At 39.8% G+C, this 72,089-nt stretch overlaps 3 protein-coding genes and 1 long non-coding RNA gene across 6 annotated transcripts in view; 3 read left to right on the top strand and 1 right to left on the bottom strand.

Annotated features, from left to right (window-relative positions):
• The window catches only part of LOC111263127 (uncharacterized), an 81,719-nt gene extending 67,763 nt beyond the window's left edge, over positions 1–13,956 (top strand). Inside the window, exon 9 of the mRNA XM_022837966.2 lies at positions 12,393–13,956. Within this exon, the coding sequence (XP_022693701.1) occupies positions 12,393–12,532 (140 nt within the window). The 3' untranslated portion in view covers positions 12,533–13,956. The remainder of the gene's footprint in view (positions 1–12,392) is intronic.
• Positions 13,957–23,337: 9,381 nt separating this feature from the next.
• LOC111263125 (cuticle protein 10.9) lies at positions 23,338–24,508 on the top strand. 2 transcript variants are annotated; one of them, XM_022837961.2, is made up of 2 exons: positions 23,338–23,489; positions 23,925–24,508. In XM_022837961.2, exons 1-2 carry the CDS (start codon positions 23,487–23,489, stop codon positions 24,369–24,371), a joined length of 450 nt encoding a protein of 149 aa, XP_022693696.1. In that variant the 5' UTR covers positions 23,338–23,486; the 3' UTR covers positions 24,372–24,508. The 2 variants fall into 2 exon arrangements, with proteins under 2 accessions (XP_022693696.1, XP_086825598.1); XM_086969472.1 differs by lacking the exon at positions 23,338–23,489 and adding an exon at positions 23,775–23,795.
• A 6,729-nt stretch (positions 24,509–31,237) lies between these two features.
• LOC111263126 (cuticle protein 10.9) lies at positions 31,238–34,077 on the top strand. The gene is made up of 2 exons (XM_022837962.2): positions 31,238–31,277; positions 31,841–34,077. The coding sequence occupies exons 1-2, from the start codon at positions 31,275–31,277 to the stop codon at positions 32,336–32,338; spliced, it is 501 nt and encodes a 166-aa protein (XP_022693697.1). The 5' UTR covers positions 31,238–31,274; the 3' UTR covers positions 32,339–34,077.
• A 4,255-nt stretch (positions 34,078–38,332) lies between these two features.
• Positions 38,333–51,625, bottom strand: LOC111263128 (uncharacterized). 2 transcript variants are annotated; one of them, XR_002682051.2, is made up of 3 exons: positions 51,030–51,625; positions 42,126–42,297; positions 38,333–41,959 (listed from the first exon to the last, which is right to left on the bottom strand). It is a non-coding gene; the product is annotated as an uncharacterized LOC111263128 (long non-coding RNA). The 2 variants fall into 2 exon arrangements; XR_002682050.2 differs by lacking the exon at positions 51,030–51,625 and adding an exon at positions 47,825–48,264.
• Positions 51,626–72,089: the final 20,464 nt, after the last annotated feature.

The raw sequence follows: 72,089 nt of genomic DNA, 5'->3' as shown, positions 1-72,089 counted from the left end.
TCAAAGGAACACATAGTATATAGTATTGCATATAATGGGAGCTCCACGCAACCAATTGTTGTGTGAGGCATTAACTACAATGTTAAGGTAAAAGATGGCGATAGTAACAGGGAAACCTAACCATAGTTTGGCTAGAAGCGCTAAAAAAGAATAAATAAATTATTAAGATAACTTTTGTTCACGAAACTTAAATTAATTATTAAAATGATTAAAAAGTATACGAATTTATATATATATTGTTGCATGAATGTTAGAAACATTTGATTTCACATCATATACCTATGTAATGATGCGCTTATGATGTCCAAGTCAGTAATAACAATAAATTTAATGATATTATCTGAGCAATTCATTGACAGCAGTGCATCCGCTTCTCTAATTCAGTTATAAAGCTATTTTGCCGGCGTAATCTTTTAGTCAGACAAGGAGCTTTGGAGCCTGCACGCATAGCAAAAAGAAGTGTGATCGAAAGCCTCGCGTTTGCCATTTGTGCGCGTGTGATAGATAGGTCTACGTGCTTGTGTCAATCTGAATTTCACGACCATAGGGAGGTACGAATTAGATAGATATACAGAGCAGGTAACGGACTTAGTCTGAGCATTGTGCAGACTCTGTCCTGGCACTGAGTGGTTGACGCAATCCAGATCAGTTCCCATTTCCGTCTCTATCCCAACCGCTGCATCGCTACTCAACCGTCCGTACTATATATTCTACTGGCTCTCTCTCTGCTGTTAGATATTACCTCATCTCCGGTCTTAGCGGACTTCGCTTTCTGTCTTCTTGGCCAGGCTGACTTTTACGTGAGCTCTGCCTGTCTACCTGCCGCTGTCTTATGCGACGTTTCCCGCTGCCCATGCAGCCAGCCGATTCCATTTCGGTGTGGCACTCAGTGGTGTTGATTTTGCGGGTGAACCATCGGATCGGCCCTACTCCCTTTGCCTTTCACTTGATATCATTCTCGTTAACCTACACTGCGGTTTGAGACAACAATGAGACAGCAGAGTAGCTACTGATGCTATCGTGTCGCCTTAGGACGAATACGTTTCGTATCCTCAGCGAAGCACCTTCCAGACTTCCCGGCTAGCTTTGGCCTAGCAGCGCACGGAGCTTCTGCAATGAATGGCAGCTGGGGCCGGCATCAGTTCATGTATCTTTGCCAGCCTGTTCCATTCATTCACTTGCGCTACCCCTGCGCGATGCCCTGGGTCGCTTAAGCTGATCTAGAGGAACAATGACGACGCATCCGTTGTGCCGTTCGCCCCATAAAAGGATACCCTGTGAGAAGGATAAAGAGGGCAGCGAAGGCGACTAATCCAATAAAAGATAGTCGGTAAAAAATTGCAAGAATGATAACGCGGCACGAAACAGAAAAACAGAGATTGGCTCGGTCGAGACATGGACGACGTGAATGAAGGCTACGTTACAGGGGCATAAAAGCTTCGAGTGAAAAACTCCATGGGTCACGGTGACACACTGCGGCGGAGCAGGCGAACTCTAAGACAGAGGATCGCTTCCGCAAGCAGTGTAGATGGATCTTGTCTTTCTAGCCACAGCTTGGGAACAAGCGAGTCGAAGTATAGGACAAGTCATGTACCCACCCAATTGGTGTATCTACTGTGGGCGTATATCCACTTGAAGAGAGACGTACAGTGGCTCGCGAAATAAAGAAAAGAAAGAAGGAAAGGCGGACCTAACACAGAGAGTTTGATCGATAGCTATCACTTACCAATATAAACTAACATACCCGATTTGAATGGTCAATAGCTAGTCAATCTATATTGAGGCTTTTCTACAAAGAAGGCAAGTCGAACAAACGTTTTCTGCAAAATTCTTCATTCACACCAACGGTCTCATGTGAAGAAAAAAGCTAAAATAATATTGCAGGAATAGCGTTGTAAGTTGGGTCTTATCATTTGACGTGACGTTGTTGTTGGTCAACGAAGTGGCGGAGATACAACAGATTTGACGTTTGGATAAGTCTTGAAATAAGCATGCAAGGGCGAATAGTCATTTTACACTCAGTTATTGTATACATAGACCTATTTCTTCTAAGAGCGACGTAAACTTTTTTGTTCAATGCTAAGCACGAACTCGGGTTCGAGACGAGACTACAAAGCCGACGGTGACTATCTATTTGCTGTTCAGTCAATGACTGACTATAATCAAACAAATTCTAAATAAGAACAGCAAACGAATATAAAAAGACTTACTGTTTTTCGAAGCAGCGATTAAATCACTCGTTTTATTATCATTCGCTGATAGACACAAACAAGTATAAACCGTCTAAGTATTCACAATTGACCCCTCTGAGAATCATTGTCCTTCTTCAATTTGAAAGGTTAACGTGAGGGCAAGTAGGACTAAGGATTTGACCAAATGACTGATCAGACGAATTCTAGTCGGGGCATCTAGTTTCTGTTGGAGCCCCTAATGCGTTTGCTAACCGTTTCAGATGACCCACACAGAAATAAAATACCTACCTTCGCAAATGAGAAGGCCATATCAAATGAATATAATAAGATTCAAAGGGTATGAAATTTGCAAAATTCTAGCTTACCTTTAGACTGCCAGTTTAATAATAATATCGGCTTTCGATAATTTGCAACCGTTTCTATTTGGTCTATTTCATGTTCATTCGGTGAGCGCCGGCTTCTTGGCATGTGTGTTGTCTAGGACAATTTTGCCTCCGAAGGGTCCCAGACACGGTGATAGGATGACTGATGATGAGAGATGGCTTACCGTTAAATTTCACGGAGTGTTAGTTGTATAACATGGCCTGAAAGTCTCGTTTTCTGAAGTGTGCATCTAAATGCTAGAGTTCTCAGGTGCTTTGACTCAGAAGGTAATTGTGTGTTTCAAATGGTTGGCTTCAACAAATAAATAAGTCTAGGATATCTCCATTGTGGAGAGTTCCGTGTTGTTGTACACCAAGGTGTGATTGTGTTGAAGCTGGAAAGCGTACTCGAGTCGAACGTTTGCTTATTATCAGTGCTGTGGTTACTAGACAAGTAACTGCTAAACGGAAATACAAAAGAGATCGTCATATTTTTAGGTGTGTGCTAATTAAGCGGAGCAAACCTGTTAAGTTCTGTAATATTACAAAATTTCATTGTTCACTAGATATCAAATGAAGACCAATATCGATTACTAGTAACCGGTCATTAGCAAGCTCATCATTTTTCCAGTTAGGGGTAATGTCTAGGCATTGCAAAAAATAAACCCCTAACAATTGGCTATAGTTAGTACGTACAAGCAACCATGCACCATATGGACGGCAGAGTGAGCTTTTCAGACGTAATTACTATCCTTAGGCTAAGCAAATTCAGCCGATGGAATATAAATTATAAAATGCTACATTTACGTTAGCTCGGGTCTTGCGCAGTTAGAAATGGGCCGAGAACCTCGTATTTATGGCTAAAGCAATCGAGGATATGCTAAACAACGCTTTCTTTTTTTGTCATCACCATCTATTTGGCTCGTAGGCATATAGCATTAAGTAACTAACAGCCTGCAATAGCATCTGGTTGGATAAGGGCTTCGTGGCTCATCTATACCAGACTAAATAGAATGAAAACAAAACACGACGCCAGCAAGATCGCCTGCCAGTTAGTTCATAGTTGATCGAAGTTAACATCCCGATTAATAATAATGTGTAATCTATTCATGTAGATAACAACAAATAGAAAAAGTTATAATGGCTACACGAAAGAGTTGATAACTCGTTTCTAGCAATTGGCAAATAGTATTCGTACAGTCTTGAAAAAAAGACAAAGAAACACTGATAAGAAAATTGTCTGCTTTCGAATTGGAAAATCTATTGATTCGATGAAGATCGCTATTGAGATCTTGCACACGTATAGTCAGTCACCTAGTTATCGGTGAGCAGGTCAACAGTCCGTTGCGTTACTTTAGTACAAAAAGCTGACTTCGCCTATAATTTAGCAATATTTAAAGTGGGCTTATAAGGCTGCATTACCTTCAGACAGATGTGATCAATAATCGAGACGTTCATATAGATTTGTTATTTCGGCGTATTATTTGTTTTTGGGGTTTGGGCTTAGTGAATTGTTTGGGCTGATCGGACAAGGTGTTACAAAACAACAGGTAATGCGTGTGTGGTGCTATGGAAACGAACAAAGGGAAAAGTCGTTACCGGTAGTTTAAGTACAGTGGCCGCTACATATTAGCAAGTTGGTCAAAGACTAAGACAAACTAGATTTGATTTACTATTAGCTATATAGCTATAATGTTTCCATATGCTAAAGATATAAAATGATGAGTGCAGGGGATGGAACATCTCAGACCGATAAATTTATAATGTCGATGTCAAAACCGAAATAGAAGCGAACCGATATGCTATGGCGCAAATAATTACCGGTCGTATCAGATAGTCTAACTTTCATCAAATCGTTACCGAAGCGACTGGGCTTTTGTAGAACATGTCAAAATGTTATTGATAACTAAGGACCATCAGGTGTGGCGACTAGCGTATCATTGGCTGCCATCGAGATATACATGTGATTTGGAGAATCAGGCCAATGACTGAGGAAATCCTACAGCTCAGATCGAAGCGCAAAATTAATATTATTCATATTGGGCTTTCAAAAATAGTTTTCATTTACCTTTCATTATCTATTCTGGCTTGTTTGCCTTCCGTTTTACCCTGACGGCGTCCTATAGGTCGTCTCATAACGGAATAATCGGGTGTTATAGACCGGGGTGGTGGCATTGCTAAACTGACTAATTGAAATGGCAATAAAACGGAATTAATAAGATCTTCTTGTTGTCTCATGCCTTTACAATCGTCATGAAGGTCATCCAGATGTTGATAGGATGACTGTCCTCTAAAAACCCTATTATACCTTCACATTATTCTTTTTGTATTAATCAGAAGATGAATTGTACTTCAGGGTAACTTTGTACAATCTTAATAAGAAATTGATTCCATTAGTCAGTTGTCTGCATAGAAAATCTGCTAACGATGCCGTTAAAATATAATCCAGTATATGCCCTAGATTAAAAGGAACCATCGTCGTTTATTGTTCATATTTCCAATTTAGGAGGGTACGATTTTTATGACCTCTTGACGTCAATGAGGTGACAAAATCGTCGGATTCTTTTGTCATTTTTATTATGTGCGTTAGAAAATTTCTGGCCGAAGACATCACTAATCGGAATCGTAAACCTTAGTGTAGTCTGATGGCGCAGGATCCGGGCTTCACGGCAAACGCATTAAAATCTCCCATCTAGGTTCCCTCTATTTTTGCCGAGTAGCTGACGATATATGTATTTCTTTTAATGACTTATTGTAATTTGTTTAGTTGTGCACAATAGGGGGTCCGAACCAATCGTCGTCCCGAACGGCAGCAACTCATAATGCACTATTCCTTTCCAATCCCACCGGACATGTAGCATTACCACTTTTGGCGTTTATCTGGACTTGGCCACAGATTATGGTGCGCATTTTCATTTTTCCTAATTTGCACACCGACTGTCGTGTGTGATCCGCTTTTCATAAACCGTAAAGAATCACTTCAAGATTTCGTTGCATTTCTGTAGAGTTTCACAAATGGACATAGGGTCGAGTAACTTTTTTGTAGTTACCTTTCTTCAAATATCTTAAAACTCTTTAGTAATGAATTAATATAATAATTGATAATATAATAATAATTGAATGTCTACTGTCTTAGCGAAAATTATGGCTACTCATGTGTCAGTCTTGCTCGACTTCCGCGAAGCTTTTCGGTAACCAATCGATCAGTACGAGAAGCATCTTTCACATAGAAACACAAGGAAAATGACACAGCCACGTTTGGTCTGTTCCTTCCGATAACGCAGCTTGACCATAAACAGCATATTTTTTTCACGGGCCTGGGCAGCATTTGTGCTTTTATCGTGCTAAAATTGTAAAATTTAATGAATTTGTAGAGAAATTTCGTTCATCTTAAAGGTTCTCTTTGTTTTGTGTAAAAAAAGACACTCCCACAGTTTTAGCACATCTCGTACTGCAAAGTCTCCAGTTCTAAAATAGCGCCTACGCCGGTCCAACGTGATTCGTATTAATTGAGACATGTAACTTCAAAGCCATCTAGAAAAATGGTCAAAACTTTTTCAGCCAGTATGGCTGAACGTCAACTGTAGTTTTCCTAACACTAGAAATAGGATTGGAAGGCTTCAGGCTTAAAATAAGCGACCTCAACAGGACACAAGTGGCGCTGCATGAAATTCAGGTGTACTGCAGTAACACATCTGGCTCTTATAGTGCTTTATGAAATCAAAAGATCAAGTAAGAACGATGCATCATGTCTAGTTCCGTTGGTTCGTGCTTGGCATCTATATCCTTGAAAGCTTTGAAGAGGCATCGTAAGGTTGGACAGAGTGACTTTTTCGAAAGGAAAATTTCTCTCTCAGATTCAGCTAAGTGGCTAATAACAATGGTTATTTTTTTAGATTAATGCTTCAGATACACGTTTGTTTAGAAGGCGGCAGATGCTCAGATAACCGGCGGGTTAGATAAAGTAGAATGCAATGCAAAATACACATATACATTTTACGGTTTATGATACGGCTGTCTGTAATTGTTCAGCAATTGGAATTAATATCCGTATTTCATTCCTATTGAACGCATATCCGCAAAAACCATTTTCGCATCAGACATGTGAGAAACCAAACTCAAGTGTGACTCCGATAACTGCGGCCGATAAGAGCAATCGCAAGATATGATAGATAAAAATCTCTTGATTTGGCTGTGAATATTTTAGAAAATCAACAGACTCTTGGGCTGAATGTAACATGCCCTATAGGGGCAGCAGCAGCAGCAGCAGCAGCGATAAAGAAACCATCTTTTTGTCACGATAATGCCAACAAGACAAATATGTCCTTGCAGAAACTAATTTGGTCCATTTGAATTAGAATTACATGAGTTCCGGTATAATAAAAAAAACTATTTGCAGATCTCACGCTCAGAATATTTCACTGCCGCTAAGTCGTGCATTACTTAAACTTATACGTAAATTTTATAGGATGATTGCATTTGTGTGCCAGCGATGCGCGAATAGGACCGAGTGTGCAACACACGATAATCTTATATTTGCCCACCCGCGAGCAACGTTACTTCTCATAGTTATTAACTAACATCGAGAAAAACGTACACATATGGCAACTTCTCACACAATACAGCGGCAGTGACCACTAAAAAACGAATCATAGGACCAAGTCGATCAGCAACAGCCATAACTACAACGTAATACGGCGACCAAAGAAATTGCGCGAAAATTTTCCTTTTTCGCTCGTCATCAATTTTTGCCAGTGCTTACATTGTTATTAGTGTTACCGCTGTTTTGGGCACGATTTTTCTGCTAGCTGATTGTTATCTGCTCAGCTTCAGATGTGGTAAGCACCCACACACATTTACACTAGTTCTTTCTCCTCTACGATCCCTAATATCGTTACCATTCAAGCTATACGAGTGAAATGACGATCTTTTCGTTCGTCCAGGTCAAATATTCTGCATTGGCCGAAGAAGCTATTTTTGGCGACGGCGTAGCTTCTCTGTTCAGTGTCAACATCCAGCACTGCTCCCTAAACGAACCAGCGGCAGGCAGCAATCAATAGCAGCTTCGAAGGCTGATCTCAAATAATCGATTAGGTCCTGTTGCAGCCGACGGGGCGCATCCGAGGCCTTATGCCATTCTCTGATGGCTACTGTTGAACCAACAGATTGTGTTGCCCTAAATGTGTGTATCTGTGTGGATGCATGTCTACACTACGGGAAATGATGCTAGAGCCATAGATACACATACGGGCGTATGCCCATGACAGGTAGTATGTTCCGTGATGCCTATGTTGCCTCTCCGTGTTTCAGTTCTCCGCACGCGAGACGAAAGGGGGTAAGGTAGACACAGTGCAGTAATACTCCTTGATAGCAGCGCACGTATTGATCCCGTATAGCCCCAAAAATTATGCGTTTACCCTCATCTACGTGGTCTTACTTTGTCCCCTTTCCCTTTTCCCCTCTCCTTCATATCTTTTTCTCCATGCGACTATGAATTTTATGAGCGTTATTATTGGTATAAGTATGATTGTTGTTATTAAGAGGTCGTTTGTTAGAATTTAATTTTCCCTTGCGGCTGATGCGGCATTGTCGTTCGCTTTCGTACGACGAAGGCGCAAAAAATAGTAAAAAAAAAAAAAAGTGTACGCAGAGACATCAGGACCAGTAACGAATCAACGAGATTGTCACCCGAATCGAGCAACGAAACGTATAGACGGAACGTTTATTGTTTCATGACGCTCAGATATTCCCAAGTGAACATTAATGATATAGAATAGTGTTCATTACCGTCTTCGTTGCGATCGACATTATTTTGATCATTAGCCGTATGGTTGCTTCTAGCTAGTACCGTGATTATCACTGTTTATTTTCTGCATTTTCAACTATGATTCCGTTATCGTGTCCTAATATCGAAACATCTTTTACTGGTCAGCAAAAACCCAGATATCACAATTCAGTATTTACTATATGAATACGATACAGTGTGCATTGTAATATACATTGCGTACGTGCCCTAAACTATGACGAGCTCTGTATATTTTAACTCTGATTTTAGTCGTGTGTCTTATATTATTCCTATCATCTCAATCTGAGATATTTAAACATAAAATTTAATCTTTTTTTTTTTCTGTTCTAGAAGCTTAGATTTCGGGAGGAGCCTGGGGTGAAAATATCGTTCGTGGTACTGATAGATTGATATAGCATTATTTTGAATTTATATATATCTTATCTTTGTATTATATTTACTTTAAAATAACTGATATATATCAAGGATTAGCTCCATGTCACGTTACCTTTGTCCCACACAACTTCTCCTACGAATGAACTTCCTCTGATATTCCGCAGCTTTGTTTGTTGTCAGTGTTTCTCGTCGATTAAAAAGTATCACATCGTTACTTTTGAGTAACATTTAACTTCACTGTGGAACACGGTTAGCTGTGGATTGTACCCCGCGTAGCCCTAGAACGTAATACAGAATTTAATCCAGTGGGTTATTATCTGAATTATCTAATAAATATAGAGAACTTATGGGTAGTATAAGATAATTAATATTTATCCTATTATTTTTGGGCTAATGAATGCAGGTCTTAAAAGGACATCCCCATAACCGTTTGTAGTTTCCTCTTCATATTTAAAACAGTCACAGATAGAACTACATCACGGCGTGAGAAGGACAGATTTAATTCAGTAAAGGAAACTGCTGTGTCATTCTGAACAGAAATAACATGTTTTTAAAACATTTTTGCTTTCTTATTAAAGTTCAGTCGTTAGTCACCATCATCTACTACTGACAATAGGCGCAGATCAGCTCAAATAGAAAATCTAAATTTCGTCGGCACCCCAAAGCTAAATATGTCCATCAACTCGATGCTACGTCATCCTTTTGGTAACTGATGTCGTGATAGGAGTTCCATGAACTTGCAGGACATAAAATTACTATTATTAATGATTGTCCGTTGGTCCTTACCGTTAGCGACACTGAGGGGCTGATCAGCTGAACTTAAAAACGAGGACAATTCGCATTTGTTAGGAGCGCAGAAAGAGTTTAGCGGACCTATTTTTTACGTTCGAGTGTTGTGCTTGAAAGATTCGATCGGGAGTGCGCTCATGTTTATATGCAATAACTCGTCGTATCATATTTGTGTTTTTAAGGCTGTAATTGTTGCCAACGACATGTTTATACCCAAACGGTGTACGACGACTGTGTCGATCTAGTAAACTCTATTTACTCGAAGTATATTTTACGCACTTGACCCATAGAAAATTTCGGCCCATCCAAACAAGCAGTTAAGGTCTACATCTACATACCTTATTTAAAACGCTAAATGATTATAGTATGGCTAATGCTATTATCGCTTTAAATAAAATATTTTAATGATAATAGTACTAACACTTAGATGAAAGTAATAGCGCAAGTAGATGAGGTGTGGCGGCCTTAAACTGATATATTTTACTAAATATTTTCCTCATTTATCGATAAAATTGGCTTTTAAACTGTAAAGCGTCCCCGTTGGTCATAACTACCATTACACAGGCAATACGGACGGTCCCCATTATAAGCTCGAGCTCTATTTGTTGACGTCGAATAAAGCAATGAAGAATTGATTGCAAAATGAGATGACTCTTTTAATTGACATTTATCCATACACGGCTTAGGGCCGGTTGCATATAATGTTGGGTCATCTTTTGGCTGAAATGGTCATCAGACCATTTTCTTAGCTATATGGCTCTACGGTAACATGACTCATGTCTGGTTGGCGTCGCTGCCAACTGAAAGCAGGGATTTGGTAGTAAATGCGCGGGAATTGTTAAAATGCCTGAATTTAGACTTGGAATAGAGCGCCCTGAAGATTGGTAAGATTTGAAAAAAATACTATATTTTGCAATTTTATTACGGTAAAGATGCAAGCGCTGTTCGGATCCATAAATAATTGCGCTGTTCATGATCCGGATGGGTTATTGGAAAAACGGCCCAAATAATGCTTTCACCGCTGTCGTCTTAAAAACTTATATATGAAAATGGTCCTCGTTTATACCGATTATGAAAAAAGTTGATGACATTATTGTAACAGTAGAGCAAGACCGGCATGTGAGTAGCCATGATATATACCAAACATCTGTCACCAAAAAGTTTTGTATAATTGGAAGCTTGACATTTGGGCGCCACACAAATTGACCCAAACGAATTTCCTTGATCGTATATCTATCTACCTTCCAAATTCTACAAAAACGTAACGAAATCGACTCGTTACATACAGCAAGAAAGCGCTAAAAGAAATTATGTCCCAGAAGTCCAGGCTGACGCCAAGGAAGGTAATGCGGTGTGTTTGGCGGAATTGAAGGAAAAGCGTACATTATGTGTATCTAGCGCTCGACAGAGCGAGCTACTTGAACATTTACTGTCAACAGCTGAGAAGATTGTAAAAATGCCATTGAAAAAGACTGACCGGGAAAAGTAAATAGGGAAGGCGTCGTCTTCCCCCGTCACGACACCAGACCACAGATATTGTCGGCTACCCAAAAAATGGAAAGAACTAGAATCGGCAGGTTGAATGCATTCGCCGTATAGCCCGAATCAAACTGTTAAAAGTGTTAATGAGATATCAATGTGGGAGGATACAAGAATTACTTGTGACAATTTTGTACCCAGAACATATAGCGATGGGATTATGGTACTACCAGAAATGAGACACAGGGTCCTATTTAGCTTAGCAATATTATCTTGAACTATAAAATGTATCTGCTTTAATGTTGACTTAAAATGGTCAACACGTTTATCTAGACCCAATCTATCTAGCGTCATTTACATAGAACTAGAAGCGACACCACAGTGGCCAAGATCGTCCCATTGTTTACCACAACTGATTCAGATCTTCAATAGAGCCCCTAGAAACTATATATGCGGCACGAAATATGCATTTTAAATGATGAAATCTATGAGAATTATGTGGTCCCTTCTGTCTGTGGCGTTGCTTTTATCACAGGCAATTTCCGTTGCTATAACAATAGTAGTTGTAATACCTTCACTCGATAAATTTCTATTTATCAGCATTTTGACTTGACGCTTCATTTACTATTGTGTAAAAAATCTAAATACAACTTTCATTGCTTAACGAATAAAACAACTTCGTGCAAATCGCATTGCTCAAAGTAGACCACAGTCACTCGCTTTGGGCTGTACAAAGCTGATTTTTACAGAAATTATGTACACACGAGGCACATCGTCGCATCTCTGGGTCTGTTCTGTACTTGGCAAAATAGCTGCATCTTTCAATCCAGCCTGCGTTTGTGTAGCACAGCAAAGTAGGTCAGAAAACCGACCTCATTTCATAGATCGTTATTTCTCCCGAGTTTCTTTTACCCCCTACCTGGATTATTACGGTGTGTCTGCGCTTTAACTCGCTTAGCTACATAATAAAATTATAACCACAACCGCGGCTGATAACCACTATGATATCGTGGACGTTGGCACGTGGTTCGAAAATGATACGAAAGTGTTTTATCTTGAATGTTTCACTTGAGACCTTTGCTAATTCATACAAGCGTCGGCCCCTTTCATTGCAATTATAGTACAACCCGCGCCTCTAGGTAGGGCCATTGGGCGTGTAAGGTAGCACAGAATTATTCTTTTTTCCTGTAAAATATCGTTTACGCGTTATGTGAGCATTTATCGATCTTATCAGGGACTAATCAATGAACAGGTGATCACGAGCAGTCGTGTGTCTTCATATACAGTAATGATATAAATACCCTTTTTCTGTATATATTGTTAGAAAGGTCCATCATCGTAACTATAGCGCAAAGATAATAATATGTAAACAATCTGGCCATATTCCAGACATTGAACCCGCAACCGCAACGCCAGCTTGTTGCGCCAGCGCAGATGGCGATAAGCTCTTCCGTTGTGCTCATTCTAATGCTGAATGGAACCATGCACGACTCAGGGATCCGTCCACAGACCGAACACGCCATTGTTAACGCGTCGTCATTACTGCCGCTGTTGTCGTCGAGTGCTGTTCCACTATGAATTCTGTTAGGACTAACATCGATCGGCGTCAATACCACAAACATTACTATCTCTCCTTAGCTGTGCATTTCGAATTAAAAAAAGAGCAGACGACGAGTCGTTGTGCGCGCTATTTTAAAAGTTCGCCGAGGCCTACTTAGTAGCCTAGCAGATGTACTTTCATTATCGTACTATTATGATCGTATGTTTACTGCTACACCGAAACACGAGAAAAATCATAATAACCAATTCCTTAAGCGGGTCCAGTGGTTTTCTTATTCCAGACTATTCCGTTACTTGCATTTGTTGGCTTTACGGTTCTATTAAAATTCTGGAAAATCGGTACTTATTTTAATAGACAGATGGTGGGTGGAACACGCTTACGGGAAGCTATGCGATTCACGGCGAATGCGTACTGCAAAGCGTTGAAAAAGGCCTTAAAAATTGCCATTGTCCGTTGTTATATACATTTACCACTATTATTATTATTATTATTATTATTATAGATACGAATGGCAATAGTCCGCCAAAAAGGATTTGAAAATGCGGCCAAATCCCATCCATCTCCATGAAAGGCTCATTCACTCTCAGTAATTTCGGTTTGCCCGATGTACTCCGGTTGTTGAAGAGGTCAATAGATATAAAACAATTGGCTTGTTTATCCTGAAATAAGACTTAATAGTAGCGTATCGAATGCCGAATTTTAGCAATAAAGAACGTTAGAGGTATCGAAAATGAACACGTGAACACGTACTGTTATCGAGACGACACGTTTCTCACGCGATTCATACCATTTGAAGGCAGAATTTTACGGTACTGAAATCCTACCATAGCGGTGTTCTGGAAATGGTTAGACGCAAGTTCTTCTATAACAACACAGAATATAGCATACAAAGGTAGCGGTATGCTTGGCAATAAATTACGTATTCTCGGTCGAATGATTATGGAACTTGCCAAAGTTAGCTACTATAGCTTACTTCAGCCCCCTGTAATACTAAAGGCTTGAAGAGTATGCCACTTTGGAAGAAGTTGGGAAATGTAATTTGGAATACAACTATCAGCAGAATCCGCGTGTTGAATAAACCCTACACTTATGGCAAATTTCGAAGCGTAAATTGTAACAGAAATGTAACTGGGAGAAAAACGACAATCGTTCGTTTTGGCTAAAGTACTCATTGTGTAGCTTTGGCGGTCTAAAGTGACATGTGTAAAAAGTCTGACTGTTTAGAATTGGCAAAATTAATAACGAACATATAGTAAAACTCGCTGTAAATAGAGTAAAATACATAACGTAACAAACAGAGAGAAGTAGGATACAGTGAACATAGATAAGCCCTATTCAAATACTTATGTGCACTATAACGCGTCTAAATAAACCTAGTTTGTTTGGGCACTATCCGAACGACTGCAAATTTCGTTTAGGTAGAAATGCGTGTTGAAAGCAATGCTCCACGGCAGTGTCAACGTGAACCCGAAACGATCATCCATAGGCTAGATCGCACAGCCTGGTTGGCCTAAGGATTTTGTTTCGAGTAACACTTCAATTGCCATTGGTTAGTTGCTGACTTCTGTGACAATTACGATTGGCATATTGCCGAAATGCTGAAGTTTGAAGTTGAACAAACATTTTCAATACAATATGGCTCCGAATTGGATCGAGCCCGTACGTACAAACATAAAACCTGTGAGATCACAGTTCGTCTAAGCGCATTGGTGAAAAGGTTGCCTCTAATCCAATCAGAGATACTAGCATCATATCGTAGGTAGTTTCATAATATCGTCGATATGATATATTGCAACATTCACAAATAAACCTGTTGATTAGGTTGTACTATGCTTCCGTTCCGCAAAAAATATGGTCAATACGTGTGTTGCATATCTAATGACTAGGTAGCTCATTGATTGCTCAGGCCTATTTTAAATAACCTGCACTATTTCCGGAACTCCCAAATAAGGAGTGGTATATCAGGCGCCTGGTAGTAAATGAGCTCCCGCATCGTGGTGGGGCGGAAGCCCACACGCTGTTTAACCGAACAAGGCTTGGCTCCATCCAGTGTTGATAAACAGCTTGCCGGCAGGTTATTTCAGTAAAAATGTAGACCGTTGAAAGCCGTTGGCTTCACTTGCACATCAAATAGCCCGAGTGTAATCTTTGCTGAGAGATCTACAGATAGGTAATCGATGGAACTGGCGCGCTAAGCAGCACTTCTTTTGTTATGCGTCCCAACCATTTTAAGCTTAGTGTTAATATAACGTCCAGTAATGTAGATTTATATACATACTGTCGAATCTGTCCGTGCCAGTTGTCCTCTCCGTCATATTTTCCATAGTTTTAGTCTGTTCTCTAACCCTATGCCAGTAACGTTGATGGAAAAAGTGGTTAAGCGTTCTGATGCGATTGCGGCTCTCTATAACAAGATCATCTGCGTACATTATGACGCTCGCTAGCAGATACCTATTTCACTGTGGAGGGTCTATTAGGAGAAAAGAAAACAGTTAAGGATTGAGATTGTCGTCCTGGCTGAGGCTTTCTTGTAAATCAATGGGTATAAATAAATATCATCGGGTACCAGATCATACATTATTTTGTCGATAGGGTAAGGTTAATTTTCTTAAACAGCTTCATCCTTTTCAAGTATTGCCTCAGACTCATTCACTACAACATAAAAAATCGAGTTCTGTTAACCTACACATTCCTCTAAAGACAAGTGTGGCGCGTGTATTCAATTTTTTCCTATTACTATTCGCTTATAAGTCCTGTCGTGTCCTATCTGTGTAAACGGGCCTTCAAGCCCCATACGTGGGACACGTGATAAACAGGACTCATTTACCCCATCCTGTTTATCCTAGGGCGGTAGTACCAGCAACAGATGATCGGTGCTAAGAGTAATGCTCAATGAAAAAACTGCTGAGAATTGTGTATTGTTGGCAGCAGTAATAGGATTAGTGACTGTTATCATCGCTGGGCAAGCCATCACCATAGGGGCAAGGCTAACTGTTCCGGCCACCGCCGCCACCGGACAAGTACAATTCAGGAGCCAATGAACAATCGTCAGCAACGGTATCAAGGATGGCCTAGATAATCAATCAGAGATACGTCAACGGATGTATAAACAGCAGTGAATTAAAACTAAAGACAAAGTTCAACAGAAGGTAGCGAAAAAAAGCAGTCAACGTATATGGACCATTATAGACCAGTGGTGATCCGAAAAGGTGATGGTGATGAAGGCGGATGGTGCCGTGGCAGTCTGAACGCACGATATTTCAGACACGCACTCACGCACATATAATGATAATGGCGATCACTGTTAGGATGACAATGAAGTTACCAAATCAAGCGCGAATATTCTTTTTGCTTTTAACGTTTGTTAACGGTAGTGTGCAGTCACAACGGGGGTATCGATAACGAGATCTTTTATGCTTAAATGTGGATCACGATATTGTCATGACTGCAAGCCTTAATAGGACAGCCATCACAGCGTGAAAAGCCTGAAAGCAACGTTGCCTGTACGCGCATAGTCATAGACATGATATTACGAATCTAACCGATAAAATAATGGTAGCTTTTTGTACATGAGTGTATGCAGCGTATCAACAGTAAACACAAAATTTGCCCATTAGCCCTAACCGCTCATTTATTATGACTACTATATGCCGTCGTCGTCGTCGTCGTCGGCGTCGGCGTCATCATAATCGAGGCACAATGATTATTAACTGGCACAGTGGTAAACCAAGAACTAAAAAACATTAGAGATCGAGTATAAAATAAAACGGTGAAAATATAAGACGACCTCTAGTTTGCCAAGCTGTCTAGCGAGAATGACGAGAATGAAATACCCAGTGCACTTTACCTCGACTTATCGCTCTTCATGACCGGTCCAGTTTTAACGAGATACGCTACGAATTTTCTTTCTGGGTGGATTTTCTGCGAACTTGCTCAGTTCATCCCCACTTCACTAGGCTTGTTTCTGAAGGCAAACAAAAAGCCAACGACGACGCAGTCCGCCGCTCACCACTTCGTCGATCCGATTTAATCATCTATAATAGCAATCAATTGTTGTCACTAGATCTATTCAACTGCCCACAAAATATCTTGGTCGCTATAGGAAAGATAGGACGTGAAGAATCTCGGACGCACGTTTTAGTTACATCTAAATAGGTAGCGAACCACGATGAGACGATACAGATTGGGTCGCTAAATGAGTTACGCACTGAACAACTTGGGATACGGCTATAACACACAGAGGAAGACGAAAACATACACAATGAAAATGGGTGTCATTTGAAGCGTCAACGCCCACCAAGAGAACTCAATGATTATACGAACGCTGTACAACAACGAAGTGGTCGTCGAATGATGTTTACTAACCCATTTCTCAATTCTTGTTGATCCGCTTCGACTAGAAAACTGGTCTACCTGCTTTTGGTGCGTGCTTTTCAACGTACTGATATCCGCTATCTGAGGAACGGGACTCTTTCTCCATTAAGAAATGAGATGAAAGCAGAATTTTGGTATAATCGGAACCGACAACCATTATATGAGAAAAAAGCTAACACAAACCTATTAGTTGTGGCCTTTGAGCCTATACGTAAGGAAGCCCTTATGTGGCTTCTACCTAATCTTCCACGCGTAAATGCTGGCAGAATCTTGGTAGCGATGAATTGATTAACTAAAAAGAAAAATAGCCTTTGTATATCTTTATATATATTAAAAAGTAGCTCGATTCATATCGTATTCGCGGTGGCTTATCGTTGAAAAAAATCCTGGCTTAAACTTGAAGAAAAGTCATAAGCTTGACTTAAAAGCATCAGTCGTAAAGAGAGGTAAGAAGTGTACCGGCTATTTAAGTCAAACGAACGAATGAACCGTTCGTAGAATTGATACTTTCTTTGAAATCTATGTATATATCTGTCTATATCCTTTCTTAGTGTTACATTTATGGAGTTTTTTTTTTTATTAGGTCTCGAAAGCAATGCGTTCATTTGCAGCAAGTATTCAGAATGTTAACGTAACCATTCTATCTTGTCAGGTTTTATCGAGAGATTCGCTGAACCGTATCCCATCCTTAATGCTAGAACTTATTGCTACGATACGAAAAGGCCTGCTACAACTAGAAACGATATTGGGCATCCTTCCAAAGTGTTCATATTTAAAAACGAGGCTATAAAAAGAAGCAGATATTGTACGCTAATTTAGGATTATCGTGCTGCCTATCTATACGGCAAGACGAAAGAGCTTAAACGGAACTTGCTATTCGAACCGTATCCTAAAATAGGACCAAAAAAAACACCAACGAAACCTTGGATGATCTCAATATCGACAGGCGTAAAGCTCTCATAGAAATCTGCTCTAAATAGATCTTCTGCATACGTGTGATCATTTAAAGATAGTCTAAAGAGCAACAGAGAAACTGATAGACGTAAGGGGGAGCTGTCAATTAAACTATTACCAGTTATGCAAATCTCGTCTTACCGGTCCTGTTAACGATGCGAGCTCTCTCTCTCTCTCTCTCTCTCTCTCTCTCTCTCTCTGTTGCAACGATTAGTTGACAAAAAGTGTCGAGGCCTACTCGAAATCATTGCTAAATGCGAAAGCATTTAGTAATTAGTAACTTTCTGGCTTAATAGCCATCAAATCCCTTTCAGCTTGTAGAAAATTCTCTGTCCTACATAAAATTACTCTATCGATTACTTCTATCGAAACCGTTCGGCCTTCTAATTCGTGAAGGGACATCTCGTCCAGATGGGTTTTTTGCTCTCAGATGCTCTTCGTTCACGCTACCACCTCCTCGTACCGTTAAATATCGTATCGAAGTTACGTGTCAAATATGTGCTTTGTACGTGTTGCGTTGTAACGAAGGGCTCTTTGTAACACACTGCCTATGTGGTTCTCTCTCTTTTCGACCCGTTATAATTGTAAGTGTTTCTTTTTTAGGTCACGGCAATACATTGATGAACAGTGTCTGGTGTAATTTTGCGGTCTAGTAGAGAAATAAGTGCGGCTTAGTGAAAAGCATCTGCAGTCTTTGGGCACAGTTTGTAATTTAATATACACCATTTTGTCTTGAAGCTATAGTAATGATATTTAGTCCCAGTATAACCTTTGGATATATATATATATATACATATTCGGACAATGGAAAAGGGAATCAGAACGTCACAAAAAAACTAATGTAATCTTAGCACGGTCGTGTATTTAGCGTGTCGAATAAGAATATCGCGAGCTGAATTCAGCTCGTGCCACCATAAAATAGAAAATTATAAATCGTACTTTAAATGTAATCCTGTCAGTTCACTATCCATGTCTCTAAAAGACAGAATGCTGTCTTAGATACGCTTACGCAGGTTAGCTAAAACAGCCTCGATAGTGATTGACTGACTAACTTCAATAAATGCTATAGTAATGCTGTTGGTACCGTCGTCGTACGCTCGATTCGCTGAAGGCCACCGCGTTCATCTGAACCACCACGAAGAAGAAAATCGTTACGGAAAAAAGGTGTAGTCGTGTCCGGAAAAACAAAACGCAAATTCCGAGATAAACATATGATAAGAATAGAAGGTGTATTGGTATTGGCGTATCAGCCGCTGACTGCTTATGTTAGCATAAAACTTAGATTCATAGATTTATGCTCATAGTTCACACTTGAATCTTTGCTCTTCCAGCAAAGGCAAGGGTTGCTTTGTCTAGCTTCAGCTAGAACTGGTGTGAGAAGTTACCATAACCTCAATTCATTTCTGGTTCGCCGCCTCTGCCACAGTATCGCTACGGATAAGCTGTCGTCATTGTTGAATACCATCGAACGCGATGTTTCAGGCCGCAGACGCAGACTGCATACTACAGGTTTCATGCTGTATGTTCTTCTACAGGAATGCACATACCTGTGAGAAACTGTGATTACTCGCCGATCCAACAACAAGCACAATATAATTACAGTAACAACCCAACTATTAAGAGCAGGTGGGCCAGAAAGCAGAATAGCATTGCAGGTAAGAGGCGTTGCATGCCCTACTCTTACCTAGAAAAATGTTAGCCTAACAAAAAACTCTTTGCGGTTGAGGAATCAACACTGTGGACCTAACGTTCATCATCAAAGATGAAATACTGTTTCCGTTGCTCCTCGCGGCCACACCCTAACTATCATTGATTAATTAGTCACCCAGTGGGTAAGAACAGATATTAAATATGGTTGGTCATAAGAAACTCGGTTGGGGATCAAATTAGTGATGGTCTATTTATTTTTTTCCAGGAACCAAGGCTGGTCAGGCAGGCCATCTTTTTAAAGCGTAGCCTTAATGGGTCCTTAGTTGATGAAAATGATATTGTAAGATAGAGTAAAGTTAAGCTCATTACAAGTTGATCATTACTGAAAGGTAATTGTCGTTATTTTGATTAAAAAAAAAGAATAGAAGAAAACTTTTCTAGATCATAGTTTATGAGCTGACGAATAATTTAGCAACTAGAGCAGACTCTCAGAGGAAAGTATCGGGACAGCCGACAGTTGAGTCTTGGAAATGGCACAAATCTCAGGTTTACAGGTAGTAAACGACCACTGACATTTATTCCGAACAAAACCCTCATCGAAAAAACGTGCGTCACTTGACAACTCGTGTTAGGGAAATCTGGTGAGATCTCCCTAACACGAGTTGCTCAACCCTCGGCACTTATGTGAAAGGTTGAAATAGCCAATATGGCCGCTAAGTTAGCTTATATAACTCTAGGTTGAGCATATTCTAAACCCAGTTATAAACATATATCGGCTTCAAATCAATAACTCCAAATCAAATAATAATATCAATAATAATAATAATAATAACAAAAATCACCAGTGGCAAAGCTACTCTTATATCTGTCTCCCTGACTTTGAAACTGAAAATGAAAGGCAAACTTTTGAACGTAGAAATACTTACTACATAGAAACTAAAACGTTTGGGTAGGTGAACTCTGATTTCGGTCTGTCCGAGTAAGTGTCAATTAATTGTCCCTGCTAGTGAACCGTACTGGTATGCTATATGTCTAGCGTTTCCTGTAACCTTTTGAATCCTCTGCTTAATACTGCTAAGCGACGCTTAAGCCAAAACTTACATACAGAACGTAAGTTTAATTTTCGATACAACGTAATTTTGGTCAGCAAGTTTCCATATATGTTTTCCAGATATCTTAAAATAGCATCTACTCTACTACAGATATCGTTCGTGTTGACGAGACCCAATTCCTAAATATAAGTAGTAATGACTCAATGTAATGAAGCCACCTGCCGGAGTATTTTAATTTACAACAGCATGGCCATAAATTATAACAGTGCGGCTAACGTCCGGTTTACATGTCGGCAGCGTATGATAACCCACAGAGCACAAGTTTTAATCATCGTGGAGGCCCGCTTGCTCCTAAGAAAAATTGCGGCCTGGCTGTACCTGAGGCCAATTTTAACACGTTATTACCAAAAGAATAGCAAAAATCCGAGAACATTTGACACAAAAGGTAAACAAATTAAAAAAATAAAATAAAAACGTAATCATAAAAAAGGAAACTTCGTTGCCCGTAATGAAAGTGTCTACAGGGTAACGATGAGCCCGATATTAGCTGACGGGGCTTGTCGGATTATAGGCTCGAAACAGGGCAGAGCGACGGCCAGCGACGCCGAAGACTTGAAAATCTAATACGCGCCTCGAGGATGAAATATATCTAGTCGTACAAAAGCATATGCGTAGCAACGGATCGAAGCAATGGGCCGAACGGTGCTGCCGGTATTAGTTGAAATCATAATGCTCTACAACGGTTGTAATTGTGATAAAGAAAAAAAAAAGAAGCGATCACTGCTCCTCCTTTTCTGCTCATTATCGTAGCGCACCATAATGAAAGTTCCTTCAGTTGTCGTAAAAGTGCCAACGCCATAGACCTAGCTGTCTCCGTTGTGGCTTGGGCGGATATTCGACTTCATTTGACAACGCTTGAAGTCTGTATGAATGGGTTGCACTTTTTGCCGCTACCGGCGCAGTCGCACTTCTCGTTTCGCTCGCGCTTCTATAGGAATGAGTCGTTGGTGCCATTTAGCTTCGACGGCCGCTGAAAATGAATGATAACGTTCTTCAAAATCTCCTATCTTTCCCGCCTACCCTCCCTAGAACAAGTTGCGGCAGAAGTGATATAGCAATGGGAACGCGGGAAGCAGAATGAAGCACCCAAATTCTGCTTCGTTCTCACAGCACATCTTTTTTCTGCTACTGCCAGTGTGAGTTATGTACGTATTATTTCGATCGCTTGCTGGGACCCAGCGCCTGCAACGGCAGCTGGGGCTGTCGAAGGGCCGATTGTCCAGCCCAGCAGTGAAGTAGCGATGCAGGTGTATAACGAAAGAGTAGTGGAGCTTCTTTAACACTGGCAATCATAACGCAATAATGGAATAGCCAGGTGAAGCCAGTAATGAATTAAGGTAGTTAATCAGTAGGCGATGAGCCTAGAAGTGGCCTTCGCGACGCATGCTTGCTGAAACAACATCTTTGGAAATTTTCTCTTCATAAAAATGTAAATGACGTACAAACATTTTCATAGCTATTTTCATAATAGCTAGGTAGAGTTGCGAGGCAGTAAGGACATTATACACTCAATCAATGATTTATTATTAGTTCTAGGTATAGAGCCAAGCGATCAGATATCAGGAAGTAAACCTAAGTATCAGACGGAATAAATTAGCGCTTGAAGCGACTGGTATCTTGACAGATGCCTCTGATGCAATCTTTGACGCGGTTTCGAACAGAGAACTAAAAATCTTTACTTTGTTGAAGGCGGATTCATCAGTAAGAATTTTCGACATACGTGTTCTCGTCTGCTGTGTGAAGTTCCTGACTAACTTCAGCTTTCAGTAAATCATTGTGAATAAGTAACAACAAAGATTTTTGAGACATGGTTGCAAAACGCTTAGAAATTTACAACATACTCCGTTCCATTAGAAGGCCGACTTGCAAGAGATCCGTTCCTTTCTCTTGCAGAAGCAGATTAACAACTCTATTGAAGAATCATTAAAACTACCGTAATAAATAATGTAATCGGGGCTTCATCTGAAAACAATTCTTCCGAAGTAGTTGATATCATCAGGAAAAACTACGCTTGTCTTACTTGGGCCGATGTTGTGCATAGAGGCACTCCCCTAAAAAGAAATTGTATAATAGTCTTATCGGTAGGCCACCTGTGATTAAACTTCTGCACTGCTAGTGTCGTCTCCTGTCCTGTACATTTAAGCAGCATTTAATTGGCTGTATAGGCAGCTGCTGCTGATTGGGCTTCAGAATTCGTGGTTCGGTCACTTCATCAGATATTTTCGGCCAAGGGTTTTGTAGCTATAGCCAAGTCGTGAAGGATTGGGTCGACAATCAGAGACTGACAATATATCAACGAAGGCTCTAACCGAGTCCAAATTAGTAGGTATCTATTATTTGATCTTTTGCCCATAAATTCATCTGTTTGTACTTGCCCGCCAGTGTGACTCGCTCGGTAGCATTGTAATATTCTCATACGACAAGCGGATTACTATTTCATAATGCGTACATCTGATTCGTTGGATAAGTGTAATGCAAAGTGGTTTGTCGTTCACATCAATAAATTGCAGTTAAAATACTCGACTATTAACAACACCTCCGACAAATATAGGTAAAGGTAGTATCCCCCATAACGAAATGGATTTAAGGCGTCGCGCGGGTAAGCTACAAGGTCAAGCACAAATGAAAATGCAACAGCGCCCGCTCTGAAGAAAGGTCTGCCAAAGGGAGAGGTATAAAAGTTGACGGTGGTGGCAAGCAGCGGTCAGAAGTGACATCAGCCTGTCATAGTAGCCGCAGACAGAACATCGCACACAGGAAAATTCTGTTGCCATTGAAGAAGCACAAACTCTAAGTCTAAAAAGACGCTGAGTCAGCCTTTAATTAGTCGCTATGGTGAGCTATTACGGGAGGCTGAAACAGCGAGCGCGAGAACAAGAAAGCTTTACCGTAAACTGTAGCTCTATGGTATCAGAAGTGAGAACTCGCAGAGTTTCTAGTTCGAAGTGCATTAGAAGAAGTGTTTTGGACATCACTAGCAAGTTCTTTGCGTTCACATGTATAAAATTAGCGAAACATGTTTGACGAGTGGATTGGATGGAGGAGTAGACAGAGACATTCTAAGTAAAAACATTTTGAGGATGTAGTAAAAACAATGCCAAAGTAACACACGAAAGGTAGTAATGCCTTGGGGATAATAAAGTTGAGTCCTCTACAAGTTCTTTTTTTTATGTTTCGAAGTTACCAAGCCTTTGTATGGATATGTTTTTATCGGGTCCACTTGTGAAAAATTTCCGCTAGGCATAACACAGATTCTTTGATCTATTTCAGAGTATTTTTGTGACGCTTGTTTTCGCTGTATCAATGGTAGTACTGTGCACCGCAGGACACTTCCGTGGCGGAGGAGGTGGCCAGGAAGGCTATGAAAATTATGGCCCGCCTCAACCATACCAGTTTGGATACACTTCACAGGATGCTGAAGGAACCCATGGCCACAGCCAGAGCTCGGACGGTAGGAGAGTGCAGGGCCATTATGTGATACAGTTGGCCGACGGACGGAGTCGTAAGGTTGAGTATCACGCCGACGAAACCGGATTCCATGCGAAGGTGGTAACCAACGAACTCGGAACAGAATCGAAGGATGCTGCCGATGCCATCTACCAGTCGTCGGCTCTCACTGGTGAACAGGCCGCATTGCAGTACGGAGCGGGACCTAGAGCCTCGTTTGGAAGCGGACACCATGGGGGACGACCTTATTCGGGTCAGACTAAGTGGTAGATCAACTCGACGGCAAGGCACTTATAGCAGACAACTGCAAGATAACCAAGAATGACTATCTGTATATAGGTTTTACCTAAGCTGCTATTTATTATAGTTTCTTTCTTAAAATAAACTGTGCTTTACGTATCTTTCTACTTGTGTGTCTTCATGTTTGTATGCTAAAATTAACAACGATTACAGATATTCATAACTTCGATCGGTTAACAACAGCCATTGCTGAAGTAGACTACTAGTAATGAGTAAAACTTAATTAACTTTATGTAAAAGTGATCATGTTTACATACGCGTCAGTTCAATACTCTTATCGATTATAAAATAATTTGTCGAATTCAGGACGATACCTTTATGGATGTTTATTTAGTCAATGTACGCCTTATACATACACATGAGAGCCAAAAATAAATATAGATACATGGCACGAAGTGCCATCGGTGCGTGGCCACGCGAGAGGCTAACAAAAATCAATACTCTTGGTTATTTTTATATATGGAAATAATATTGTCGCTTAAGGCTAAATTGAGCAGTCAAATTATGCACTACCTTTATTAGGTAAACCAAGGCTATAAATGGTTGGAGATAGATTTATATCAGTCAAGAGACAAAGTTGATACAATCGCTTTATTACATAAAAGACGAATAAGCATCAGAACCTCTTGACCAGAAATATCTGTACTTGTTAAAATATCAGTCATCAACAACATAATCAATATCAAAAATCTGAAGCGTCGTATAAATTTCTGTCGGATCGCCAATTGTCAGTCATCAGACATCCATCGCAAGCATTAAACAAAGATGTACTCCTGACAAATAAATAGATATATACATACGGTCAATGAAACAGACTGATATGGCGAGCTAATGTCTGTCCTCTATTTCATCAGGATCAGGAAGAGTTTTTGTGGTTTCAACAAATAATGCAGGAGACACCATTTTTTTTTCTAGGGGCGAATTAAAGGGTAAATTGCGAAGAGATGTGATTGTGATATTTTGGAAAATATGAAAGTTTATGCCCCGCGAACGTTTGTATTTATTTCAATATGATTAGAACGCTGAGAAATGGTTTCGGTGTTGCGATATTGGTGTAGTAACTTTTCAATAAAAAGGATACGTTAGGTGCAAGCAAAACTCATTCGTATTAGTACATACATCGAGAATATTGATTAATTTTCTACTCCCTAAATAAATTCAACATAATGTTAAATAACACCACATGTGCTAATAAGATCGCGATGCTTAATAACGTTTTATGTATGTTTTCGTTTGTTGTTGTAAAAAGTTTTTTCAGTTTAACTACATTGAAACTTTGGCTATTTTAACAAAGACGGAAACATATACCAATTGATTTATCATTATTATTACTCATCCTTCTTAATTAGTTGATATCTTTAGTCGATCATTGTTTTACGGCATTGTATTGTATATACAACATTATTCACACCATCATATCACAGTTGTGAGGTGCGAGCGTGTACAACATAGTCAACGACTTCATACACCCTTTTTGGCTGAAAAATATGCCTCCGTCTTATAAGCATCGCACTCACGACAGCGAAGCCGGTCTGCTACCGCAGTACAGCGACTGACACACCATAAAGGAGGGGGTAGAAGAAAGTCAAAGTATCGACCACGGGGCATTTTTCTCTGTCATACGAAATGAGAGGAGGGCCGGATGGTTATAGGGTTCTCTTATGCGTGCTAAGCAAAGCACAGCCCGTCTCGGCTTGTAGCGTGAAGCCTGGTTACGCGCTGTGTCGAGCGCCAACACATTGAGAATGTCTGCCAGCTTTTCCATCGTGAGGTTGTTTTAGGCCTTGGAAATATCGCGGCTCAGTGCAGGATCATATTCTCTAAGCACATCTTAAATATCCATAACTGATAGTGTGGTTTGTAAAGATGCACACGTAGGCGGTGTAGTGTAGACATAATCATATGGCTTCATTTCATGCATAGGATTAACACCGGATAAGGACTTTCCTCCATCAGGTTTCCTCCTAGTGCATTTAACGTTTCGGTTATAGTCTTTAAGCTCTTTAGAAGTGATTTGATCTGTTTAACTGTAATCTGTTTCACTCTCTGGAAGGGGAGCCTGCTTGCAAAAACTTGGCACTTCGTTTACTTGAGCCCTGTCTCGTTTGTTAAGGCTGCTAAATCTTGAATGGCAATAAATGCTGTACGCCGACTCCATAAAGAGTAACGTGTTAATTCAAACACAGGCGCGACTATCGTCCGTCGATTTGGCTTACAAAACTGCACCAAATGCCTTTTCCGTGTTTAACTTAACGGGCAGTAGTAGCCTGCTACATTAGAAGGCTTCGATAATGTGGTCCGCATCCTACCTCGTGAGCCTCAGGTGTCCCTTCATGCTACCTTAACTGCTGTACTCTGTTCTGTTTGGCTACAAGCACTAAATTCAAGGAACCCATTTTACTGTTTCAATGCGAACAGGCGGAGGCCAAACTGAATCGGCGGAAGCCCCGATATGGACCCTCATCACAAAATGTCAACCCCGTTAGCATACACTACTGCAATAGCAGAGTGGCAAAAAGCTAAAAGGTTCTTCTCATTTGCTGTGAAACAAAACGAATTTATTTAAAAAACTCGAATTTTCACAAATCTTCAAAGTACTAAGCAAAATTAAGGTGTAGTGTAGGAATCGTTCTTAAATAATTAGACGTCCATACAAGACATTATTATGATTTATTAAATTATAATGTTCGTGTAATAATAATAATAATAATATGTAAATCACATAATATGTATAGATCCCTATTTTTACACAAATGTCAGTTTCTAACTAAAATGCAGGTTATGAGAGTTAACTTATTAGTTGATACTCCATAAATTTATTCTCTACTCATAGTTTTTTGCAACTTCGGTTCTGCAGGTAGTAAAAACGTATATATACATACGTTTTTATTTCAAAAAGCCTGTAAGTGAAACAATAATAAAATAAGGACCACTACATACTATTGAGCTATAAATGTTTTAAGCTACGAAAAAAATTTTTTCCAAATCAACATTAATCCCTATAATAAGATAAGGTAGTACATTGAGATTGACTGTATATTGATTATATGTAAATAGCAAAACAATGCTCTCTTTTTTAATAGCTTACAGTCTCCTTTAGAAAGAACTTTGCCATCGGACCTGTTAGATTTAATGTTAGCCTAGCATTGCTATACTCTGTAATGAGAATTCGCATCATAAAATATATCTTGTCACGGTTAACTGTGGTAACTATGGGACTAATGTACTTTTAGAAAGACGGCGGCTGTTGATTTCTAAAAAACATAAATTTCAAACTAGATCAACTCCCGAATCATTCCTACCTATCAGCAGAGAACCAACTGCAAGCATATTCTTCACGTTATACGTGTACGGTGTACTTAGCGTGCCTTCTGCGCGTTCATATACGGCGTATAAGTCTTTACCCAGATAAAATAAAGTTATCCGGAATATAGATATTCTACAAATATGCTATACAAATAAAAAAAAAATACAAGGTAGCAAAAGACAAAATAGCAATAGTATTAGAAATATTAATCGGTTCTGCTGCAAATATCAAATAAATATAGTCTCGTCGGGTATCTCTGTTTAGAGAATTGAGATGTATGAACCTGTCGGAATATTTTACAAAACAAAAAAAAACACTCAAGAGTATAATATACAAACGTTTGGTTGTATGTAGACGTACCGAATATCAAAATGCAAAAAAAAAAAGACTACAATCGGTAATCTAAGCAAAAGACTATGAAGAGGTTAAATTAAAAAGGGAAACCTGGAGCCATTTCATAGCCACTAGAATGTATGTTTTTCGTAGTGATCCTAACCGACAGGGTGACGTTAAAATAGCCATAATTATAAGGGTAAAAAAAATCTACCGTTAGTAAATAGGACTTCAGTTCCATCTGTGAGAAGGAGTATCGGATATCGATAAATATATAGTGCTTCTTGCTCGATAGTTAAGCAAACGTTCGATTAACTTGGATAAGTAGAAAAAGACTTCGAACCTCCTTTATTTAAACGAGTATGAGCTTAATAACCTCTGTGCTCCAAGTTTTATATCAATAACCAGGCCAGCGATAAATACAACATAGGACAAACGCAGCACCAAATTGTCCATTTTCTCATAATTAGCTCGTCGCTTGACTAAATACGTATAGAAATCGGCGGAAATGTAAAACAATTTTATATTAAGCAGAAAAGTGTTGAAGACAGTTGAACAGTTGAAGACGGAAAACTCAAGTGGTTACGATTCCTTAGACAGTATCTAACTGCCATCATTCAAAACTCTGTCTCGTACCATATACTAATGATACGTAACGCCACCATCATTAAACATAAGTAAATAAGGAATATAAACAAAAAAAAAAACAGAGATAACCGACTAAATCCTATAACTCCGATGTCTATAACGTCAACTAAATAAATAAATATGTTTTAATCTAGTTTTTCATTTTCTTTGTTGCATCCACCTTCCAGAAACTGTTCAAGGTGAAGTACTCAGTGGCCAGTAGCCATTCCGCTATTGCATCAATACCTTCACGGTCTAAAAATGTCATCAGCTTCATGATTGATCATTGGTCTTGGATGCCGATCAAGACGACATAATGGTACGGAGTGCACGGTAGCTTTAACTTATCTACCTGTACTAAGCACAAGCTAACGTTACGATGAGTGATATTCTTCGGTCCTCTAGATTAATTCGAGTTATAATAAATTACGCTGTCAGAGTTTGTTATATCATCCATACATAGAACGAAAATATTATGCTCCTTCGACCTTTCGCTTCAGAGCACCTCTACTGTTTTTGTCGCTTCGTGTGCCATTGTGGTACATTAGCATGTTAGCCGATTGGTCGATCTGGAGCAGCCCATAGAGGTAACCTTGACGCACAATATGGGCCGCAGAACCTTACAGTTTTGGTCACACTTCGCAGAATACACTCACAGACACATGTAGACCTCTGATCGGCGAACCATCCGAGGCCACTGCGAGATTTGCCTGGCCGATGCTCTAGCTCTTGCAGGATCTACGCCTATGAGAGAAGTTTTTCGGTCATTATTAACGAAGTCGGCAAGAAGTCGAACATCATTGCCGATGCCATCTTTAAATCATCAACTAACATCTGGTAAAGAAGTCACCCTGTATGGTCTCTATCAGCAAGCAGAACAAGTGGTAAATGTTCATCGCGTTGTTAATCTAATTCATCTTTCACTAAGGTTTCTAAACAACTAATAATTGATATTAGAACTAGGTGAGATTGGTTTCTCGTTCTAAAGGATTAAGGACATGAAAAATTCTACATGGATCAGAGGTTTAGCGAACGAACGTACGGATTATCAGTCATAACAGCTTTCGAAAAAGGCACAATCTGAACAGTTGAATTAATAAATATAAGGGAGGCCGAACCCTGTACCTGGAGTAAAGCGCGTTCGGAAGTCCGTAGCCAACAGCAGGACTTTCAAACATTCTTAAACAAGGAATAACCACTAGGAAGATTCCTAGACATAGAACTCTAAATGAGCTCGGTAGATGTCAACAAAGATTTTCCTTGCATAGCCCGAATAGACATGTTAATAAAGTTACTCGGGTGCCTTTTTTCAAGGCGGAACTGGGCGTTTAAGTTTCGCAGTTCGAATCGTTTGCACGCCATAGCGGTTATGGAAAGAACAATATAGTTGCTTATGTCTTTTTTGGTTCGGTACAATATTACACTGACCACCGAGAATTCGTTTCTATTTCCACCGCTGGCCAGTACTTCCATTAAAGTCCTCCGGCCTTCTGAATGCCCCCGATGTTTTTCTCCGGACATTAACTCACAGTCGTAATTAATGAATATGGCAGGCGTTGTTCTGCTGTTGGTATGCCTCGAATTCAAGTTTTCATACAGATTTGAGGGTACTTATGTGCAGCGAAATCACGGAACTAATGATATATTATTTTCCAGATCCAGAAGTTGGTTAGTTGATACGCTACAGCGTTCCTTGCTCGATATAATAAAGTAAAAAGCAGAAAACCTTCTCATCCTAATGGCGTCCTCCTCTAACAGAAAAGAAACTTAACGACCCTTAGCATACTCTATACGATGTTCGCTGGCATTACGATTACCGTATGATGAAACTATATTTTCATCGAGTAACAATAATACTTTACGCGGCTGTAGATCTACGGCTACGATTCGCGTGCGTATTGTAGATCGTAGCTCAAGTTATGCGCTTATAAAATAGAAACGTTACTATTGAGCTGCTCGATTCCTAACTAGAGTAGAACTAGACACGCGAACTTTCTGTCTCTGCTCAAAGAAGAGCACTCAGATACGTTTGCTAAACCCGATGAAAACGCGTGTAATATTGACTTGATGAATAAGCCACCTATCTGTCTGCCTTACTCGCAAGCAAACGTTCCCACATAGCGTTTTTCGGACCTGTCGCTTTATATGTATATATATTGATTTGATTCAATATCATTGAGTCCGATCTCAATCAGGCCGGAATCTTCTTCGTTATACTTACGCTTAACGTACTTTTCGTATCGTTACTGTTGTGACGATCCTATATGAAGCGATTACCGCCTACGGACAGAAAAGGTCCCGCAACACCGATATACCGGCTCAAACGAAAGTCATATTTTGTGGCTACTGAATAGCGGCGCTAATTGTACAGACAGTATCTTGCTCGTCTATCTTGGCGTTCTTCTTTCTTTTCTGTTTCCTCTGTCGAAAATGATAGTGTCGATGCTCAAGGTAAAACAGCCTAGCCATACTGGTATTATTTACAGCGGTCGGTACAACCACTCGCCCAATCAGCAGGCGTTAGTACCACGTATAAAAGCGTCCACGTGCTACACGCTTAATTGCAGTTTACGGATAGCGCAACAAAGCAAAAGAACGCAGAAGTCATGGTACGGATAACATTTTCATTTTTTCCATGTGCTTCCTCAAATTCAACAAAGCTTACAAAACTCTTGTCGTTGGCAGAACAGAGGATTATGGATAATTGTAGAGGTTTTGGTGGGAACTTCATTCCTTCTATTGGTAGCGTAATAGCTGAAGGAAACAAATGTTAATGTTCTATTTTGAGTTCAATTACATTTGTAATATGTTTTGAAGCTGGCTGTGTCGGCCAGTGTGACTGGGCATTGACAGACGCGCCCTCTTATAAATCACAGTATCTGTCAAAACAATATTCCGTTTGAGCGCCGAACGTTTCGATTATCGAAAAATCTTTGCAGCATTACAATTACGGTCGGTGTAATGGACGACGGAAATGCGTTCCGTTCTAGATTAGAAGATTTCCTGTTTTCCTACTTCGCTGAAACTCCCTTTTAGTATTGATATATTCCAATATAAGTATTGACTTCTAGAGAACGTTAAATGTAAATAGACCTATAGAAGAATAAATAAATATGATTAATTTATTTTCCAGTTTGCATTTGACAGAGTGTGTTACCTAACGGGATTTCAGAAAACTTTTACCGTCTGTGGTGTCTTATCTGCCGTTGTCGCGCTTTCGTGCGCGGGCCATTTCAACGGAGGATACGGAGGGGAAGGTTATGGCGGTCTATACCCAGGTAGTTATGCACATGAAGACTATTATGGACCTCCTCAGCCCTATGGTTTTGGTTACGTCTCCCAAGATCCCGAAGGAACTCATGGACATATGCAGACTTCAGATGGACGAACAGTTCGTGGCCACTATGAGATTCGGCTGGCAGATGGCAATATGCGCAGGGTTGAATATCACGCTGACGAGAATGGTTTCCACGCAAAGGTCATCACAAATGAGCTTGGCACCGAATCCAAAGATCCTGCTGATGTGATCTTCCAATCGTCAGCCCTCACAGGCGAACAGGCAGCGTTGCAGTATAATGGTGGCTCCAGATCATTTTATGGAGGCGGTTACCATGGAGGCTATCACAGCGAACGCACCCGATACAACAACTGGCAGACGTTACTTAAGTAAAAGCTAACCCTCCTTCTATACATATTCTTCATTTCTGTTTATTAATAATAATCTTATATAGCTACATTGAAAACGTGGTGTTTCTTCAATCTCCACCCTGTCCATCTCCAACACCTCTCAGTTTAATTCCTTAACTATGTCAAATTGGCTTCACTTGATGACAGCTGTTTGTAATATTATTATGGCCCCATTTGAACCTTCGAGTTCTATCAAGAGCGAAGCCTGTGAAAATGGGCGCTGGAAAAGCTTTTGTTTTTCAGAGTATTCGCTACATTATCTAATTAAAGAGTCATGAGAGGACATTTAGTTTTTATTCCTTCATGGGCTGAAAATGTGTCCATCTCAATGAAGTCTGTGGATTGAAGTTGAATAGACTTTCTAAATTCCCTATGCCGCATTAAATCCAAGCAGCATTCTCCTTGAGCCAAAATAGGTCGCCAGCGACCGCTTTCGAGCATAGAGACGAATACCTTTCGAAGAGCAAAAAATATCCTCTCGTTCACACATTTAGAGAAGCTGTCGTTATTTGGTGGCGAAGTTGATTCCTAGTATATTTGTAATAAAGCATCGAAGCGACCTCACTCCAGAACAGGTCTTCAAAACAAGCCAATCTAATTGTCGATGCAGCTGTTACCGATTGCCAGGAGCGTTAAAGGGCGTTTGAGTGATGATTAGAATGTTATGCCATTGCGAGTGTTTTTTGAGTTAGTTTGAGTTAATTGATTGCTGCAGTCCCACTTGAACCCATAATACTAAATGAATCATCCAGGTTATTTGTAGATCTGAAGTCCGTCACGCAATTCTAGCGTCACGGACAATTCGTTGTACCTGTTTGTTAAAAGTCTTTTTTTTTCTCGGATGGCTTTTGAATAGACGTTCCAAAATTCGCCTCCGTATTAAACTCTGCAGCAGATTCTAATGTAAACATTGATAATAATCGTACGTAAATTACCACCCGACATTAACAACATATAGCTGTGAGATTTCATTGAGGGGCTATTCGACTTCGCTACATTGATCTACATGATATTTGCCACTCCTAGCCTTGCGAAGCTCGCAAACGCTGTCTTCGTCTTGTTCATGGTATCGTTGCATCTCTCACACCGGATGATAAAACCCACAGACTGCAAACCTGGTCATGCTATGCCTATATATCCACTTCCAGTGTCTGTTAACTCTCTGGCTTTTGATGAATCACCGATAAGCTAACGATATTTCTAGGAGGCGAAACGTTTGGAGGGCTTCTTTCATAGAGAATGACGTGTCGGCCAAGAGAATCGCGACGACTCGAAATCGTCTGGTCGATTGCGTGTCGTCACGTAGAGTCTAAACACCTCCAGGAAAAACCACCAGAAGTCCATCGTCAGATGCCAGATTATGATTTTTTTTAAAATTACCTAGGCGCTCTAGGGGCAACGTTCGGAGCAAACACTTTGAGAGCAGTGGCGCTGATTTTTTCCGCGGCTGTTTAATCGTGGTTGCCGCAATAAGCGCTTTCCTGACTCGGTCTTCGACGTGTCGAAAGGACTACCTGTCGTTATTATAGTTGAACCGAGGTGTGTCGAGCAATTAGCTCTTTTTAAACTCTCTACATTTAGGCTACACGAATCATCCTCGCGAGGCCTTCTTCTCTGTTGAACTTCATAGCTACTAATTTGGAGCGCGTATATATAAATCCATATATATTGACAAGTGTCACAAAATAGAGCTCTTCTGGACGGAAAACTCGCTAAATTAAACTTCTTATTTTGTCTTTATTAATCATTTTTAATTCTAGAAACATTATTGCAAATAAAGTAATTTCTATAGCTGAGATTTTCATGTTGCATGAGACGACCCGCCCTTATTCCGATCTGTGGTACCACGCAGTTCTAAAAAAAACGCTGCTCACGCGTTCTAGTCTAGTTTTTTTTACGACAATTCATGTTTTTTAGCATCTTCAATGCAACAGAAGGTTTTTATCCATAGGCAGGTTTTTTTTTTGCAAACGCCAGTTTTTGTCCGAACGATCTTCAAGCAGAATTCTCGATTTGGTTGTATTGGATAGATAGATAAGCTCGCGTTGATTTTGTACAACACATACAATTTAATCAGTCAAATGGATGCCATTATGTCAATCCAGTAGAAAAAAATAGATGGCAGATCCAATTAAGCGGCGTTGACTGGCCGAGTTTGTGGACAAGACAGGCCTTACAATAACATCATGTAGTTGTCCTTACATATATATATATATATTTATTACCCTAAAATTACATATCTCATATGATACGCGTCGTGTGGAATCGGCGTTACTGTCATTGAAAGCTAAGATTCGATATAGAGTTTGAGTGCTTTATTCAAATTAAAGATAGAGCGCCTTGAGGGTAAATGAAATTTGTGCAAAAAATTTTCGATAATTCACAATTGTATGCCGATAAAGGCCAAATGCTGCCTAGGCCAATGGAAAAATCTATGCTGTTTATAGTCAAATATGGTTCCTTTGTTTCCTTTCTGCGAGTATGTGGGGCTGTAAACAATCCTTTTCGTAGTAATCAACTAATTACTATTGTATCCCCAAGGAACAGACACCCACCGTCGAACAGTTCTAAGCAATTTGAGTAAGAGCTGGAACTAAAGAAAGGCTCGACGTTTAGATGCAAGGTAGTTTGCTCGATCGTATTTCCATCAGGGGCATTCTGTAAAAACGCAAGAAAATCGAGCTCGTCTTAAAACAGCTGATTACGGGCGATGAAAGATACCCATTCACGGCAATAATGTGTTGCAAACTAATGTGTTCTAGAATCAACGGCAAGGCCCAGACTGGCGCCAAAGGAATCGAAAAGATATCGCGCATTATAGTTGTTAGGCTGCAAAACGACTCATTAGCTCCTTCTTCTACCGTTGACCACTAGCAAAACTACAATGAGCCATCGAACGGAACTAGCGAATCGGAATGGTATCGTCCTTTGACTATGCCAGACCATATACTTCTTTAGCTATCCGGCGGAAATTAAGTGAACTTGAATATGAAATTTCAACGCATCCATCGTATAGTTCGGATCTTGTACCATCAAATTATCATCATCTATTTCGGTCTTTGCAGAACTCCCCCGATAACGTTCATCTAGCTTCGATCGAAAATTGAAAAAATCACTCGCCACAGTTTTTTCGCTCAGACATTACGGAAGTTCCGCAGTAATAGTCTTCCTGTGTTAGCTAAAAAACGACGGAAAATCATCTATCAAAGTAGCGCATGCTTAGTTTAGTAATATTACTTTGGCTCATCGAATCAAATCATCTTCGACAACTTAATTTATATATATACGTAAAATATTTGAGCTTTGAACAAAAAACACGCTGCAGAAAAACGACACTTTAGCTTACGAATACTCCATCCTATAAAAAAATTCAAGGTATGCTTCCGTTTACATATGAACTTGGCCAGTTTCGCTTGCCGCATCGAGAATGCTCTAACCAAGGACGTGAACTTTGGATATTACGGGTGTCGTAGAGGTCGTTGCAAACTATGTGCTTTGCTACTGGTTTCGGAGCTCAATGGCTCCTTTTTCGAAGAATGTACCCTGCTTTTGAAGTACTACATACACTACTTACACACTTATTATATCCTACATAGGCAGACTCTGCCAATTTTTTTTCGTTTCCAGAAGTAAAACGTTTCGGTGTGATTTGCCGTCTCCTTTCAAATACAGGTCAGCAAAGGCACCTAGGCTCGAACAGAGTCAACGCTAATGGATAATTGCAGTCTCACTGTAGATGTTCATATGACCTGTTTCTGTTTATCTAGAATTTTCTTTTTAAAACTAGCCAATTAAGCTTTCCCTATATGTATTTCCATGAAGAACGAGACGATGTGAAAACGACATTTGCACAATATACTTGTATTGACCTTCATGCCTTGGATTCTACACTAACATAGTACATGAATCGCTACTAAGATAGCAACACTCTTACTTTAATACTCCTAATAACGTATGGGTAGAAATAACGTTAGTTTGTTTTCGGCAGAAAAATTACATTGACTTTTCAACTTCGGCATGTTTCTACTTATCGAGCAGAAACAATTATTTTAATGTTTTCCTTTTCCCATATATATATATATATATGGGAATCGAGTATAACATATCCCACCTGCATTCATCTTACTAACACCGGTCTATAGAATCGTCTTTACTCGTCGTCTGACGCTTGCTAAAACAGCAAACATCGTCGTAAAAATTATACTTACATTTTTATGAAAGATTTTTTAAAAAGTCACTGATTTTGATTTTTACAACGCAAATAAAAACAGGTCATCGATAGACAGTATGTTACATCTGATAGCGTATACAAGTGCATTTTTTTTTTTTTTTAGAATACAATCAAGTTCAGATCGTAGTTCTGACTGAAACGATAGAATATTATTATTATGTGCTGTTTTGATACAATTTTATCTACTATTGACAACTTAGCAAAAGCGGTAACTTTTATTTAATTATAATCGATAACGTACACCAGCATATGGTACGGTACTACCACTTTTATTAGGCGGCGTGTAACCTTCAAATATTCTTAATATATTCCTAATATTGTTAACAGATATCTATGGTGATCTAAAGATACTCGAAAAAACCTAATGGACTCTTCTAGCAAGAATCCAATAGACAGGGTAAGTTACTATTACCTGCACTTCTACCGTCCACAGCATTAGCTATTTCTCATATGTGTAGTACTAAATGAATTGAACGAAATAGAATGTATAAAGTGTATTGATACTTTCAGAGCAGTTGGTAGAATTTCTGCTCAAATTCAGAGATCTGTCTCGAATATCTTAGTGACGACGTATGACAAACTTAATCACTATCTACGGAGCAATATAGGGTAAAGCAAGCACAACGTTTGAGCCTTGAAAATAATGTTAACTTTGCATACCATGACCAATGTGTTGCTAGCACACAGATAAATACACAGCTTTGATTGAAGTAACAATTTTTTTTTTCTCGCAATATTGTTTACCCATTAGCAATACGAAGGTGGAGAGTTCAGAGGAGCAATTGTTGAAGTTGATGAATACAGCTGCGGTATTATACACATGTCACTGTATATAGTATTATCGACTTCTTTTATGTAGAGTCGTAAAAAAAATGTAAGTTAAGAATTGGAACCTCTCACTCTTAAGTTTTCTGGCCTGCTACCAATGACATAATAGTTCGTCACTACTAGGTCAGTACAATTAGCATTTAGCTGCCAACTCGATAATTCACAGCGTATCTTTAGCGTTATTTATGTCTATCGTTAGTACGTTGGCAGGCATAATGCTCTTGCCTCATAGAATTTCAGAAAACTTACGTTATTTTTGTCGCCGTCGTTATCGTTATCACGTCCTCGTCCGGGGGCCATTTGAGAGAAATCCAAGAAAAAATTGCTTTAAGGCACCCAACGAACTTATGAACAGACACAGGCTTCGATCGGAAAAACTTTTCGAAGCCATCAGAAGATCCTGCTGGTCGGTAGCAATAAGCGCAGGGACGGATTCCACACATGATGAGAATGTCTTCCATGCAAAGATGATCACGAATGAGCTTGGCATGGAATTCAAGAAAAGTCTTACTGATATAATCTTTAGATTATTAGCTCTGACAGAATAACACGCAACAGTACAAAACAGGTTTGAAATCGTCGAACGAAGGCGGCCACCATGGAGCCAATTACAGAGACCCCTTAGCATTAGTAAGCGGTAAATGTATGGTAAGCTTCACACCTCGTACCTCATATGTGACAGTTGATCCTATATATTGCTGTATGTATACTTCTCTTCTGCTTATTAACGATACGCTTTCCACGGTATTTTTCCGCGCTATATTTCTGTACCCCCTTTTATGGTCCTTGTGGAAGGCCTATGTTTTGAGTCAAATAACATGTAAACCGTAGATAGTCTACTGTTTATGTTTCTATCAATACCTATCCAAAGAGTCCTATGCATCTAATGTGCTCCATTAACAAAAAAAAAACAATTGGTTTAGTGAATTTTTCATGAATTTATTATTATTATTATTATATGGGCTATTTTTATGGTTTGGGTGTTCACTTTTAATTCAAACAGAAGTTAGCCAAAATAGTGTTCTAGATACGTGTACGATTTATATACTTTATCTATACTCACTCTTGCTATAACTAGCGTTTTGAGAGTAGTATATGATCAGTGCACGACAGCCATAACTATTCTATGGCCTACTATTGCACAGCTCAGTCTATCACAATATTTTGCTTTGTAAAGCACTTCGAGCCTTCGTTTTGTTGCAGTGTTTATGAATTTAACACAATGAAGCGTTAGTACCTGTCGGTTTCCATTTCAAGCTTTCACTCTAAATAATACAAAAACAGGCTCAGTCTTATTCCTTCTATCTATTTTAAATTCGTTTCTTAATACCGAAAATATAATTTAACCTAACCTTATTGTTTGTCTCGTCATTTTTTATATACTCGTCCTGTATAATATTTTGAATCGGTCATATTAATGCATGTCAAGTTAACAGAAATTTTTTTTCATTGCTTTCCAACATTTTCCAATTTCAACGTTATTAGCGCATCAAAGATTGCGGGCTCGATTTAAAAACATTCAATATGCTGACGCTTGAAATCACGTTTTTACTATCGTTTGTCATCCAATCATAGGATCAAGGAGCAGCCTTCACCTAAGGAAAAAAAGTCCTAGCAATTCTACATCATGTTGTCATCACCCATGTGTCATGAGTGGACTAGGCGTCATTTATTTAGTTCAGCTCATTTTTTAAATAAAATGTTCTTCGTGACAGAAACGCAATTTATTTACGCGCACCTACAGCGAAGCTGTGGCTATCGGTTATTATTCAACTGCTTCAGACCCTGTCTGTGGTTCAGGAGTTGTACGGAAAAGGGCATATTACCTTGCACTCAGTATCCGAAAAACACAATAGATTAGCTTTTATCGATCGTGACCATGGTTGCACGGCGCCTCACCTAGACAAGGTTATATGGTACAGTATGATCTGCATCACAGAATGATCGTAGCTGTAAAGATTCTAAAAGCAAATTCAACCGAAACAATCATCAGCCAAAAGGCGAAAACATTTGTAAATTAAGGTCTTTATAAATATCTGTTCGCTCACGTCCTGTACCTGCCAAAAAATAATTGATTAAGGCTCTGTGCCGCTCATCCTGTTATCTGACCTCAACCTTCTTAGGCATTATCAACTATGCTACTTTTTGATTTGGGAAAGATCGTTCGATTTTGTCTAATATGTTCCAATGATCGTCAAAAAAAAAAATCATGCTTCGTTAAAGATACGTGAACAATAGGACGGAATCGTGGGTTGACCTAACATCAAAAGGCAAGCTTGCATTGATCCAATTCGTCTCTCTTGAGATCTATCGAGTAGTTAGTTCTAAAGCATGTACAATATTTTTTTAATAATTATAAGTAATCTTTATAAGCTCTAACTATGATATAAGTCTGCAAAGCGTGAAACTAAACACTAAACACACATAATTTTATTAGAAATCTAGGTTTTTCTGCTAATTGAATTTGGTGGGTCTGTCGTCGTTAATTTCATTCGGCGTTTTTAACCCGTAAGTACGCGAAGAGAAAGAGAACTATGAGAGATCTGGATTGCACCATTCAGTTATACCAACTTCTTGTGTTTCCGTGCTTTTTGATTCTTGGCGAAGATCCCACCGTAGAAGCAAATATAGCCACCTGTTACAAAAAACTTGTTTGGCCTCCTAAATGAGTTCCTAATTGAAATTGAATTACGACAAGTTAAGAACCCAAGTGGAAGACGATCTGCTACAAATAGTCACTTAGCACTAACCTTGGAGTATCTGTAGCGTAATGTCTAATCTATTAATTCGTGCTATAGAAGCATAACGTTTCTTACACATTCCGTTTTGCACAGGATTTATAGCAAAGTATACATACAAGAGTACCCTAATTTTTTATGACCTATGAGCTTGTGGAATGACTTCTTGGCTATCTTAAACACCATCTCGATCAGCATCTCGAACATAGCCTTAATTCAGAGACGCTCGTGTCGTTCTGGACATCCAATTCCAGCTAAATAAGAGCATCCCGGGCGGGTCTGTCAATATGTAATAGTTGGCCTGGAAGCAGTAGCAAGTAGAATGAAAGATTCATTCTACACGTGTAGTATGTGATAGCTGCTCGTGGTGACGCGCTGTCCAAACTCAATTGTGCCGTAAAAATGAAACTGAAAATTTACTTTACTAAATGCGATCGCCTTATTTACGCTTGCCCTGTCTGAGTCTCCCTTCTCTTTGTCAGGAATTAGCGCTATGATTTTGACAGCGTCACAGTGTTAAAGCTTCGAAGGCCATCAAATCATCATCCAAATAATTTACACTGACTACGCTTAGCGTACGATGATCGTTGTATAGTAAACGAAGTTATTGCGTGGGATTAATAGTAGCGATGGTTCGTCTCTCGACGCGTACAGGTAGTTGTAGGTTTGGCCCATAGAAAAATCGTCCGATCTGACCGAAGGCTGGCGCTGTTGAGTATACGATCAAGCAAACCGGCCCTTGCTAAAGGATCAGTTTGGCATGCACCCTTTCGCGAAATACCTAGTTGATTGACAAGTATTGTATAACTAATTACCTGCTCCTCTTTTCGATCTGATAATGACCATCCCAAGTCAATTTACTCAATATAGCTAATTGTCATAAATTAGAATGTAAGGCCTGTCTTCTTTTTGGCATCATACAAACGTCGGTAGGACAAGCGAAACGTCGCCGTAAACGGATGCAGTAATTGTTTTAGAAAATTTGTTGTTATCACAACGAGTACACGAAACAGCGATCGTCATACAGGCTTTATAGACGTTATAGAAAATGAAATAGATGACTGATGAATCGTACGGGTTGTTCCGTATGTTTAGGAAGATAACGTTGTCGAGAATTTGGAACAGTTAAGCGTTTGCTTTGCCTGGCTCAAAGCCTACATTTTTTCCAAAACAGACTAAAAGCACATTGTATCCTATTTAACTCGCTTTGTTGAGCTATATTACATAACTCCTTTGGAGGCTATATGTTATCGATTGGTTACCGTAATGATTAGACGATTGAAGTTACGATAAGGCGTATATATGTATGGCCACACAACAGGACATCTATCTCATTTAACAAATTTCGTTTAAAGAAATTGCGACTATACACACGACGATTGGGAAAATCGTAGCGGCTCTGCTTATCGAGGCGACACCATGTCGCTGATAAAATACGTTATATATCCTTGAATGTATAAAATTTCTAAGTTAATCTTTTTTCCAAACGATAACGTTTCCGCTGATCGGCACTAGATTCTGTACGCCAGAAGGCTGGTTGATACAACTTGTAGCCTTGTATTCGTCACTGCTCGTAGGGAAGTATTCGAAGCCACGTGGAGTCGTATCTGTTGCCTCATTTTGAAAAAAGGCGGTGTAATGACGAGTTGGTGGAAAATTCCAAATGGCGCATATCTGTATTCGCATAGAAGATCAGGTAGAAGACAGAGAGGTTGTGCAAGAAATAACCATGGCTGTCGATCCATTAGGAAGGCAGTTTGTGGATTTGAGACGACGCTGGATCACCTTTTACGAGTAGTTCAAAATCCTGAAAACAGTAGGTGCTAGTATTTCCAGAGAGTTTGCGTCAACATATATCTGTTTGCATCCCATCTTTATTCTATCTCAAAGAATCACCTCGGCGGTACGCCTCGCCCTATATACAAGAATGATGCAAACTGCACAGATGCGTATGGGCTTGCGAAAGAGCTCACCGTAAACGTGCCGGATAGTTGGTATCACAGCCATCGAATGCAGCCATCGATTGGATAATGGCATTTTTAACATGGCGTTGGTGATAACGGTAACTAAATGTTGATCCACGTATCGGGTACAGACCGGCAAATGAGTACAAATACCTCTTCTCATCATCTCGAGCATCGCACACTGGAAACGGTTAAGAACTTTTATTACATTTAGATTCAAACTAATCTGCCCGTGACTGATTCAGTTTTCCACAACGTTTATATAGCATTAAGGATGCTGAGCGTCGCTTCTGAAATTTATCATCACGATAAATAATTTTAATCACGCTTATAACGACGATTAATATCTTTATTAGTGTTATCTGAAGTGTTATTTCGAGCAAAAAATTTCTTTTTTCGCTTTTACTATAAATTATCTATCGTCAGATTCTATCTAGATGTAACACAAGTTTGTTTATTCGTTGGCTGGAAACATTTTTAACAACAATGTATTCTTTTTATAGTTGTTTTATATATCTATATTATCTAACAGTATCCTTTAAAGCGATCTTGATTTGAAGAAGACGCCCAAAGCAGTCTTGCGGTCAATAAATTTTTATGTAATAAAATTCATGTTGGGGAGATATATAATCTTTTGTTGGCAATGGAAAGCAAGACGAGCTTGTCGCATCGGGTATTTTTAACGCTGCCGACACACGGTACAAGCGCTTTTTAGATAGGGGCCCTTCTTGAAGCTACTAGAAGCTATGGGGTTCGTGTATAGTCGCTTCTTAGAGTTATTAAAGCAAATAATGTACATTTCACTGGTGTCGGTGTGTGTTTGTATACGCGATTTATCGATTAGATTACATTTCAGTTAATTTTAGCGTTAGTTAACGTTATAAACGAGATAAAAAAAAACCATGCTACATATAGATTTCCTAATTGCCTCCTACCACGGAAATAGTGTCACATGATAATTTTTCTCAGTTTGTAGTAGAATGGTTATTGCCGGGCGTCCTTACGATACAGAAACATAATACACAAATTTCAGTCGACAATGTATGTCTTGGTATGCGTAATATTGCTAAATTAGCCCATACTTTATTATTAGGTTTAATTTAACAATATATGCTGACGCGTTACGTAATTTAGTATACATTGAGGTTACGCATTGCCACCTTTGCGTCGGGGTTGTCGTTTACTGGTCATATTGACGGTAGCGGTGGCGCCGACGGGAATGGAGTACATTTCCAGGGGGGCGGGGGGGGAGGGGGGTAAAGGCCATCACGGCCGAGACTTAGGCCATTACGGCGGAGCTCACTAAGGTGGTTCGCGTGTAGCTGACGGCAGTCGTCACGGAGGCCACGAAAGCTAAGGATCCCACAACCATATTAGTTCAAATATGTTGTACGTCCTGTACAGCATATTGGAACTAATATGGCCACAGTCAAAGCTCGAACAAACGCAGAGTGCAGAGCCACTGTGTTATCAAGGTAGCAGCAAGAAGCGTAGGGTCGAGTGTTATGCCGATCAAGCCGAATTTCAGGTTAGATTCATGACAGACGAACTGGGAACCGAGTCGGAGAATCCTGCAGACCCTGTGTTCGACTCTTCGGCCATTACAGGAGAACAGGCTGCACTGCCTGCCTGATTCAAGGTCTAAAGCGTCGTTTGAAACTATGGTTCTACATGTTGTTCTTAATACTAGTTTTTCCCGCCTAACGGAACATTGTGGCGAAACGTGTCAAAAATACAACTGTTTTGTTTGCTCCAGCGAGCATGCCATTGTGGAAAATCTGAAGTCTCGATTCTTCATATTCCGCAAGTGCTGAAGAACTCTTTGCCGCAGGCTTCGAATGTAGGTATATTTCGCCCAGAGTGCTTTGTAACTTCTGAATGGGCTCTTCGAACTGAATATGGTTCCACTTAAGGAACTGCAGATGGCAGGACTATGATGCTATTCAGTATGCGGTGTTGAGTGCCGCACAAAGGATTCAGGGGTAAGATGAAATTTGCCAGGGTACTCTCCACTAAGCAGAAACAGGCGACACTCTTCCGGCCTTCCTGTGTAAAGCGCTCGCGCATGGCTGAATACCCAGCAGACTTCGGAGTAAGTAATCAGCTTGACCAAGTTACTTCCTAATAGTTAATACAGCTTATATAACGATACCAGGAAATTTACGGAAGATATTGTTATGGAGTTGAATTGGGTTAGCAATGCATGTATCAATTAAACTGTAATAATTGTTGGTAGACGTGATTCCATGACGTGTTAAGTTAGACGTGTCGCAGACCCTACGTTCTGCTGTAAGTTTTACATTGCGTATATTTTTATATTACTATAGGTATTGGTCGAAACATCTGATTTAGTGAACTGTAACAATGAACACTTAATTAGCAATACGCTTTGAGTTGTTAATAAAATATTCTCCATAAACAATGTCATAGTGATGCTGTAGAATAACGATGAGATATGTTTGGATGGCGGAAAGTGCCACTTTTATTGTGATTCATATTATGGAATAAATGACGACAACTTACGAAAAAAACACTAAGCCGTTGAATTTCTCCATAGCGTTTCTTTTTTTTAGGCTACTCTCAGCTATTTTTTTTTTTTTTTGCACGCAAGTCTTCGGAATCGTCGCTTTTTGATGTAGGATCGAGCACTTGTTTCGGTTTGAATCTAATTAGGTAGTAGGCACGTGACAATTTTTACAGTTTTGTATTTGTCATTTTGTTAATGAAGTAAATTATTATAATATTCTTTTACTGAATATATGTGTATATTCAAATTAAATAGTTATAGAGTGGCTGTTTGTCATTAATCACCACAGATATCGCAATTAGCTTTCACCTGCATATGGCCTTTTTATTGATGTGCATTATATAGATTTAAAGTTAAGATCAGCCCATTTATGAGGTAATGATCTTCACTTCGGGGACATTGGGAATCATGTCATTACCTCTTTTACACCTGGTAGCCGTCGGAAACGTTTTCCATCGGAGTGGATAAACGCATTCGCTCTAGGTAATATTTTTATTCTTAAATTGATTGAATGGCAGATTTTGCTACAGAAATATGTCAAATCAATTGCCGACATAAAATTTTAGTTGGTACATGTACTATCAATTCGCTTTTTTTTTTAATATCAATAAGAGATGCGACACAAGATGGACCTCAAAGTTCATAAAAAATTGATAAATTTCACCGATAAAAGTAGAGATATGGCCACGAACTAAATATTGAGGGTTAGCCGTCAATTGGAATAACTCATTTCCTATCCAGGCGTGTTTAACGACATACCTCGCTAACTTCGCTGAAGGCCCTGGTCAAAGCAATGAAACCACCTGACAATATCTTATTGATTTTGTAATGCGTAAGTACGCTACATGTTTGACGTGATGCAATTATAGTTGCAATACCTAACGTATTTGTCTACGTAATAATGTACGTTTCGAAAAAACGCTTTAAGAATCTGACATGTTCCTGTTACGCTCGTCTCAAACGAGGGATAGGTGTCAGCGATGACAGCCTTTGAAAGCAGAAAATATCTTATTCTATATTCTAGATGAATTTTTAGTCTGTGCTGGTTTCTGAATAGTTTCGCAAAATCCTTCTTCTATATGTTATCTAGTATCATTGTGTCGACCAGTGTGGGGTTCTGTGGGGTCATAACGTTGCGCCATAATACTAACATTTTTAGAAGTTCTATTTCACCCTTATTTCAAACTCCACATACACTCGTAAGGTGCTTGCGACAAAGCCAATGATAATTAACTCGGAGTCGTGCGGCATATTTAAATATGTATCGTAAACGACGAGCTTCTTGTAGCAACCAGTTTCTACTCGTATCGATCGTGTGCGGTAGTCAGCTTTATGCCTAATTGCTATTCTATCCATTTTGGAGAGACATGAAGTAGTGATATTTATGTGATCACTGTTATACGTACGGCACATCGTAAACGCCTTTTCAGTCTTCTCGAAGAGTAGGAATGCTGCGGGTGAGCCAGAATACATAGAAGCACCTCGTCGCCCTAATGGCTATCTCGTTCGCAACTTTAACCTTTCACTTGTTACATTTCGTAGCACTCTTGCAGTAAAGGGTGTGTATCGCGCCTTGTCAAGGATAATAGCCTGTGTCCTCATTATGCATTCTTAGGAAAGGTTGCGCATGTTTCGGCAGCAGTGTTACGCGCTCCGTCTATCTCCGCAACTCAATCAACAAGCAGCTTCTCCTCTTAAAAAGTTTGGCCTGCTAGCAGAAACGATTGCTATGCCTATTTTAGTTCAAGAATTGCGCATGATCGTTACAGCACTGTTTCATTAAATGCTGAACGAAAACTGCCCTTTTTAGTGTCGTGTTTGGCACTCTGATCGTCCCCCTATCAAGCTCCTTGATCTCCGCAGTGAGTCCTTTTCGCGATGCTGTGACAAAGTAGAAAAGCGCCGTCAGGACAAGCAGAAAAATAGTCGCCACGCAAATAGAAAAACGGTGATATTTAATAGGAAATGTGATATAAATCAGGCGCTTAGCAACTGAAAAGACAAATTCTACAACTGACATTTTTCCCTTTTCCTATAAAAATATAAATGCATAACTGTAATCGGCGTCAGCGATAGCGTAGACAGAGAATAATCAACGCAACAAAGCGAAATATATAGGACACATTTGTCATCGTTTAACGAATGGCCTTGCTCTGTTTTTGGACCAGCTCAATATTGTAATGCATTATTATATAAACCTATATACCCTTATCTACTGTTCGCTATGCTATCTGGTAAGCAGCAGTTTTACACTGAATATGTGTTTCAGGCCACGGAACGAAATAGCATCGAAGTGCATCAATGCACCTTCAATGTGTTCCTATTAGGACCGTACCTATTAGTACATTAAGCAGTACTTACACCTTGAGCTAGATTGACTATAAACTTACATTATCGAAAATAGAAGTTCCCTAACATTGGTGGCTAACTTCATTCACCGAGGATTGAGTACAAGGTAGAATTATTTTACTGTTAGTAGTTACTGTTAGTAGGCAACAAACGCGTTATATCCATGTATTGTATTATCGCTCTTCACGCTTAGGAGGAAGGCTATGCGCTCCATTGTAAAATGGAAGACTACATTTCACCGACGAGCGAAATGATGTCTATACATGGTTTATAATAGCATAGTTAGCTTTCATAATTTAAGTCAATGTGGCCTAAGAAAAGATAGGTCCTTTCAGATGGAAAGCAGGTGGAAGAAATTAATTGAGGTTTAGGAAAAGTTGTCACAAATCAATCGTCTCTATCAGGATGGCAGTGGTGAAATAGTTTAGTTAAACTGATACGCTCTCATTTAGGGCAATTGATGTCGGTAAAAAAGCGTCGCTTATTTTATCGTCTATCTGTCATCATATATCTGGCCATTTCATGAAGTCTGCTAAAGAAAAAAGACTGGTACACAGGTAGGATCACCTATGGACGACAGAAGGAAGCGCAGAACATGTCAAACGGGTTTATTTTCACGTGACAAAAAAAAGGAAACCCGCAGTGAAATTGTGCAACATACGTGCACTGCTTCACATGTTTAGCCTAGCGCTCGCAAATATATGTACATATTGTATGACATATTTAGGACTATAATTCAGGTATTTTCGGATAATAGAAGAGTAACTAGTGGTAAGATATAGTAAAGCTACAATTATAGATAGAGTTATGCAGTAACGTCTTGAATGCACACCTGCCAATGGCTGTTTTCATAATAGTCGATGTTTTATTTACGTCACACACGAAGTGCAGTTGTATGCATGAATCATATGGCGATTCCCTTATTCAATTCAATGTAGCACAATTTTTCCGGTTCATATTTATCCTTCCTCCAATCGTACCTCCATACGGCTCACGACACAATTTTTTACATCAAATGCGTTCCACTCTGGTGGCTTCCTTACTGTCAAGCACAACTTGAAGCCATATCTTTCACGATGCCCGATGTTGTCCTAAAACTCGTACTCGATCAGAAGATGGGCCTGCTTGCATCGCCACTGCCACCAACCCCCTCTGTTCTGGCCCAGCTCCCGACAAACACTCGTATTGATGCCCACCACAGCCATCATGAAAGTGAGCTCCGCAGTGATTCTCGTCAGATACTCGGGTGAGGAGTGGAAAGAGGAATAGCGATATCGCGAGCCGAATAACGATGATACGTTTCCAATGAACTAATATGCACCTCCTCAAAGGAGGCGGAACTGGTGTGGGACCTTATCCAGCGCTGTCCATGAATTTTTCTTTAAATTCAGTTGTCTGGCCGACGACTCGCTATAGGCCACGTCAATGCCGTACAAACCAGCGACGTATACATCGACGTAGCATGGATTTTTATCGAACAACGCGGAGTATCAGAAAGATTGTTGTTTGTTTGCATCATCGCCTTTTCCGAGCTCGCGACACTGTGGCAGCTCTAATAAGATGTAGACTGTAGGACATTGAATAAGCGAGCGGCCCTTACAGATCTTTTAAATTGTAATAAAGGAATCCAATATTGAGGATTTGACTAATAAATCTGCGTGGAGATATTTTGTATCTAAAATGGTCTTCTAGGTTTTATGGGGTTTGAAGTCGCTTAGCTTGAATATAATAAACGTGCATACATGCATATTCATGTAAGGGCCTTTACAGGACAATGTTAGTAGCATGTAATGCAGGATATGAATTTTACAGTAGAGCGATAACTCGCCGCTCTTTGTTGCTTTTGATCGGTGCATAGCGTACCCAATATCCCCACTTTTGTGCATACTCAGTTAAATGTAAGTGGCCTCGAATGTCGTCCGGCAAGAGCTCTTCTTTTCAGTTCATTCATAAGGCGACCAGTGACAGCTTTCTCTGGGTAGCAGCTGAAGAGGATCACCGTCGGCCTCGAGCCATCCCCCTCATCGGAGTGCATTTTCCAGGCCTAAACAGCCTTTTCAAACTGCCCGTACATTGCACAGTCCCCCCACAACGGATTCGGTTAGTGTTAGATCTCGGTAACTGACTGTTGAACACTATCTGTTGTAGAACAGGTGTAAAAAATGTACTTTTTTTTTTCCATTTGACAAGGTCCATTTTTGAATTATTGCTTTGATAAAAATCTTACTCTTCCTTTTTAACACAAGCAATGCACTCTTATATAGGACGCCACGCGCTTTCGAATGGAACGCCATATTGAAAGAAAGTACTAGGGCAACGGCGAGCGTTTGGAGAAAAAATGTCGAGACTTACTGGCCAACACTATAAGAAGCAGTGTTCAATTCTTGCGTGCTTATCAAAGAAATGAACTGTTCGTTCATTAAGAGGTCACTATTGAAAGCAAATGGCCCCACCCGGAGAAGTTTACCATCTAAGCAGAATAGCTTTTAAATAGGGATGACTGTGAACGGCGTTGTGCGGATCCATTAATACAATCAGCGCAAAAATATCAAACGTCTACCTACATGACTTCTGCTGGTGAGAAGCGAAGTATATAATGCTATATAATGACAAAACTTTGTTTAGATTTATCCAAATACCGCATGCAGCTCGAAGAAGTCGATTTAAAAAAAAATTTAATTAACCAAATAATATTTGTAATCAAGTTGACTAAGTTAACTTTCATTGGTTGTCAATTTAGTATTTCACATACATGTCTGTGCATCCACGGGTTCTCGTTATAGACCGTAAACCTCTGCCGGCGAGAGCCACTTGTTTCGGGAGTGCTAAATATCACTAGCCGCTTTCAAAGGTATCCAGATATCCAGGACTGTTAAAAAGTAACCTGTCGTTAAACGATGCGAAATCTGTCACTCTCATGAAATTCGGGCTGGGATTACGTTAGCATTTGAGCTATGTCAATTCAAGGTTACGGTTGCTCTTTTCATAAAAACTAAGATCCTGGTATAGATACGAAGCAATGCAGGATAGGCAAACTCCATGTGTTGGAGTATCTCTCATTTGCTGAGAGAGGACCGGAAGTATATCACGATTACTGTTGCCTAGTTTGATCGTAAATTTCATTGACAATCCAGGACACAATGTTCCCCTTTCGGCCGTACTTCGACTTGATGACTTTTAATAAGGTGTGATGCGGCCATGTATTGTTCGGTCAGGTTCTTATTGTTGCCAAGATCAAAAAGTCAGACAATGCCTATAGCTCAGTCCACGATGAACAACGCTAGTGGTAAGAGTACTCAAACGGTCACAGACTCTCTCGTAAGAGGGGGGCTCTCGGCAGTACATAGTAAGCTAAACATGCATGTGATGTAATATAGAGTTGAACGTAGTGGTTGCGGCCCGCTATAGTATAACATTGGAAGCCGCCGGGTAGAGACAGAGGTATTACTTAGACAAATGTTGAGTGTCCCTTTTCCTTCTGAAGATACCCCTACGCTTATTTAATATTTCTTGAAGACTACACATGGCAGGGCTTTGCAACAAATTCTTCCTGAAGGTATTATAACATTATGGCATTAAGCCAATTACGAGAGCTCTACGTGATGGAGTAAGCTCCTTTTTTTCTCAGTGGCGGAGTAGGACGCATCACCCACAATCATATCGGGATTCGATCCCCGAATAATGCTCACCGACTTTTCGCGACTGAAGATGTTGGTATTACTATTGTGGAGCTTTACTTCGTTCACGTTTGGAAAATTACCGACAAATCCACATTCGTAAGTTAAGGAACTACAATGTATCTAATTATTGGCATACGCCACCTTTATCGAAGCCAGAAGAACGTATCGAAAGTGCGTCTTCTTTTCCTTTCGAAATAAGTCGAATATATCAAGAAAGCCTTTAAATGCTTTATGGAATTACTCAGATCACCATCGAGAAACCATTTTAGTATCTGTTTGAACATACGACATACTAACTCATTAATCGCATTACGTTACCGCTACTCGAACTAGTATACCTGAAAAAAAAATACAAACCAGTTCGTCTGCTAGCTGTCGCTTATTTCCTGATCTGTTTTTGGCTCTACGCATACGCTCAACAGCCACGACTCGATTCATTGTAACCTACTTTCCTTGTTTACTATGACGCTAGCACGAGGTTTTTCCAACATCTCTAAACAACCATTGCTGCACCATTACGGGCTACCCATAGGCTAGCGGAAAGCACTTTGCATTCCAGACATTTGACCATTTAGAACCGCAGTCTATCACAGCAAAACCGTCGTCTCATGACGCATCGCTTGAACGATGCTCTCGCATTTTGTCGAATCTCCTGCAGCCTGCCCACTTTTGGCACACACCATCGTCCCCAACTGTCACTGCATGCCATGTTCCAACAAACTAACAAGGCACCAAAAATAACTATACAAATCGCAACCGCCCGCTACTACCACTGTTTCCAAAATGGTCGATTTACCCGGCCAGCTCCATTTGTCAGCTCGCCTGCCTCTCCGTAATCACAGCGCAGACGGGAGCAGAAGTAGTCACCTCCTTCTTTCATCCATTTGCTTTCGCTCCTCTCTTGTAATGTCTTTCTTGTAACCTTTCTTTAAGAAGGCTTTTGTTTGCGCTGATTCCTTCCATCCTATCATGCCTGCGCGGTACCGTCACCCAGTCAATGAATTCCCCTCGATTGCTCGACAAGGACGAAATGGCAACGATGTGATGCGTCGCCTAAAGACCGAGAACCAAGTACGGCTATAAACGAAAGAAGATTTCGTCGAAAGCTCACGGTAATAGTTTTGGTAGCGGCAGCGGTGATGAAGAACCGGTCGATTCTTTGCGAAGTCGCTCTATACAAGCGTGAGGGTCCAGCAGTGGCGACTCGGATGTACGATGATAGGGATAACAATATATCACTTCTTGTTAACGGCGAGGAGTAGAGCGCGTAGTCTGTGCCGTGTAGCGGTCGGTATAGAAGTCAGAAGCGTGTACGCCTTTTTGCCTTCTCTTTCTTTCTATTTTGTAGCATGCAGCTAATGGGAAACCTTAGTACACAACTGTCTAATGAGTTGATCCATCGTCAAAGGGGCGTCTCGCTGCCTTTTGCAAGCCACTCGGAGGAATTGAAACAAGGAACGGGAGAAATGCGGGATCGTATGGATATGAGTGTGTATGTACCATTGCAGCATCCATACGCATAAATGGCGAGTTTGAGAAGTGGTAAATTGCAACTGCCTCTGTTATAGTAGCTAAGAAAGAACACAAGGACGAGCGGCCACAAGACGGGCAACGTTAAGGAAGTAAGCAAAATTCAGGTATATCTCAATGTGTTTTGTGACCCAGCCTGTTTCTAATTTCGTTGTTATTTGTTTCTTTAATTTGGTCGGCGGTTGCTAAATAACGCCCAAGAAAAGTGAGTTAGGTGATTTAAAAAGAACGTTAAGCGGTTACTGAAAAGCCGGCTGACAGAAAATCGAACAGTGACACTCTGGGCAGCTTTTATATGGATGAAGATTCGTAGTCCGCCTGTCAGCTGTAATGTCTTCACAATGCAAATAACTATATTGCAAATGATGCAGCGGGCGCAGTCTTTGGTTATTACCATACGAGAAGAACTACTGTGGCAAAAGAAAGCGAAGATTATGTTGTATTTTAACTGGCTAATGAAAAGTCAATACGATATATATGTTTTGCCCCCTATGCCAGGAACGCGTAACGGACTAGTCTCTACTTTTACGGATATACTCCATGAATTTTTGACGAACGAGTCTCCGTGACCATTTGTATAAATACGGCATGACTCTATGGGTGTTATAGGAAACATTCCTATGGGCAACAAAAAATTTCTTCAGCAGTGGTTCGGTCTTGTGGAGGATAACCGAGAAGACCAATATGGGATATGACTAGATAGATATACGAGTATGGAGGTGGCAAAAAGTGATATTTCAGAGAAACAGATGGTCTCGGAAGCTCACTGTAGTCATGAAGTTTCTGTATAGAACTTCTTAAACTTGAAGGACCGCTGTATCGTTTGCTAGACTATACGTATATTGTTTCATATCTTCGCTGTTGATTAACTAAGTCATGTGGCGTTTCTTAACAAAATAAAACTACAGGCGAACTCCATTTAGCTCAGCTCTACCTCTATCCAAAATAAAAGAGAAATATATCAATAAAGTGATACTTGGAAATGTCTATCAGAGAACCTATTTTTGGAGTGAAATGTGGTCTTTATGTCAATGCGTGCACTTGTTGTTGATCGTAACATTAACATGCGCATTAGTGTCACGCAGGAAGCGTGACATTAATGCGCATGTTACTTAGACTTTTAACTGAACTAATTGATTTAACCTGATGGTCTATCGCAAAAATATACAATCAAGCTTGGAAAAAAAAGATGTGCCAAAGTAAAGTGCTACTAACTTGTATAGAGCGAAGTAGCGCAATATATGGTTTATCTACTTCGTGAAAATTATCAAAAAATCTCTCTTGCTATCTCCGGGACCATCCGGATCATACATACATACTGGCTCTCAAAAGTACTTGATCGTCTCGTTGTTTCAGACGAATTCGTCTGAATGCTAAGGCAAAAGATAACTGACTAAAGAAGGAAGTCTGTTTTTTTTTCTAGTAAGAAATCATCACTCATTACAGCCATGAAAACAGAAACTTACATAAATATGCATTCAGTTGTTGGAATCGTAGTACGTGTAGTAAGCGATACCTTTATATTTATCCTAATATAGTTCAGCTTGTCTACAGAATTGTAGTGAACATCGATCGCTTATTGGGGTTAATTGCTCCTAGTTATTTTCCCTACAGCTTTATCACTCAGACGCATTGGTTTGACGTAGAATATTATGGTCGAATACTTTTAAGGATAGCTAAATGTATATATATGCTTATCATGCAAGAATGATGACCCAAGCTTAGCTCTGGTAGCTTGTCCCCGTAGTAGTTTGAACCATAAACGCACATCGTTTCGAGACAGCTGCGTGACGGGATGCCTAACGGTAATACCGGACGTAAAGGTTTGATGCCCATATTTTGCAGATCGCGTGATGTACCAAGTGCAAAAACAACGAGTCCGCAAAAATTGAGAAAGCGGAGACGCTTAAGACAAGTGAAAGAGAGAAAAAGGTAAATAGAGCAATCACTGTGAAATGGCTACGATTCATCAGACAGCTCCAGTCGATAGAGGCTAAGTGGTGCTGTCGGCACGCCGTTATAGAGAACAACTCATTTGGGGGCAAGTGGCGACAGGATTTTGCCACTGGTTTGCTATCAAGCAAGATAAACATACGAATGACTGCGAAAAAGGGATTTTCAGGTTCATCTATCCTTGTAGTCCATTTAACATGTGATTAACTCTGGAAGAATGTCCTTAATCAGAAATCAGGGTGACCGCAAAAACAATTTATCTAGAAAGTGCGTAAAATGCCTGCAATGTGGCCTGAGCCTAAATAAAATTTAGTCCGTAAATCTATAATTAAAAACCTAATGTGTGGCATAAGATACTATCGGAAGATTGAGTGCAGGATACTGATTATTAAAAGGGCCGTCCAAAAGAGAGTGGTTCTTTGTGCGCGCATTCTGCCCAGAAAAGCGTACAGACAATGACGGATCCCTCCCGCTCATTAACACTCATTAAGTTATTCTAAAGATTTATAGAATCAAATATGAAGTAAATTTCTGTATTGTCCGACAAAGAAAAAATGTTTCTTAAACCAATTTAAGTCTTGTTGTTTTTCATTCAGTTTTTTCTATGGCGATGCCAATTTAAGGCTAGCTTCAAGTTTTAAGGGAATATGAAAATTTTACATACTTAATTCCTTGTTTTTGTTTGGCACGCGATTATAGAACTCTTGTATATTACAATGCATGTTCAACTACTAGACATAGCCATCCTAATAAGATCGCCGCTTATGAGCAGCTAAGTATACTCTAATCACTCGTATATTAGTCATATAAATTGTTTAACATAAAAAAAACTGAGAAAGTCGTTTAGAACGTTGCTTGCGATTTCATTTGCACGCTTGCACAGACATGATAAAATGGTCTTTTTTCATGCTTAATACCCAACAACGCCTTTACGTGTATCAGTCATGTCCCAGAAGGGCCATCATCTGACGTAGATTCCCTAGTATCCCATCATATAAATTGCTTACTAATTGCTTTTGAAAAAACTAAATTATCACCGCAAGTATTCTGTAGATAATAAGCATGTTTGCAGTTCAACTTTAAAAAAATTTTCTGCTAAAAAACCGTAGACCCACTTAGATCTATCATGGATTCCGACAACTTATATTCAGTAACTTTAACTAATAACTTATAAAATTAATTTGACGACATTCATTGCGTACGTCTATGATACGAAATAAATTCCAAAATAGATGCAGTGGCAAATGTGGGACTAGGGAAGCCATCATATTCTCAGGACAGCCTTTTCAAAATTCGACATAAGTTCTACGCTATCCGTGCTTTGACATTCGAACAAGCGATGCAGCGGCCTGTGGCGGGGAAACGTCGCATAAAAGCATCTCTCGTAACGCTTCATTGCGTAAAAGCATTCGTCTTCGTGGTGGTAGGGCTTGCCTAGGCCCCGGCCTATTTGCCTCACTCCACAGTATTGCGGCGCAGAAAAATAAGAACTGACATTAGAACACTCTCCGGCGAATTTTCAAGTCTCAGCACAAATTGTGTCACCTACTTGATCAAGCAATAGTGATCTATAGGAAGGTATTTCTTTGTATCTCGAGAGGTGGATCTGCCTTGTGGAAATGCTTCAAAATGCTCGTTCTTATTAGCAGGATTATACATTGGGGACATAGTATTAGGAAAACAGCTTACTATGAGGAACTCTCAAGGGAAGCGGTTCGCGTTTAGAGACCTTCTTATTCATTTATGAGGCTGACCTGCTTCTGTGTTTGAGCGGATACGTCTGTGCACTGGATCCTATGACTTACTTCCCGACAGCTGCGCCTATCAAGTTTGTGCACAGAATAAGCCAAACTAGAGGTTTTTTCAATCGATTTCTAGGAGGTTACTTATTTGTAACTTATATCCTTTAGATGAACCCATATGGATCGAGGTTCCAGACTAATAAAAGCAATTCAGTGTGTACCAAGAAATTTGACTGAATTACGCTCGTATAGAGAGAGGTGTTTTTTTTAAATCCTGAAACTATAGACTCGTTTATCCATCCTGTTCAACGAATATTCCAATCAAGCTGAAGCTTTTCGAGCTCAACATACGCCGAAATAATATTCTTTATTAGGATTGAATGAAACAAATTTATGGTGAATTTATTACGAAACTAGACTGTCCCTTGTCGTGCAATGTATAAGACTTACGGTCTACATAATAACTTCAATACAAATACGCTTTTTACTTTAAAAGAAGCTCGAAATGTAGTTGTGTAGTTTGTCACGATAAAAGTCTTACCTGATAAAAGTTCAGTAGTCTTGCACGCGCTTTCGCGAAGAATCCATTCCTAGCGAATCCTAATTCCTCTCGTTTAGCATACAATTATAACGCGTCTTACTTAATAGCTGATAAGGAAAAACTGAATAAAGGAACACATTACGTATCATTTAAGAATGTTCACCTTACTATTCAAGGTAACATATTCAAATTATAACTTTTCTACCCTCGATAGCTCTACTTAAACCTTTCTTTAGCAATGCTTCCCCTAACCTCGAGTCCTATTCGTTTTGGCACGCAAATTCGGTTCCGTCAAGCTTATTTACCATAGGCCAATTCCTTGTATCACACGATCCCAACAGGTGACCAAATGGCGTTGCATCTTCTAGAATTAACAGTATTAAATCCCATTTGAACTGACTGAACCTACAAATTTGTTTCCGAACCAGCCACAAACATCGTCTTGTATTTTCCTGTGGTGTGGTACAATCAACTCAACACGTAACATTGGAATTTAACTGCTGAAGCCGCGTCATGCACGAGGTAACTTTTATGGTAATTTTTACCATATGTATAGACGCCGTCCCGGTAACGATCTTCAGTGGATGTTTCCTTCTTTGCTCGATGTCTCAGTAAATATCTTTTAGCAGTCTTGTCGGTAAGACCTCGTGTATCGCTCATTAGCTCAGTGATCGCTCGGTCAAATTACGATTTATTTATTTTTTATAACACTTGGTTTTTAAACACTTATTGGTTTATCAATGTTCCTTGTAGCTTGGTTGAAATTGTTATTAAAATCAATCGCTCTCATAATTTTCTTCATGTTGATTATATACATATATATATATATATATATATACAAGATATATACATATATATATATATATACAAGATTATTAAATTATAAACAGGTTTACCCGAATTTACCCGAAGGCGGTGGCTTCTAGTAAAAAACAAGTGTGAGAACATAAAATAGGATTTTTTTTAAACATTATACTTTTTGAGATATAGACACTGAATTCGATTTTTTTTTCCTACGAAAACGAGCTTTTAAATCAGTGTCGTTTAACACACCTCTATTTGGCGCAAAAATATATTTTTATAGCTTTTCCTTGCAAAAGTCTATTTTTTTTAGTACAAATTGGTTTTTGTGTGACTATAGTTATCTAGTCTAGATGCGTATTTAAAGCAAAATTGTCGACAATTTCTTTCGTGTTTAGTCAGATATTTATAATAGCACATTTAGAATACTCACCAGTTTTATCATCTAAAGACCTACTATTGAAAAAGACTTAATTTTTGTGTATAATCATATCCAAAACAATCACGCAGCGATGGTTTTAATAAAATTCCTTGAAAATTCTCAGAAGATTTCAAAAACCTGACGCAATTTTGGAAATTTCAAATACGTTGAAAAGCTAAAATACTGAAAACGTTCAAAGGGGCAAAAAAACTATTCGAAGTCAGTGATGATTTGTAATGCGCGCGCATGGTATTGAACAGGTCGGATGTGTGGTGCAAAGAATCAATATAGCTATTTGTTTTTACATAGAGACTTTTTTGTAGAGCGGTTGTAAGTCAATACTTTACTTGTTTAGACACGTGAGGCAAACGCGGAGCCTAGTCTAACGCTATCAGTCAATCCGTAAATTTAAAGTTTTATAATGATCGAGTTGGATTCAAAAAAGGTGCTTTGGAAAACAGCTAAGGAACCAGCTAATAACTGATTTGGAAAGTTCTGCCGAGAAACAAATTGGTCAGCCAGATGAAGTCGTACGGGTCAAAGGACAAAGATCAAGAAACGCTTGAGCATCAGCTGTTCAGTACGCATACCGTGTGAACAGTACACTATATCTCGTGTTAATCCATATCTTCATTATGACAGCTCTTTTAGCGTAACCACACGTGGAAATTGTATACTGATAGTGTCTAAAGATAGATGTTAGCTGCTCATAAATCTAATTAAAGATAAGTCACTTACGGGCAACAGTTAGTATAGAAAGACATACAAGGCCTCAAAATCAAGAAGCTTACCCTATCAGACAATGAAGATAGCCAAGGAGACCAGCGCAACCATAGTGTCAAACCTCATAAAGGGTTTCGTTATTTTTTTTTTGCAAAACTATGCCGTCCGTGTTAACTAGCAAATATCCACTGCAAACTAGCACATAGAACGTCTTACTTCGAACGAATCTCGATTTTCGCTAGCATACCTCTTAATAGAGTATAAAAGAAACAACCTAAAAATGCAATAGAAATATTCCATAAGGCTCCAAGGACAGGCGTTTTTATTATTAGCAGTCTACTGCATAAATAAAGCTTGCAGAAATTTACGAGGGCAATGCTCTACTACTCGGGCACAACTACGCTGACGCAGTCAACAGCTCAAGCACATTGTGCTTCTTAACCAGACTCGTATGAGCACATACTAGTTTATTCATTAGTACCACTAATATTCAAGATACTATTTCAAAATGGTACCGAAGTTCACTGTCCACAACGGCTTCGTTCTTACGTAGGAAATTTAAGCTAGTTCGAATGTTCTGAAGTTCTATCGGCTTGGAGCTCGGGCCTTGTTGATTGCCAATGTACCCGGTTGAATGTGTCCAAAATTCCACTAACTTAAGTTATGTCCCGAAATGTTAATATGGATGGATACGTTAACGGATACGTCAAATGGATACGTTACAGCCGCTGAAATATTGGCGGTGCAGTAGTACAGCATCTGAATGACGGGATTATCTATATCATGAGTCTTTAGCCGCACCATTAATGACACCGTCCGAACGGGCTTCTTTTGAAAGATGGCGTACGCATCTTCGGACGTTATCCTGCTGTAACGAGGAATTACGTCGAGATCGAACGAGAATGTCGTATATCTAACAGTGGATAGCACGATATGACTTCACTATTCGGCCATCATGTCCGCTAGTTTTGCAGTTTTCAATGTCTCTGTAATTCAAGTGCTAGCGGTCGGATAGACGCAGACGCGTGCTTTCATTGACGATGTTATACACCTCGTCCACTAACTTTTCAATTGTAGCGTTCGATTAACTCGTTTGCCGTCTCTTAACTAGTACGTATTTGAACTCTTCGAATCGCCCGACACAAAATAGGGTAGACACCAGAATGAAGAGCACGTATACGACCATCATGACACCAACAAAGGGTGGGTGCAAGCAAATTGAAAAGCGGCGTCGTGATTCGCGAGCTGCAACTATTTCGGTATTAAGTTCTGGTGAACTTGTACTATCCGACAGCTATTCGTACGATATACAGCCGACGGCTGAAGCATTTACCGTTGCGAATGGAGGCCCCATACTAGCAGTATAATAACAACGTTCCACTGAACTTGAATCCCAAAAAGTTTCAGGCTATTGATGACTGCTGCGACTTTCCAGTAGCAGTTTGCCGCACAGTTTTGCTTGTGTTTATAATTACGAGCTTCCCGGCGATTTTCATAAATTTAGTGTTACCTGCATAGTGCCACAGAAGAGAAATCTTTGGAAGAAATTTGGCCTGAACAGGTGATTCAGGTTCCTAACGTCTGATTTAATACACTGAATAGAATTTTATAGCTTTCATTTGTACGAGCCGGTCGTTATGCCTTGCTAAATAATCTATTGACATATATTCCCCGTTGCAAACTGTCGCCAGAACGACGTAACGTTCAAACATGCACGCGTAGATTTAAGCTATCAGCTTTAGACAGATATCAATGGTTGTGTTTATTCATTGATATGATACTGTTAAAATCTAACTGCAAAGCCTGTCTCAATAAAAGATCCGATTTTTTATAAATACGATTTCGTTTTTAGATTGTTATTGAAATTCAGTGTACGTACTTGTCTCTAGCTTCGATACACAGTACTCGGGACCGTCGAGAACGTAAGTACTATAGTGGGCCTATTTTGTTGTGTCGGTTAACGTATTTTCACCATAATTGAGTCAAGTTCGCCCACCGCGGGACATGCAGAGAGATAATCAATGAGTCATTTTTGATCCATCTGTTTGCAGAAGACAATTTATTTGTCAGTTCAGCTTATGTTTGAACGTGACCAACTAGTGAATAGCACAGGTTCAAGCACAAAGGGGTATATGGCTTCACAAGACCAAGTCACGTAATGACAATACTAAACTTTATTAAAGTAGGCTTATTAGCGAACTTCTCTTGCCATGTATTACTCCTCCCTAGCAATAGTATTCAAAGGTCTGGACAAAATCCTAAAGCTTTGAAGTATCTAGTGTGCATGCTATCTGACATTGACCATTGAATTACACAGTTGGTTATCCGGCAACACGAAAGTATGGAAGACCGATGTACCAACATGGGTTCGAGACGCGCGCGGAAAGTTGAACTTCCGCTTAATCTTTTGCTATGTCAGCAGCTTCCGAGGCCCTGAATCGCACACATAATCTTATGTCATCGGATAGGTGAACTTAGGCCAGCTTACAATAAACCGGCTGTGATATGAGCAATTCGCATAATGCCAATTAAATCTACGGGGCACACAGAGATTGCAAAGATTCTAAATATACTGCGCGTATACCTGCAGAGGCTGGCCAAGCAATGTATCGTGTTATCGACTTCCTTAGGTGACTTGTGTCGAGGGCAACGCCGAAATCTAGCATACCCAACGCTTTGACTGCAGCAGGACCTCAACTTGGTCATCGGGGGCAATTTTTATAGGTGATGTAGAAGCAAGGTAGGGCTCTATTGACTTGACGAGCTAATCAAAAAAGCAATTTAAGAAAAGGCTAATAAAGCCGCATTAACACAAAAAAGGACATTATTGCAATAATGTCGCATGACAAAACAGCCTAGACGAGCGTTCCTCTTTTGTTTGTATTCAAGATACGTGGAGTTGTGGTTAAAATGTGGACCTTTCACAGATTACGGATTGCCTCCGGCTACCCCGTTTTGCAGATAGACCTATTTTTCGGCTCTTCTATCGACAAAGAAGTATTTGATGATATGCCATTCAGCATCCTCGTGCAGCTCAGCATCGGCCGTAAATAGCTCACGAAGGTTGATAGTACATTGGCGACAGTGCAAATGTCGCTTTCCCAACTGATGAAACAACCTAAGCTGATAAAGCTAATCCAGGCAATTCGAGTAACTTCTGAGCGACGCTCAATGGAGTTCGCGGGAGTTTTATGGCGGTCAGCAGTGGGTAGCGACCTTCAAGGCCGATCATATTCAGGCAATGACGCCTCAACGGTCCAAATCATTATTCAGCATTCTTTTAGAATGCAGACGCAGAAATGCGGCGCTTTTACGCAAAACTAGCCACTGTATACGTTCCAAGCATACAACGTTTATTTGCAGACTACAACTTCTGCAGTCTAGCCACGCAGTTACAGATACCGGGATTTGACCGGGACCGCGAGATTTTGGTACGCAAGTATTAGGTAGTCTTCGAATCTTCTTAATCTAATATAGGCCCTACTTTAATTAGCAGCCCCTTAGAAGGATACGACGGCGAACATACAGATAGCAGGAAAGCCATTACCGCCAAACAGAACAATGTTTTAAAGAACAAGACTCGATTTGGCCATAGGCAGTGAACTTTCACTGAAACCGCCTATATTAACCAATTGTAGATGGACTACTATATCGTATGCAGCCTCAGAAGCATCGTTAAAAACCTGGAAGTAGTACGTCGTAATCTTCTTGTCGCTCCGGCTGTAATGGCACAGTATGTGCAAATATCCCGCAACTTTTTCAGTCCTAGAACGAAACAGATCCATTGTTAATCCATCAGCAGGGCGCCCCATCGCAACGCGCGTAAAAAAAGCGTCATAAATCATGATGCTATGTGTCGTACGAGCACAGCTTATCAGATTAGCCTCAACTGGTGTGACACCGCGATTGAGGAGATGATGATTGATGCCTTCGTGGTTGATTAATGACACGTTAACCAAACGTAATCATAAGAATACATTTTCAATGAACCTTAAATCTTGCCCTTCGACAATGAAACAAGATAGAATATGGCCATCGTAGTTGGTCGTATAGCCATTGTTGTCTTTCTGTACGATCAACACCGTACACAATCTTGTGTTAAATCGTTGCTAGTAAAAACCCATTAGGGATCGTTCGCCACGTGATCATATTCAGTTGACAGCAGAGAACACTGTGATCGGTTCCTTGCCGCGAAAAAATGGACATTCAGACTTAAGGAAATTCATCATGCATGAGCACTTTAGGTCCGCCGACACAACTACGATGCAAATACTACAGATACCATATGACTCAGGTAGTATGAAGGTAGTCAGTCAAAAGTCTTACAGCAGTTTTACATAACCTGGATTGGATATTACACCTGGGACCGCAGCCCGGCAATTGCACACAATTTGCCATTTTTCTTATTAAAGTAGTGATGACGTGTTAATGGGGCGTTGTATATGCCATGTAATGTGTCCCATCTAGCACATTAGTCCAGATTCGATCGAAATCGGTATATATCATTTCCCTGTCGTAGCGGATGAATGTTTCGCGAACGTTGCACTCGTCTTTCAGAGCTAAGACGAAGGTCCACGGCATCTCCGCTTCTCTCTGGTGATTTCGCAATTGAGGGTTCTTTAGATAGACAGGCTGTATAGAATTATCCATTATAAGACCTTAATGCATCGGCATCTTTAATGGACAACCCGAAATTTATTGATGCTTGATTCTCTAGTATTCCAATGGTCAGAGTCCTTCCACATCGTTTGATGGCTTAGACAGCGAAAAGCACAGCATATTGGACGCACAATGTCACCCCGATTGGTTACCTCTCGAATAGGTCCTCTGATCAAGTTTTGACTCAGGAGTAAAAAACGCGCTTATACATAGCCCTGTAGAAGCAATCGTACATCAGTAAGTAGCACAAGGATTTTAGGCTACAGGGTATCGTAGAATGTGGCTGGCGTGCAAACAAAACTAACCGAATAACCATAAGAAACGTCAGTAGGGCGCTAAACAGACGTAGTGTCTTCGAAATCGGACCATTACATTTTTGATATCGGTCTGACAACAAATGAGATGGATTAGGTACCTCTGAATCACTGCTGCATTTTTGTTTACGCATTTTTGAATTGACAAATCTAACTTGCACAGTGGTGGGATACCTTAAAGCTTCTTAACAAACGACGGCACCGTAGAGCTCAACTTATTGTCTGGCTCAAGGAACAATCGCATGGAGATTCAGATTCGCATGGAGACTGTGCAACCCATGAACCGAAGCAATCCTTACGATCGTCACTGGCACTCTTACTGACGCTGATATCGATATAACTGCCACAGATGCCCACCTCGGGCCACGAACGCACAGAGAAATCACGCACACGATCTTTACACATCTGATATTCTCCAGAGCGGGGTTCATTTTCGTGGTAATGTCACCGAAGGCCCACGCAACACTTATCGTGTTGGTTGACAATCTGACTTAGCTCAAGGTAAGTAGGACGGCCCAAACAATATGCGAGCGCGTGACACTTGTTGCCACAAAAGGAACGTTTCTTCGAGCGCGATTTGCCATAGCAGTTACTGCCGCCCAATCGAGGCCTGCGAGGCAAACATCGATTTGTCATTGGACTGCTATGTGATAGCTGATGATGTGGTTCTGTCGTTGATTTGTGCCACTGTTGCTGCGACAACGATAAAGCAACAACGCGTCTAGACGTTGGATCCAGGAAGTTCTGGGGGGCGATCATTGTCTCCTCTTGATAATCTGCGTTTTGGCGCTTTATATAAGTAAGAGTACTATTATTCGGTTGACAGAAGCCTTGTCGTGTAGCAGATTCGTACAATGCTGTCGCCATCATTGGTAACGTGCGATGATCTGAGGGCTTTGCCATCTCTTCTCTTCATCTCCTCACTTGCCATCTTCATTTCAGACAACAGAAATTCTTCAGCGATAGCATTACGCACTGCCATGTCACGAGCACGGTAACGTGTGCTCGGCTAATAGAACACCGAGCTGGGTCTTTGATATGATTGCGCAATCATCGGAGGAGCCCGGCCGATTTTATTATTGACACATTCGTGTATCGAGCTTTCGACATGAGTTCATTTGTAAGCTTTTTGTTGTCGTTAGCGACTCAGGGGAAAATGGGTAGTTCATGTCGCGATGGTAACGCCTCTGGTCATACAAACGGATTAATTTCGTGAATTTATTCAAGGAAATATCAATAGTCAACCGTTATCCGCTGACTACTATTAACGAGTTGGGCTCACGAGTACCTGAGGGCAATAGAACAGATGTTGACTTCCGTGGATATTTTTCCACTGGCATCGTTGTACATGAAAGCTGACTCGACCGCGTTGTATCTATCAACCATGAGTTTGATGTGTGTCAGACACCTCACCGCTCGCAGTTGGTCTCAAGCTCATTCTTAAGATCAGAATCCGCTAGATGAGGCTAAACTTGTTAGCTCCTAATCGATCAATTTCTAGTAAATTTGTATTATATGAACGAGTAATTGTGCAGACTATCTGATTCAGCAGCCACCGCTCTTCACAGTTTCGGGGAGGGAAGGGTCCTACTGAGGGATTGCAGGTCTCGTTTTTAACTTCTTGAACTTGACTGCTCGATTGAGATATCTGAGCGGTCGAATTAATTAATTACAAATTACAAACGCGTTCATCTAAGGGGCGCAGTCATAACATAGTATCAATTTAAAATAATAGAAATGCGAACGTTTTCTTCTCCGGAATTATATATACATGCACATAAATAAATAGAAGCACGTGTTCTAAAAAATGCTCCAGAGTAGTTTCGAATTTTACTATGAACTTGTTTAATTATTCAAGGAAACATAAACGGTGCAGAATAAACGATTTGATGCGGCTTTAATGAAGAGAAATTGTACAACAGGCCCTGATTTTAAGCACGGCAACATTTAGCCCTAACGAAAGCAAATAGACCTTAGGAGGATGGCGGGATTAGTATCTGAAGCTAGTAGCATAAATGATGATCATCAAAGATCCTATAATGATTACCAAAGAGCCTATAAAAGAACTCTATGAAAATTGCGAACATCATAAACTTATTAGAGCCTATTAGAGCCTATTAGAAGTACTATGCTATCATGTAAATACCTTTTTTCTTACATTTCTTCACAAGTGTTTCTACGTGTAAACTGTAAGAAGGGTATGTATTATACTATTATTAAGGAAAAATTTAATTTCAAAATTATAACTAACAAACAATCCTTTAAAACGCTTTGATTTCCGTCGTTGAGTTCACGTAGTTGAGGACTATTAATTGTGTTTATTTAGTCAGCCTATCGACGTACTTCTAATCATATTATATCCACATGAGTTATAATAGTTCAAATTGAAGCGACAACCAATTTCAGGCCAAAAAAAAAGGACCACTAGAAAAATATGTTTCCGGGCAGTATGTGAGAAGAGGCATTTGGGCGCGTTTCTACTTCAGTCACAAAGCCACATTTTTCCTAAACGAACCTAGCCCGTTTTCTTAACTATAAACGCGCTTATTATTCTACTTTCGCTACCTTTTTTAAATAAAAAATATTTCTATTTTTTTTTTTATTGAGTTTCTCATAAATAATAAAATTATATTTATTGATGATAACATCATTATCCTACTTGATTAAATAAAAACTATATTCATATTTACTGCCTATTTTAGTTCTTGCTTCAAAATAAGATCCTATTTAATTTCTAATAATTGCATTTAGTTTTTAGAAAAAATATGAAAAATTGTTGACTTAATAAAAGCCAAAATAGTAGTGATTAAAAAAATCGACATTTCCTTATTCATTCTTTTTTTTTTGATAATTAACAGAGTTAAAATACATTTTTTTTTAGCAGCTCTAAATGAAAAGCACATAACACTGGTAAAGTTATCACGTAAAACTACCAAAGTATTCTGGATCTAAATGTACTTTCGTACCAGAAGAGAGCAGGCGAGATACTCGGAATATGGAAAACCCACGATACAATGCTTGTTAGTGCCAGGGCGCTATAAAAAAAAGTTATAATTTGACCTTCCAAAGCGGCTGATAAAAGTAACCTTTTCGTCAATATAGGGGCCATTTTCTGGCCTGGCAATAATTCGCAAACAAAGCAAATATTCGTGGTCAGAATATGAGCTGGGATTATAGGACAGCTTTTTAAGAGCCCATTTTTAAAGCAGCTTATTATTGTAATTCGTAGAATGAGAAAAAGTGGGTCGCTAAGATACCTGAATCCGACCACTGTCAGACGACTCCCAGCCATGATATATTTATGCAATGCAGTCAACTCTTTTACATATCAAAAAATTATCATTGTTGAAAAGAAACTTGGACTAAAGACGGGCTGTTTTAGTGTGACCTTTCCGACTTACGAGTTACTGATCATCAAGAGCCGTTTGCTCTGTAGGTACTGAGCACAGAGTGATAGCCGATTTGTGTAGTAACATTAAAGGCACGTGTTGGTCTAGGTTCGAACGCGGGCGTAGATAAACATTGCTTCGTGCGTCTTGTTTAGAGCAGTACTCAACGACACTATCGAATGTGAAACACGAAAAGTACAACTTTAGCTTACACGAAGTAGCAGCCGCTCGCTGTGTGGTAGCAGCTTCATTTTCGTAGGACTCAGAAGTTCGAAAAGAAGTAGCCGTTTCTGGGTAAATAAGTTCCCATAAAATCTGGGTTAAAAGAGGATCACACAGAGGTGTAACGAATTTGCTTTAGACGAAATAATAACTAGATCCTTTTTATCTTCAAAAACTTACTTTCAAGTTCGATTAATATTAAGATGTCCGAATATTGTACGATTATGCGCTAAGTGACATGCGAATTAAATTGCAGATCAATTAATATCGAAGGGAATACATCCTAACTTGACATCACTATGCGAACTGGCTAAAAAGCTATACGACAGGCCAAAATGTGAAGATACGTTAAACAAGTTATACGTGATTTCTGAGTCTCGTCTGAATGGCAACAAGCGCATCGAAAAGCTCACCTAGATGATAAAGGAAGCAGCGGTTTATATGTATACGTATCACCAATCCAGCAATTCCTCTCTATTCCAACATGGCTATTCTACGTTCTTTCTCCGTATTCTGTGCCCAAGCTCGCTAAGAACTTAACGGTGATCAGAGCGATTTGAGTACGCGTAAATCTGAAAGTCTTCGTTTAAACCCTGAAAAGCCATTCAATTCTACGTTAAAATTCAAATATTACCAAAGAGGGATTATGAGACTAGTAGTAACAACGCGCCAACATATTTTCTAATTTATGCCGAGTAACAGGTTTATAGCCGAGTAATAGAGAAACTGCGCCAAAGCTTTTTCGCAATACTGTAGTGGTTAAAACGGCTGTTTTGATCGAGCGTGACATTGCTCATATTTGATCGGTCTTTTGCATTAAAATAGCGTCTTGCCGCCGCAATATTCAAGATAATTTATTTACACCTTTGTTACAGTATAATATGTAGTTGTAATTGACCACGACGTGGTCAGCGTTCTTGGTCTTACTAATTTCTGCCATTAGTTTATAGTAACAATGATGATGATAACCCTGTAGGCATTTTTGATGGAGAGCCTTTAGCCTAGGTGCTTGCGCTTTAGATGTCTATTCCTTGTTGTATAACTGGCCTTTATTCTTTTACGCTTCATCCTCATATTATTATTCCTATATTATAATTATCTAATTTGATACACCCTTCGCCGGCCTGGCTCATTCTAGCCTCAGCTTATTCCAGAGCCACGTTGAGAGCTCATTCTGGTGGTAAATATCGGTTGGCCCGTTCGACAGTAGTTTGACAGCCGAACGGAGGGTGTAGCAGCAGTAGTTCTAACAGGGATAGAAGCTGTTCAGGCAGCGGGCAAACGAACGACGAGACAGCTTTGCTCACCCTCGAGAGCTTTCCAAAGGCTTTACGTATGGCTTTTGGGAAGTTGTCTGCCTGACTTGGTTTGGCTTTTCCGAACTTCGTTCGTCGGCTATCCCCCGGGGATCAGAAGCGTGTGCCAGCCGAATCGACGATAGCGGAGGTGGTGGTAACGCAGGCGGCAGCGACTTGCAAGGGCCCGGATGAGAGAAGAACGGACTTGAAGGGTATGAAAAGGGAAAAAGCCAAAGAAGGAAGGACCAAAGAATGGTAAAGAGCAGGCGCTACCAGTAGCATTGAATCCTAGGATGAAGACTAAGCAAGCGAGTTGGCTCAGACTATGGATGGAAGCAAACTACGAAGGAACAGATCTATCGATTGATCCCGAGTGCGTTCATTCATACCATCGGAATGGATGAGCAATGACAGATTTCTTGAAACTAAAACGAACTCAACAATAAACGCCTGAACCGTAGTAACCTATTTACTGTGAAAACAATCATAAACGGGACAATCAATTAAGCCATAATAGATAAATGCGACATAAAAATGTTTAGTGGTAATTGTGTATATTTTTTTGTTGTTTTTTTTTTTAAGAAAGCTTAAGTAATACCGTTTACGCACCCAGCAGAGCAATATTTATCAAGCGTAAGCGACGAAATTCTCATTTAACTTAGTTATAAATTACTAACCGTTGCTTGTTACCAACATCTATTTATTTGAATTTTATACAGAACATAGTCGACAAAATTGTGACCCTATCATCAATCTGATCGAAAATAAAACGAATTGTTGTTGAATCAATAGATTAGAAAAACTATTAATCACTTGTCCTGACTAATGCTTGACGGAATATATTTGGAGCATATATATATATATATATAGTAATTAGGATTATTTTTTATTCTGAAGATGACGATTACCAGATAATTGACCAATTATCCAAAACATAGATATTCCATTTACACTTAATAATTATTTTTTTTTTATTATTAAACAAATCGATAACAAGATTTCTCATAAATTCAGGTTAACACTTAAATTCTTTGTAGGTATAATAATTAAAGATCCGCTAATACTGGGCCCCAGCATGACAATGCCAACTTTATACGTCAAAATAATAAATACAAAAAATACAAACTACTGAAAAAAAATTTAGATTTAATGGCAGACTAGAAAATATAATATAAAATAGTAGTTAATAAAAGAATATTAGCACTAAGATAAAATAATTCGATTTTCTTTATATTCGAATTTTGAATCTTCACACTTGAAGTCGGCGAAATGTACGTGAAGACAAAGTACGAACTTAGACGGCTCAGAAAGACTAGGCTGAAGAGCACGTCCCCATGATAACTTAGTGGCATACATATTGCCTAACGTGCTAATCGTTGTGGTCTAGGTTCAATTTAGGATCTAGATACACCTGGTTTCGTGCTGTAAGCCAGCCGTCTGATAGAACACCTAACAACGATACCAGACATAAAACTCGAAACGAGCGCAGACACACGTCGTCGTCATCTAATCAAACGTAAGACGCTATTGCCAGACGTACTACTTGAAACATCTTTTCACGTTAACGAATGGGAAAAAACGCTCACGATGCAGCAGGACCTTGTGATACTCTTACCGACCGGCTTAAGGTGGCAAGAACGTGAAGTTCAAATAAAATGCACTACGGCATCAATATCCACACCTTAATCAAATCTGCAACAATTACTACATCCAGCGTCCCAACCTCAGCGATGGCCGCGTTCAGCATCAGCAACAAAGAAAACCGTCTCAGGAGATAATAGGGTTTGTTCGCGATAGATCAGCATGCTACCAATTGGTCGGGCAAACTACTATCATAAACCCGCTAAGTTTGAATCAGTGAGCTGTGAGACAACTACTAACGCTATGAAGTCACATATCTCATGCAACCTGAGAAACGTTTCGGCTCAAGTCAGTCCTTCAGAAATTATACGATGATCTTCTATAACAAGTATACAACGTGCAACACTCAGCCAGTGGGGCACTCGCGATGCAAGGGAATCTACGCTCCGCTGGCGGAATAGTTCGCGTGATCTGCAGATCTATATTCGGCCGTTCGGTGGAACCAAACAGTACCGAGAATAAGGACCACGACGCAGAATGGCCGTGATGATGTCTCGATGGAAACATACGATGGTAACACCTAAGGACAACTCTACATAGTATACGACAAATTCACTAAACCTATTCCAATCAGATCCATATATACTATGCTCGTATAAATTGAATTGCTCTGTACAATGTAACGTGAAATCTGAATCGAAGTGGTCTAGCACCTGTCAATCTTATAATGTCTGGAACGACTTATCTAGAAACATCTTCGGATTCGAAGAAGCCAGGTCTTCCAGTATCTCCAGTGGCAGTATTTGGCTTATATGTGTGTTTATACTTATCGACTAACTCACCCTTGCCCATAATCGCGCAACGGTTATTCCTGTCACTGCAACAAGACCAGCGCTATTCAAAAAAAGGTATGTACGCAACCAGGAAAATAAATAGAATATAATGTGGTTCCAATAGAACGTATGGAGCTTTTCAAAAAGCGAGCTTGCTGTCCCGGACTGCGCGTCCGCACGTAGTCCGTGGACGGCCCATTGCCGCAGTTCTGAGTGCCTTTGTAAGCGCGCAGCTCGGTTTAGATCGTATCTATAACGATTACCCAAACAACGATTAACGCCTAGCCTGCCATACACGTAAAAGAGTAAATAACAAGTCGAACTCGGTGAAACGGCTTCAAATCGCATTCCTACACTGTGGCGTACCGCTTTTTATATTGTTCGATGACTGTACTGATGTGGCCTGCCGATGGCAGGGCTTCTAAAACACCCCTTTCTTCACCCCCTTCCAATAGGCAAATCAATCGAGCCGGTTGATCGTCCGTAAATACTAAAGTATCGCTCGCTCTACATATGTATGGCTGCCCTACGGCTATTGTTTCGAAGCACAGCATTTCCGCCCTGATAGGATGAGATACAGTTTCTTTTTGCCGCTGTTTAATAATGCAGCACATCGAATGTCTTTGATAACTTATCGCTGCCTGGTCGGCCGCCTAGTTGGTTATTCGAATGGACAAAAAGAAGAGGAAATCGCTATATGACCGCTTGTCCTACAGTGAACAAATCGTATATGACCGATGATATGCTATTCCTCGGCGTGAAGCGGAGAACAGCCCGATGACTGGTAAGCATATTGAACGGTGCTATACAACCGCACCATTTTTTGTCGTTGGCTTGCGTACTGGCACCATGTATACTCTAATACAGTAATAAATATGGCAGGACACGGTCTAAGACTATTCTTGCGGCTTTGTCGAAGTCCCGCAAGTTTCTCCTAACCAATCTAAGTAAAAAATGTATTTTAGAGATTAATTTCAAAAGCTGTTACATTTTTATTATCAAGAGCTCCTAACTAGACCATGTTGAATATTCAACCATATATACAGTACATCTAAATATCATTAACGATCAGCAATTCTAGCTCGCAATCAATATTTCATGTTCAAGATGTTAATGTGACGATATAGATCTTAAAATAATGATTCTAATTAATTGTACTTCGATATGCTAAAATAGGCCCGCTGTTAAACCAGTGTTTTAGCTCTGTAAAATATTCCTTTCAGGCCAGATCGGCATAGTTTTCTTTCTTTTAAACAGTTACTGTCGCCGGCTAAATGACGGATTCGCCTTTTCTGCAAAAGCCAATATAATATTGCTGTCCTTATGGGCCTCAGCGATGAGCCTTCTTCGTACGCTTAGGTGGTAGAAACAGACCATTGCGTCTTTATGGTTTTGCGCGCATTGTTATCG

The sequence above is a fragment of the Varroa jacobsoni genome, unplaced genomic scaffold (assembly GCF_002532875.2).
Source record: "Varroa jacobsoni isolate VJ856 unplaced genomic scaffold, vjacob_1.0 scaffold_737, whole genome shotgun sequence".
NCBI lineage: Eukaryota > Metazoa > Arthropoda > Arachnida > Mesostigmata > Varroidae > Varroa > Varroa jacobsoni.
This window is presented reverse-complemented; position numbering and strand designations above follow the sequence as displayed.